At 38.3% G+C, this 72,089-nt stretch overlaps 1 protein-coding gene and 1 non-coding gene across 2 annotated transcripts; both read right to left on the bottom strand.

Moving 5' to 3' along the window:
* Window positions 1-23,189: 23,189 nt before the first annotated feature.
* LOC142544013 (small nucleolar RNA R71) lies at window positions 23,190-23,295 on the bottom strand. Its single transcript, XR_012819981.1, has one exon. It is a non-coding gene; the product is annotated as a small nucleolar RNA R71 (small nucleolar RNA).
* Window positions 23,296-49,680: 26,385 nt separating this feature from the next.
* LOC142543158 (serine/threonine-protein phosphatase PP1 isozyme 2-like) lies at window positions 49,681-57,215 on the bottom strand. The gene is made up of 4 exons (XM_075650239.1): window positions 56,748-57,215; window positions 50,986-51,545; window positions 50,723-50,912; window positions 49,681-50,053 (listed from the first exon to the last, which is right to left on the bottom strand). The coding sequence occupies exons 1-3, from the start codon at window positions 56,950-56,952 to the stop codon at window positions 50,742-50,744; spliced, it is 936 nt and encodes a 311-aa protein (XP_075506354.1). The 5' UTR covers window positions 56,953-57,215; the 3' UTR covers window positions 49,681-50,053; window positions 50,723-50,741.
* Between the last annotated feature and the right edge of the window lie 14,874 nt (window positions 57,216-72,089).

Below are 72,089 nucleotides of genomic sequence, written 5' to 3'. Positions count from 1 at the left end.
CAACCGATTGTTCAACTGAGAGGTGATTCATTAGAAGACACCTTCAGAAGCCCGGCCAGCTGATGAAGTGTTCAATTGATGAAAAACTCAGCTGAAAAATGTATTTGAAATAGTGAAATCAGTCCAAATTGATTTCACCCAGACCAGTTCAGAAAAATAGTTCAACTGACCAGTTCAGAACATCAGTTATAACTAATTCGTTCGCACATCATGATAGAACTATAAATGTCATATAGCTAAGCGCGAATATTCAAGGTACATGCTATAAGCTACCTCACAGACAAAGATACAATAATGGACGTTACAGCAAAGCTGAAAAGAGAAAAGCTTCAAGAACAGTCAGAATGACAAAACATGTCCTAATGAAGCACATGCAAATGCAACAGACATTATTATTGAGTCTTCATGTACGGTCAGCGGAGAGTATATAAATACCAGACCAAGACCGTTGAAGATAAGAACATCAACATCGACAACAACAATAATAGAAGTGTGTGAAGAAAACTATGGTCTCGCTTATTTTATATCAGCTTACCAGAAGCGACTAGCCTAGCTGTGTGAGAACATACTCTGTTGTACTGATTAGATCGGTTCTCACACATTCACATACAATCACTCACATATACAAAAAGTTGAGTTTATTGTTTAGCTGAGTGGGTCTTACACAAAGACTTAAATTTTTTATGTAGTCTTTAACACATAGATGTTAAACAAGTGTTGGCTGGAAGATACTGCCTTCAGTCTAGACTAGGAGTTCAGTTAAGCAGTAGCGTAAGTCTCAAGCTGAGTGGGTTTGTACAAGGTGTTGTATAAATCAAAGTCCTCTAGTATATCCTATCCTAGGTGGCATAAGAGGTTATGTATGAGCAGTTGAAGTATCAGAACATCCATAAACATATCTTGTGTCCCTAACTGTTTAACTATTGTTTTAAAACTGATTTTATCATTTTGGCTGATATCAGTTCAATTTTTCCTATAACTGAACTGATGCAATCTAGAACTGATCCCCTTACCTCAGTTATTCAGATTAAACACAAGCTAAAAGCTTTAAACTTTTCAGTTTTCTTAACGAATAATTATTTTGAGTATCTTCCGCTTGGCTTGAAGATCAAACTCGATTTATGAAACGTCCACTACTTGTTTTCTTAAAAAGTACTAGAATTTTTTTTAAAAAGCTTCTTTCAATTTCGGCCGAATTATTTATAAAATATTTTGCACCATTTTAAAATAAAACAACCAACTAATATTTAAAAATCCAAAGGACATAATTTGAATCATAAAATCATCAATCGTTTTTCAATTCCTAAAATAGCAAAATTGCTAAAACTAACAACCTCTCAAACCACTCATACTCATAATAAAAGTCGTAAAAATATCTTTATCATCAACTTAAAATCATAAATCATAACTAGTGTGGAAAACTAGCACTGATCCTCGGGTTATGTACACCTTCTGTCCAGCAAAGTCAACCATCAAGACATCCATTATCATTATTTTCATAATCACCTGCATCAATCATATCTAGTGAGTCTAAAAACTCAACACACCATAATCTTGATAATAAGTAATACATATGCAGAACACATGCAACATTGAAAATACTTGTACGTAAAATAACATTTTCATAATGATGCATAATCTTTAGACATAAACATTTTCATAAACGTTTTAATATCATCAAAAACATATTTGTATGCATCATATTCATACTCATATTAATATTAAAAATGTTCATATTCATTTTCGTTGAATTCATATCGTTAATTGTGACATTGTATTCGTATTCGTATTGAGCGATAGATCCATCTACATGTAACAACAGTACTGGGCGATGAGGACATCAGTGACACTCTCACCCGTCAACTGAGCATTGGCCTACGTATTAACATACCATCGTATCACGTATTCGTATTATTCACAATTACTTCACTTTCTTCAACATTCCGTATTTTCATCACTTATAAAAATTAAACATGCATATAAAATTTTTCTTTTAAATCAAGTGTGCAACATATCTTTTAACGTTATCGTTCATCATAAAATTCCATAAACATGCAAAATAATCATATTAACATATAAAACAGCATTCACGACACTGCCATGACATTTACTAATTTTCGGGTGCAAAATTATTGTTTTACCCCCTAGACGTAAAATGTCACGTTTTTGACATTTTCTTAATTATGTTGACTCTAGACCATCCCAAATAATTATTTAAGCTTGTATTAATTTTCTCTTATATTTATTTTGCTTAAATCGATGAATTTTAAATTTAATATTTAATTATAACATATTACTACGTTTTAAATCCCAAATTAAGTCAAACTTTAATATAAAATCTCCAAATTAAAAATTAGACTTTTATGTTTAATTAGCCCTCGTGAACCATGAATCGACCCTAGTGAGCCATGTTTTGAATTTAAACCATGAAGAAAACACTAAGTTTTCGAACCAAGCCTACCCTCGAGCCATCTTCTTTTTTTATCGAGCCACCTTCGAACTAGCCCGAACCAACTTCGAACCTGCTCTCCCCTGTACTCTCGTGAACCCTTAGCACCCCTAGGACTCGACCCCTAGCCCCAACCGAAGCCACAACATCAGGTGACGCAATCGGCTGAGAGCCCCTAGGCGATAGGACTCTACATTTGTGATGCTTGGACCCTAACCACTGGACCAAACCCTGATCCAGCCCCTTTTAAAACCTCTTAGGGCCCTAAGGACTTGACCTAGCCCAGCCCAAAGCCCCCTAGCCGAGCCATTTCCCTGTGCGGCTGCACCCTTGCGCGCACGTCTTCCCGATGGCCTGGTCTAGCCAAGCCCTGGTCTAGCCAAGCCAAGCCATGCACCAAGTTTCCTTTCAAACCGAGCCCTTGACCCCTAAAAACGTGCAGTTCGGTTCCAGCTTGTATCATGTCTCGTGTGCAGCATCTTAGTGCATACTAGGACTCTTTAAATTGTGTAAAAACAACACAAGTTCAACCCCTATTCATGGCATCCACCTAAGAACATATAAATCATGTTTTTGGATCAAAACACATGATTTAAAATTTCATGTTTGCATAAAAACGAAAATAAATCAAAGTGCAACTTGTTTTTCATGCAATTCATAGTTAAATGCATAATATGGTGTTATGGATGAGTAAAGGAAATGACGTACCTTTGCGTTATTAACGCACGAATATTTGTTGACAAATCGAAGAACGACGACGAGGGGACGATGGCTTGAAAACCTTGAGAAATTTCAATGCTTCCTTCTTCAAAACCCTTGTGTGTGCTGTGTATAATTTGAGTGAAAAGAGTTTGGGATGCTCAGGGGAGTGGGGCATGTGAGTTGTGAGATTATGGTGTAGGTTTTAGGATTTAAATAATTAATTAACACGCTAACAATGGCTTAGGCCCATTAGCAAAGTTAATTAGGCCCAAAAAGCTCATTAGTGCTAAATAAAATTATTTTGTTTAAAAATTTTGTGAAATTATCAGCCGGGTTGTCAAAACATTCGTAGTTTTGTTGAAAATCCAACACCGATGAAAATTACGTCTCGACGTATAAAATAACCTCAAAACTCCTTATTTTCAAAAATAAGAAAAATCATCAACCATATTTAGTAAGGAGGGCACAAACCCTAGCTAGCCTCCATTACATGTTATTTTCGAAAATCTCATCTACAACATCTCTCTCAAATTTCGGCCTTCATCAAGAAAACAAAAGGTTGAGCCGTTTTTTTTTTTTTTATTCAAATGCTAAAATTCCTCTAAATTTTCTATTTTAATTTAGAGGATAAAAAAATATTTCAGTCATGTACCAGATCGGAGAAAGAAGAATTCAATAAGATTGTTCGTAGGGAATGCTTCAAGAGCCATCTCCGCTAATCTCGTAATAGTTGGTGTCAAGTGATTTATTCACTAAAAGTAATTCATAAACAACCCATGAATGAATAAATTTTGTTTAAATCATACGAGTGTTTAAAAACATTATTTGAATGTCTAATAAAAATTTTTAAAACTTTCGTTGCAGTTTTTTGACACGAGAAAACAGATTACCCAACAATTAGTGAATAATTCAATCAAATGCAATTGATTTCACATAGAACATGCATTCAAATTGTATTCATGGAGGTGGGTATTTGAGAGACTTAACAAGTAATGGAGAAATCTATGAATACAACTCAACTAATTTAGTATTGATACCCCCATAAGGTTCCGGGTCTTGGACAACCCGGAGCATTAATTGGATAGCCCGAACCATAGTCAATATCATAGCACTTTCCTTAGCACTCAGGCATGGAAATGCCCTGGACTTTCTCTTCCCGGGCAGTCAAGAGCCCGGGCGCTCATGCAAGTTCCTGGGATCTTTCTACCCGAGCTATCTCAAGAATTGCACCGCACTCGAGTATATGGATATGGACAATCTTATCTTTTAGAACAAAATGTATTTGTCGTGTTATATAAGTCATCAGAAATTATGGACAGCCGTCTTACCATACTTAGCAGGTGGCACTGAAAACAAGGTAATGATGAGATTTACTACTATAAATAGCAGGTATTACTCTCATTTACGGATTCTGGATTTTTGAACTCTCAAGCATACACACATATTGTTGCATATATTGCTTGTGTTTTTCAACCTGCTGACTTAAGCATCGGAGTGGCTACGCCGGACACTCCTTCGGCGCCCATTCACGAGTTTCTTTCTTGTTTTCAGGTATTGTCGAGGCCATTTTCTTCACTCAATTTCCTAAACACTTAATCACTTTCATTATCCGGTGGATTGCCCATGTACCTCATATTCAATTCATACGGATCACATCATTGGCGCCGTTTGTGGGAAATTTGAGTCTAAGATGTTGATATGGCTCCTACTAGAAGAACCAACCATGATACTTCCTGGGCTCTAGGGATGATGCGTTTGCGTCAAGAGAAGTTGGTCTTCCACCCCCAGGACCACCGAATGTCATTACCATGTCTCCGGAATATCTGGCTCGGATTGTATCTGAGGCGGTGAAAAAAGCTATGGCCCAGAGGGACCTCTCTCATCTCGTTACCCCGCCAGGAAGGGAGCAAGAGCATGAGCACGAGCAAGAAGTAGGGGAGGAAGAGGGAGTGAGGGTGGAGGAGAGGGAGTCTAGTGCAGGTTCTAAGTCTTCTACGGTGGCTGAGGAATTGGAGGAGCTGAGGCAAAAGGTAAAGGTGCTAGAAGGACAGGTTGGTGGAAAAGCTGTACACGGGCGATCAGTACAGGATGCCCCTTTGATGACTTTATCGTCCGGGAACCTCTTCCCGAATATTTCAAGTCTGGTAAGATCAAAAATTATGATGGCAGTACTGACCCATAGGAGCATCTAAATCGGTTTGAGAATATGGCCATGATGCACTGTTATGCTGATAAAATTAAGTGCAAGGTATTCCTAACCACTCTGATTGACTCGGCCCAGAGGTGGTTCGAAGATTGGCCCCTCAGAGTATACACTCTTTTGAGGAGTTTCAGAAGTTATTCCTTCATCATTTCAGCAGCAGTAAAAAGTATGAGATGACTGCCCTTAGTCTTTTTGAGGTGAAGCAGAGCCTGAAAGAAAGTCTGAGGGCTTACATATGGAGCTTCAATAGAGTCGCCATGGATGTCCCCTTTTGTGCCCCGGAGACAAAAATTACTGGGTTTACTCAGGGCTTGCGGGAGGGGGATCTTTTCCGATCAATAACAAAGAAAGCACCTGGGGACTTTGAGGATTTGTTGTCCCGGGCAGAGAAATATATTAACATGCAGGAGGCGCAAAAGCAGAAAAGAGAGGTGGTAAGAAGGGAGAAGGGAGACCGGGTAGCTAAATCCGAAGAGAGGGGGTCGAGGAGGGGTAATCAGGGGCATTTTTCTCATCATGTACACTTAAAGATTATCCGGGAGAGGGAAGTTCAAGATTGTGGCAGGGATTTGGCCCCGAATCATCAGCCTACCCGGCTTCAGAAGAAGGGATTTTGTACCCTCCACAAAGTGTGCTACCACAACACCGAGAATTGCCAGACTTTGAAGGGAAATTATATCCTACCCTCCGTTCCGAGACATAATCAAGCTAACAAGAGGCCGAGATTGTCACCTTGGACATGTTGACAGTCAGGACCCAGTGCCAGGGGAGATTCTAAGAATGCCCCAAGAAGTGATCCGAGTAGAAGAAGAGAACCGGAGCCCGAGAGGAAAAGGACCTCACCCCCTGTCATGGGGGTAATCAAAATGATATCAAGAAGCTCCACAGATGGAGAATCTAATCGGGCTAGGAAGTAGAGAAGTAGGCGAGATTGCATGGAAGTGGAAGGGGTAAGAAGGAATGAGTCAGTGATTAGCTTTGGCCCGGAAGATTTGAAAGGTGTTAATCTACCCCACAATGATACCCTGGTCATTCAAGCCCTGGTGGCAAATTATGATATTATAAGGGTTTATATTGATTCAGGCAGTTCTGTTAATGTTATTTTTAAAGATGCCCTGGTGCAAATTGATTTGCAATGTTTTCAGTTGGAAACCGTGAAAACTGCGCTTTTTGGCTTTGCTGACCGTTTTGTTTATCCCGAAGGGGAAATTGTCCTGCCTTTGACGCTAGGCTCCCAGGATCTTAAGAAAGCAGTGATGACCACTTTCACTGTAATGGATTCCCCATCGTCATATAATATCATTTTGGGGTGTCCTGCCATGAATGAGCTGAGGGCCGTAGCGTCCACTTACCAACAAAAGATCAAGTTTTTCCCGTGGGAAGCCGGGCGGGGGAAATCCGGGGAGATCAACCTTCTTCCGGAAATGTTATGTGAAGGCAGTCCGGAGGACCAAGGTAAAGCCAGGAAGGAGGGGAAGAAGGCAAGACTTGATGAGGGAGGAGGGAGAATGGTAGAGAAGGGGGAGGTGCATTTTGTAGCTGAGGAGGAGCAGGAGATTGTAGAGATCGGACCAGGCCAGCAGATCCAGGTGGCTCGGGACCTCAATTCATCCACCCGGGTCAGTTTAATCCATTTTTTAAAAACTAATCTTAATGTTTTTGCCTGGTCTCAGCAGGAGTTGATAGGGATCTCACCCTTGGTAGCCGAGCATCACCTGAACATTCTCCCGGGATCTCACCCGGTGAAGCAAAAGAAGTGGCACTTTGGTCCTAAAAAGGACAAAGTCATTGATATACAGGTGAAGGATTTTCTGCAAGCCGGCCACATTAGGGAAATACAATTTCCTACTCGGCTCTCAAATGTGGTGTTGGTACCTAAGTCCACCGGGAAGTAGAGAATGTGCGTAGACTTTCGGGACCTCACTAAAGCTTGCCCCAAAGACCACTATCCCCTGCCCAGGATTGACCAGTTGGTGGACTCCACCTCAGGCTATGAATCGATGAGCTTCATGGATGCTTACTAGGGGTATCATCAAGTCCCCCTGGCCAAAGATGATCAGGATAAGGACAGCTTCATCACCTCGGGGGGCAAATTTTGCTACGTTGTTATGTCTTTCGGGTTGAAGAATGTCGGGGCCACCTATCAGCGTCTTATGAATAGAGTGTTTGAGAAGCAGCTAGGCCGGAATGTAGAGGTGTACATGGATGATATTTTGGGCAAGTCCATGGAGGTTGCTGATTTCATATCTGATTTGGAGGAGATTTTTTCTACTCTCATGCGTTATGGAATCAAGCTTAATCCTTCCAAATGCATCTTTGGCGTAAAGAGTGGTAAATTTTTGGGCTTTATGGTTACTAATCGTGCGATCGAGGTGAATCAGGAGAAAGTCAAGTCTGTATTTAATATTTCATCTCCTCGATCTATCAAGGAACTGAAGAAGCTAACCGGGAGAATTGCTTCTCTTTCCCGGTTTATATCTCGGTCAGCACAGAGGAGTTATCCATTTTTCCAGATTCTTCGGAAGGCGCAACAGTTTGGGTGGAACGAGAAGTGCGAACAGGCTTTCCGAGATCTTAAGATCCATCTGGTCGAGCTCCCTGTCATGGTAAAGCCAGAGCCCGGGGAAAAATTATTCATTTATCTCTCTACTTCAAAGTATGTTGTCAGCTCGATATTGATAAGGAAGAAGGCTCTGATCAGAAGCCTGTTTATTATGTCAGCCATGCTCTAAGAGGCCACGAGCTACGGTACAGCGAAGTGGAGAAGACAGCTCTAGCCTTGGTTATGACCGCCCGGAAACTGAGACCTTATTTTGTTTCACATCAAATTATTGTTTTTACTAATAGTCCTCTCGGGAATATTATGACTCATACGGAGATATCCGGACGGATGATCAAGTGGGCAGTGGAGTTGGGGGAGTATGATATTGAGTATAAGCCTCAGATTGCCATAAAAGCACAGGCCTTATCAGATTTTTTATCCGAGATGGTTCAGCCCGAGAAAGAGGAAGTGTGGAGAGTTTTTGTAGATGTGGCGTCTAGCCTTGCATGATGTGGAGTAGATGTGGTAATAATATCTCCCTCGGGAGAAAAGATTAAGCTAGCCTTGAGAATTGACTCCCGGGTAACTAATAATGAGGCAGAGTATGAAGCTGTTCTTGCTGGTATCTGAGCTACCCAAGGGGTCCGAGCTCCCAGATTATTTTGTACTCTGATTCACATTTAATTACCCAACAGATAAATGGTGTTAATGAAGCCAAGGATGACATGATGCTTAAATATCTCAAGCTCATAAAAGCCAAGTCAGAAATTTTTTTGGATTGGAGTATTGAACAAATACCCTGGGAAGAGAACGAGGAAGCAGACACTTTGGCAAAGATGGCTGCCTCTCTATCAGAAGTCAGTACCCGTGTGAGGCCCGGGGCCGAAGAGGGTGGGGGGTGATCGCCGGTGCCATGAGGTTGCATAGACAATGAGCGGCTCCTGGCAGGCTTCTAGGTGGAGGGAACATGAATGAACCGATCCCACACCGGAATGAGAGGGTTCCGAGACTGTTCAATGTAATGGACTGTACAGTTGAAGAGGGCTTAAAAGATTTGATTGGTACTACTCATATCACGAAGGTGCATCTTCTTTTCGGTAGCTCATCACCTAAGAACTCCAAAGTTAAGCGTGCTTGACTTGGGCAATTTTGGGATGGGTGACCTCCTAGGAAGTTTCCTAGGGTGCGTGTGAGTGAGGACATAAGCACGCTGGAAAGACTCGTCTTGGTACAGTGAGGACAGTCGTCGAATCTGGAGCATTACAGTTGGTATCGGAGCTGACTCTCTTAGTACGGTGTGGTTCGGGGAGGAACCAAGCGAAAGCTGGTGGGCATGTGAGGCCCGGGCCGAAGAGGGCGGAGGGTGATCGCCGGTGCCATGAGGTTGCACGGACAATGAGCGGCTCCTGGCAGGCTTCTAGGTGGAGGGAACATGAATGAACCGATCCCACATCGGAATGAGAGGGATTCCGAGACTGTTCAATGTAATGGACTGTACAGTTGAAGAGGGCTTAAAAGATTTGATTGGTACTACTCATATCACGAAGGTGCACCTTCTTTTCAGTAGCTCATCACCTAAGAACTCCAAAGTGAAGCGTGCTTGACTTGGGGCAATTTTGGGATGGGTGACCTCCTAGGAAGTTTCCTAGGGTGCGTGTGAGTGAGGACATAAGCACGCTGGAAAGACTCGTCTTGGTACAGTGAGGAAAGTCGTCGAATCTGGGGCGTTACAACCCGGGAAACCCTGCATGTGTCCCGGCTAATCCTCACTACTGAAGAAGAAACATTGCCAACACCTAAGGATTCCTGGATGACACCCCTGATAAAGTTCATTACAAGCAATGTACTACCTGAAGATAAATTTGAGCTCAGAAGATCAAGAGACAAGCTCCCAGGTGGATTATGTCCTCCGTAAAATTCACGAAAGGTGTTGTGGCAAGAATTTGGGAGAAGTAGCATTGGCCCGAAAAGCAATGATTGCCTGATTCTGGTGGCCTACTATTAACCAGGAGTCTGCTCAATTTGTCCAGGTTTGTGAAGGTTGTCAACATCATTCAAACTTCAAACACAGCCTGGCCACCCTTATGAAACCTATCTGGGCTTCTTGTCCCTTTGATCAATGTGGCATGGACATCGTGGGTCTCTTTCCTATTGCCCGAGCTCAAAAGAAGTTTTTCTTGGTGGCTGTGGATTATTTTTCTAAGTGGGTAGAAGTTGAGCCCTTGGCCAAGATTACTGAGCAGAAAGTTTTAAAGTTTATATAGAAGAATATTGTGTGCCGATTTTGAGTCCCCAGGAGACTAATCTAAGACAATGGGAGACAGTTTCAGGAAAGAAGAATACAACTTGGTTCCACGAAATTAAAATCACCCAGTCATTCACCTATGTTGCTGTTGTGTGTTTTCTTAATTTCTCGCAAGCGCACGACGTTAAGTTATAGTAAATTGTATTTTTGAGACAAGTGTCGATCCCACGAGGAGTATGTATATAAATATATATTAGTGCTTGTGATTAAAATAGTATCGACTTTATTTAGAAAAATCAATTAAAATATTTGGTTGCAAGAAAAACTAAATTGAAAATGGATTTAAATGTAACACCAAATTGTAACAAATAACAATAGAATAAAAGATCTAGAGGTCCGATTTCACGCAACTGTCCACCATGTGTAATTTCTTGTAGCTATGTTATAAAAATCATTCTTATTCATTAGCCAAGAATCCTATAATTATCTACTCCCTCTCCCGAATTTTAAGTAGATATTAGTTATCTAAAAATAGATTACAACGTTCCCATCAACAATCTACAAATAAATAACACATCAAGCACTAGATTCTCTATGGGCTTCGATAGCATTACAGGTCCTCCCGAACTCTATAAATACCATTGATGTATTTTTCTCGTTTCTTGTTTATAATTTCCTCTTCCGAGTTATAAATTGTAAACATATAAATCATTCAAATTATGACCAATAAATTGAAAGCATTAAGATTATAACAATACAAATGAACAATATGAAGAACCTAAATAGCTTAGTTCATAGATTCTAACACATGGTTTCTAGTTTTGTTCCATCTTTCCTCTAGAAATAAAAATTAGTTAATAATAACACAAGAAAAACAACAAAACATGGTTCTAAAACAAGGCATATCAAATGAAAAAAAACAAAAGAAAGAAGAACTTAGAACAAGGGGTTGAAATGCTGATTTCGTCCCCGGAGTTGTGAAAAAGATTTCCCAAAAACTTGATGAATTTGGATCTTCAATCTTCTAGCAGCAGCCTCTACTCTTCCCTTGGCTCCCCATTACCCTAGATGGTAAGTAAATAATGTATTTTATAATCTCAGACAAGCCTCAATCCGCTGTACACCAAAATCTTTGACTTCCATGCGCAGCACACCAAAATACAGATTTTTCGGATTCTGTCGTGCAAGGACCGCGGGTGCGGTTAAGAAGTCATCGCGGGTACGGTGCTTCTACTGGTGTGTGAGCGCAGGAGCGGTGCATTTTTTAGTGCGGGTGCAGTGCTACACCGCAGGTGCGGTGCAAATATAAACGCGGGTGCGCTGTAGCCTCTGTATTTTTTATCTTTTGCACTTTCCAATTCAACAGTTTAATACTCCAAACTCTCATCAAAAGCTTCCAAACTACAACAACAAATCGCATAAAACCTGTTCAAGAATCACAAAATTCCAAGTTAAATACAAGTAATAAAAGTGCAATAAATTGCACTTATAAAACTCCCCCAAACTTAGGATTTTTTTGCTAGTCCCGAACAAAATAAAACAACACAAACAAACAAGTCCTGAAATATTTTTAAAGAACTTGGTCTCAAGATAATTTAACTAACTCTTTATGCATTCACAAGTCAAATCAATCCAACCAATTTTTCATCCAGATATAATCATGCAATCGGTTAATTTTTTTTTAACTTGTAATCTCTTCAACTCATGTTTCAAAACATTCTCAATCGATTTTAATTTTTACAAACACAAATCAAGAGGTCTTTTTCGGTAAAAATTGGGTTCAAAGTAATATTCATTCAAGAAAGGAGTACCCAATAAATATTTGATGCAATGAGGTGTGTGTAAAGTTGATCAAGATTCATACTCAATGGAAGTGTTTATCGATTGTCCATAGGCTTGATCCTCCCAATCCCTCTCCACTAGTATATTGGACAACTATGACTTGGTCAATAGGATTTGCAATGCTTGTAATGTTAGGCCTTGGCTTATGGCTACAAATGAAGATTAGGTATTCAAATAAGAGAGTAAGTTGAATTTTTATCTCTTTTGCATACTCTACTTTTTCTTTTATCTCCAATTTTTTTTATCTCTTTTTCTCCTTTTTTTCTCCAACTTCTTCAATCAAAAATCATTCATTTTTTTTCTTTTCATTTGTTGGAGAATTTCAATTTCTTTAATCTTTTGAATTCTTACTCCCTTGAAAAGATAGAAAATTAATGTATAAGATATTCAAAGGGGTGGTAAATGTGGGATATTTGAAAGGATATCGAATGGGGGTCTTTTACACATATTCACGTGTGCCATTCGAATTCATATAAGCTACAAAGCTGTGACAAATGATAAATTATTTTTATTTGGTGGCTCGAAAGGCTCAATCGATCCAAAAAAATCACCTAAATCATTCCTAAATCATAGTTTGCCCGTATTTCGCCTCGAGTGTTGTTTGGATAGTTCTAGACAAAATCTCAATTCACCAACACAAATTAAAATCTAATCATCGTGAAAAATGGTGTCTCAATGCATCAACCAAATACATATATATTCAAAAGAAAAGTGCTTGGCTTCCAAGAAATTTCAAGAACATAATTCTTTTCTCATATAGGCTCAAGAGGGCTTCAAATGAATATTTATGAACAATATAAATATGCCCAAATAAAATGGTGTCTCAATGCATCAACCAAATACATATATATTCAAAAGAAAAGTGCTTGGCTTCCAAGAAATTTCAAGAACATAATTCTTTTCTCATATAGGCTCAAGAGGGCTTCAAATGAATATTTATGAACAATATAAATATGCCCAAATAAAATCAAAGATTGCCTCAATCATATATGTGTTTGCAAAAATTTATTTCAATGTCAAATGATAATCACAAAGTTGTTTAGAAATTATAAGTCTCAAACTTACTAAATCTCATGATTGTTCTCTAAATTTTTCAAATTGATTGATGAATATGAATGAAATACATTACATTTCTTCTCAATACACAAATTTTGTTCATCATTGGCTGACTATAACACTACAAACACACAAGCAAATAACTCAAAAGTAACACTCAAATAAAACTAAATAAATAATTGAACACACAAAATAAAATAAATAACATCTCCCCCAAACTAAAATATGTGCATCGCCCTCGATGTAAATGATCATGAAAATTAGAAGAATACACATACCTCGGGCAACGACCATCAGTGGTCATTGCCATCCTCATCATCTGCGCATTCTTGTTTTTAAAATCATTAAACGCGGGTGCAGTCCAGAACATACCGCGGGTGCGGTGTAGCTACTGGAAATTTTTGAATTTTCGACCTTCAGCTACCGCGGGCGCGGTGAATATTCTACCGCGGATGCGGTGTTGGTTCTGGAAACACACAACCGGTGCACTCAATAAAGTACCGTGGATGTGGTATGGCTACTGGAAATTTTTTTATTTTCTATCTTCAACGACCGCTGGTGCGATATATTTCCAGCGCGGGTGCACTCTTTGAAATTGTTTTCTCCTCTAATTGTTAGTCCTGAAAAACACAATTGGGATTCATAAGATTTGGGGGAATACAAGAACACACTAAACCAAAAAATCACAACCAAAAATAAGAATACAAGAGTAGAAGAAAAACCAAAAATGAAATGCAATAAAGAAACAAATATTTGGGTTGCCTCCCAATAAGCGCTTGGTTTAACGTCGTCAGCCCGACTGTTACTGCACTGTTCAAGGTGGGTCGTGAGAACTTTTAGATGCCTTGATTTCCACCCTTTGACCTTCAACATCCATTGTCAATTTTCTTTCTTTCAAGTCGATGATAGCTCCAGCAGTAGCCAAGAATGGTCGTCCTAGAATGATAGGGACATTCTTACTGTTCTCCACGTCTAATACCACGAAATCTGGTAGAAACCTCAATTTATCAATTTTAAGTTCAACATCGTCTACACAACCCAATGTCACTTTCACCGATTTATCTGGCAGCTGCAAGATTACCTCTGTGGGTTTGATCCCGCTCAGTCCAAGTTTCTCGTAGAGAGAACTTGGCATTATATTCACACTTGCTCCTGAATCACAGATAGATTTTTTCACCAATTGACCCCCTATTTCACATGGCACAACAAATTCACCGGGATCTAGCAGCTTCTGAGGAAGAATTCTTCGTGTTACTTCTTGAAGTTCCACTTCCCCCTGATCTGCAGAATCAATATTAGTGTGTAGGTTCTTGAGATCATCAAGAACTTTTTTCTTTTCAAATTCCACTTTTAGTTGTAAAAATATATGGGGGTAAGGAAGTAAAGAAATATCATTGCATTGATTCGAATCATACCTCTCATTTTTCTTACCTCGGACTCTTTTGGTTAGAATTGGTTTTTCATCCTGGATAGGTGTGAGTTTAACTTCTTTCTCCTCTCTGCTTACCACACCAATCTCCTCGTGTTGTATAAAAACGGCATTCACTTCTCTCAGATTTGGGTCTGCAATCTTTTGAACTGTGCCTGATGGTTGAGATGTGAGTTGCTTCGTTATCTGCCCCACTTGTGACTCGAAGATTTTCAATGAAGCACCAATATTCGCCATGTGTGTTTCAAGGTTGTCAAGTCTAGACTCAGTCCTAGCCATCCTCTTACCAGATTCAACAAAAAATGTCCCAATTAAATCCTCAAATGATGGTTTCCCTTCCCCGTTTGATGTATTGAACCCCGGTGGAAGATTCAATACATTCTTATTATTCGCGTATGAAAAATTTTCATGGTTTCTCAAACCAGGATGATAAGTGTTAGGGGGTGGGTTACCTCGATAACCTCCATAGCCACCAAAGTTCCTGTTGTTGATGTACTTTGCTTCTTCGGGAAAAGCTGGTTCTTCAGCAACAAGCGATGGACTCTCAGTCTCTGATGTGCTCACCTTATTCATAGCTGCAATTTGAGTGGTCAGTGCAGATATCTGAGCAATGAGTGACATAATAGGATCCACAGCATAAACTCCAGCTCTCCTTTTTACTCCTGCCCTTTCAGACGGCCATTGGTAGCTATTTATAGTCATCTGTTCAAGCAAGTCATAAGCTTGCTCGGGAGATTTAGCAAAGATCGTGCCACCAGCTGCTGCATCAACTGTTCCTCTTGTTTGCCCATTCAGACCGTTGTAAAATAATTCAATTTGCACCCAGTCTTCAAAACCATGGTTCGGGCACTTTCTCAACAGCTCCTTGTACCTTTCCCATGCCTCATATAATTGCTCAAAGTCAGTCTGCCTAAAAGTACTTATCTGAATCTTCAACTGTGCACACTTCGCAGGTGGAAAATATTTAGCAAGGAACTTGGTTGCTAACTCCTGTCATGTAGTGATACTCCCCAAAGGAAGCGATTGGAGCCATCCTCTTGCTTGGTCCCTAAGAAAAAAGGAAACAAGCGCAATCGAATTATATCATCAGAAAAATCATTTATTTTTACCGTGTCAGTGATTTCAAGGAATGTTCTGAGATGTAGATGAGGATCTGCAATAGCGGCTCCCCCAAACTGGTTCTGTTGAACCATGTTTATCAATGCGGGCTTGAGCTCAAAGTTGTTTGCATTAATAGTCCCTCGTGCTATGCCCTAATAATGAGCATTTAGTACCGGCCTAAAATGATCTCTGATGGGTATTGCAGGGGGTGGATTTTCGTTATCTCTGTTGTCAGCCATTGCCTGAATCGCTTCTCTTCTTGCCTTTCTTAGTCTTCTTGTGGTTCTTTCGATCTCGGGATCAAAGATAAGCAAGTCAAAATTTTGCGATCTTCGCATGCACTGTCATACAAAGATAAGAAACAAATCAATGTTTAATGTAATACAATAAAAGCAGCTCTAAATTAAAATCTAGACTAATTGGTAAAAATACTAATATAAATTTAAAATAAACACTCCCCGGCAACGGCGCCAAAAACTTGTTGCGTGTTTTCTTAATTGCTCGCAAGCGCACGACGTCAAGTTATAGTAAATTGTATTTTTGAGACAAGTTTCGATCCCACGAGGATTATGTATATAAATGTATATTAGTGCTTGAGATTAAAATAGTCTCGACTTTATTTAGAAAAATCAATTAAAAGATTTGGTTGCAAGAATAACTAAATTGAAAATGAATTTAAATGTAACACCAAATTGTAACAAATAACAATGGAATAAAAGATCTAGAGGTCCGATTTCACGTAACTGTCCACCATGTGTAATTTTTTGTAGCTATGTTATAAAAATCATTCTTATTCATTAGCCAAGAATCCTATAATTATCTATTCCCTCTCCCGAATGTTAAGTAGATATTAGTTATCTAAAAATAGATTACAACGTTCCCATCAACAATCTACAAATAAATAACACATCAAGCACTAGATTCTCTATGGGTTTCGATAGCAATATAGGTCCTCCCGAACTCTATAAATACCATTGATGTATTTTCCCGTTTCTCGTTTATAATTTCCTCTTCCGATGAATAAATTGTAAAAATATAAATCATTCAAATTATGGCCAATAAATTGAAAGCATTAAGATTAGAACAATACAAATGAACAATATGAAAAACTTAAATAGCTTTGTTCATAGATTCTAACACATGGTTTCTAGTTTGTTCCTTCTTTCCTCTAGAAATAAAAATTAGTTAATAATAACACAAGCAAAACAACAAAACATGGTTTTAAAACAAGGCATATCAAATGAAAAAAACAAAAGAAAGAAGAACTTAGAACAAGAGTTTGAAGTGCAGATTCCGTCCCCGGAGTTGTGCAAAAGATTTCCCAAAAACTTGATGAATTTGGATCTTCAATCTTCTAGCAGCCGCCTCCACTCTTCCCTTGGCTCCTCGTTACCCTAGATTGTAAGTAAATGATGTATTTTATAGTCTCAAACAAGTCTGAATCTGCAGCACACCAAAATCTTGGACTTCCATGCGCAGCACACCAAAATACAGATTTTTCGGAATCTGTCGTGCAAGGACCGCGGGTGCGGTTAAGAAGTCATCGCGGGTGCGGTGCTTCTATTGGTGTGTGAGCGCAGGTGCGGTGCATTATTTAGTGCGGGTGCAGTGCTACACCGCGGGTGCGGTGCAAATATAAGCGCGGGTATGCTGTAGCCTCTGTATTTTTGATCTTTTGCACTTTCCAATTCAACATTTTAATACTCCAAACTCTCATTAAAAGCTTCCAAACAACAACAACAAAACATTAACAAATTGCATAAAACCTGTTCAAGAATCATAAAATTCCAAGTTAAATACAAGTAATAAAAGTGCAATAAATTGCACTTATCAACTTATCCTCAGGCTAATGGTCAAACAGAGGTGGTAAACATAATTATTGTGCAAGCCTTGAAAACCAGGCTCCAAGGTAAGGGAAAAAACTGGGTGGAGGAGTTGCCTAGTGTTCTCTGGGCATATAGAACTACGCCTTGGGTGCCTACTAAAGAGACTCCTTTTAATCTGGTATATGGGGCTGAAGCAGTTCTTCCAGTCGAGATTGGACAAACTTATGCCCGGGTATGATCTTACCCGGGTGATAATGATCAATGTCGGGCAATGGAATTGGATTTAGTGGAAGAGAAGAGAGAGCGGGCACTGATTCGAATGGAAGCTTACAGAGGTCAGGTCATGAAATCATTTAACAAAAAAGTCTGAAGCCGAGACTTCCAAGTAGGAGATCTGGTTATGAAGAAAGTTAATCCAGCTGGAGATGTCGGAAAATTGGAAGCTCGTTGGGAAACGCCTTATAAAATAACTCGAAAATTAAGCTCGAGATCTTTCTATCTATAGGATGCTCAAGGACGTTCTCTTAAACGGCCATGGAATGTATTTCATTTAAAGAAGTATTATGCTTAAAAGATGTAATTATTGATTGAAGTCTAAATGAAGTTCTTTTCTTTACGCCAACTGTCCAAATATTGCATCTAAGCCCAGGGCAGTACACCCTGTCTCGGGGCACCACACCTCGACCATTCCCAAGTCTCGGGAGATGCTCCCCGGCCCAAAGCTCCGTACCTTGATTATTCATAAGCCCAGGGCACTACACCCTGGCTCGGGGCACCACACCTCGACCATTCCCAAGTCCCGGGATATGCTCCCCGGCCCAAAGCTCCGTACCTTGGTTATTCATAAGCCCAGGGCACTACACCCTAGCTCGGGGCGCCACACCTCGACCATTCTTAAGTTCCGGACATGCTCCTCGTCCCAAGGTTTACGCACTTTGGTTATATATACAACACAGGGCTTTATACCCTGACTTAGGGATTCTACATCTCGATCATTTACTAAGTACGGGGCATTTTATTCGTTGTAGTGATCAAAATCCCGACTACTTATTTGAAGTTACCGGATAGTTTTCAACACTTAGAAATTTTTTTGATTTGATTAGTCCCGATTAGCTCTATTAACCGGGTATTGAAAAGTTACTAAGGCATTTTTTGGAGCACATAAAGTAATAGAAATCCAAGAGAGAAATAAAATTGCATTAATGAAAAGCCTGAGGGCTCGAGTTACAAAGGGAAAAGTAAAAAGAAGAAGATTACAAGCCTAGTCTAAATCTATGTGCTCGGACCCTGGCTGCTCTTCCTCTTCAAAGTCCTCCTTCTCCTTTTCTCCATCCTTGGGAAGGGATGTGATGGCTCGCTCAAAGGCTGGGAAATTTTCCCTATCCTTGGACAGGAGACTAGCCTCTTCAAATTGTTCAGGTTGTTTAAGAAGGTATTGAAAAGAGGATAAGCCCGATCTTCTAGAGCCGCTTTGAACTCGACAGAGAGGAGAAAAGTGGTTTCAATTGATCCCTACTCTGTTCAGCTACAGCCAGGGCTTTCTCCGCAACTTCTGCCCGGGAAATCTGTTCCTCCATGCCCTCCATCAATTTGTTCTTGCCTTCAAGGATGGAGAAGTGTCCCTGGAAGATCTCCTCCTTGAAGAGGGCTTCATTAAGGTCGTCCCAGGCCTTAGACAAATATGCTCGAGCCAATTCCAAAGCAGCACGAAGACTTGCCACTTCTTCCTCGTGGGCAGATGTAACCCGAGACAGCTCTCCTTGAAGCTGCTCGTGAACTTTTTGTAGGGCCCGGGCTTGATTATTCTCGGCGATGGCTTCCGTAGCCACCTCCTCGAAGGCCGAGATCATCAGCTGGATGCCATGTGCAAAAGAAAGAAGTTAAAAAAACAAAAAACAAGAGAGACAAGGCAAAGAGACTTACTGCCAGGATCTTGTTGGAGCCTTCAAACATTTTAGGAGTGGCCCGAGAACTCCTCAGGTGCGCTGCCTCATCAGGGATAAGGATTTTCTTAAAAACTTTGAGCCCGATTGGAGTGGCTCCCTCCAAAAAGATGTTGGCTCAGGGAGGAGGAGCAGGAGTGAGAGGCCCTTGGGATTTCTCTTGATGAGGCTGTTGGCGGGGAGGGGTGGTCGATTGGCTTGCCCGGGAGGATCCTTGGCCTCCTTCCTGGTCATCCTCAACCAGAATTATCTCAGGGCTTGTGATAGCCTTTCGCTTCCTCTAGACGAGAGGAACATGGTCTTCGGGGTCTGGGGATTCCTCCCGTGGAACCTCCCTTTCTCGCTCAATATTTTCCCGGGGTGTTTCATTTACCCAGGCCGCTTCCTCCTCGGCCTGCCGTTTTTTTTTCAGCAGCCGCCTTCCAGGCTGCTAGCTTCTTCTCCTTGGTTACCTTCTCATCCACCCATTTCTTGGCGAAGGCCACTTGCATTGTCGAGTTATCTGCACAATAGTAAGGGAAGATAGTATGAATATATTATTATAAAGGAACGGAAATAAATAAAGGAATACAATACAGAATTACCGGGTTGAGCACCCAAGCCAGCAACCTCGTCTATTACTCGGTCCAAGGGTCTTCAGCCCGGTCACTCAACCCATATGCAACTACATTCTCATCCGATATGAGGATGGAGGAAGAGTATTTGCGGCCCTCGACTAGTTTCTGGCTTACGAGGAAAGGTTCCTCGAATTTATAGGCTTTGGGGAAAGTAGGTTGTGGAGGAAGAGAAGGGAGAAACCCAGTAAGGCAAGGGAGAGGACCCGGGAGTTGAATAAAAAAACTTCCTTTCCACCCCTTCTGGGAAGAAGGGATGTCATCAAGGAACAGGGCATTTAACCGGGCAGACAGGGAGAAGGCATTATCTCCCAGTCTCCAAGCAAAAAAGTAGTGAAGGATAAGGGGGTTGATAATGAGATTTTTCATTTTGAAAAGGACGTAGGCCGAGGCCATAATCCTGAAAGAGTTGGGGTGGAGTTGGTTAACAGGTACACCAAAAAAACTTGGCGACCGCAATGTAAAAAGGAGGGACGGGGAACCGGAGACCATTCCTAACTTGGTCCCAGAAGAAAGTAGTGTAGCCAGGGGGAGGGCTAGTCTGCCCTATCAGAAGGCCCGGGAATTATGATAAGAAAGTTGGAAGGGATAGAGCCTAAGATTCGGAGCTCCTCATCAGCCCCCGAGCGCAATGTGCTCCTCATTGAGGAGAACCAAGGAACTCCTGGAGTCTCGGGTTTAGAGTGGGAAGAAGCTCGGGCTTTGCCCTTACCTTTGCTCCTTTTCAGAGCTCGGGAAGGGTCAGAAGAAGAAGGTTTTGAATGGTGGGATTTGGGTTTTTTGGAAGTAAGGACGGGAAGATGACGGGATGGAGGGGAAGGAGATGAATCGGAGCGCAAAGCGGTGGACTCATAACCAGATGAGCCTTGTGCGTTGGCCCCCAAGTGGAGGTGGTGGAATTAAACATATTTTCGATAAAAATCAAGAGGGAACTTACGAGTAGTGTGGAAGGAGCGGTGGTTGCGCGAATGTAGGAGTGGCTGTGGAATCGCCGAAGTAGGAAGGAATTTTAGCGTCGGAGAGTCGAGAGGAAAATTTTCAAGAGCTTAGGCAAGATTTTAAATTTTTGAGATATTTAAAAAAATCTAGTGAGTTTATAAATATAGGAGGAGGGAGTTAATCTCCATTGTTGATTTGAAAAAATCGGATGGTCGAGATTGATTGATAGAGATAATATTTACGTGTTTTAATGCATTGTGTGAGTCGTAGTTGCATCGTTTATACTTATATGGAGTCTGCATTCTGTCTATTTCTTCTTATTTTATTACATTTGATCGGCGCTGACTGAAGTTATGTTAATGTGCAGAAAAATGGAGAAAAATCAATTGAAAGACAAGGCTGGGGACAGAAGATGTCGCGCTAGGACGGTCAAACTTGACAGCCCCAGTTTGACCACCCTAGCGCGAGTGCAGCAAACAAAACAAGTGCCACGCAGAACACCTCGCGCTAGGGCGGTCAAACTTTACCGCCCCAGCGCGAGAGGCTGCGGAAGAAACCATTAGTACAGAAGATTGGACGCTGGGGTGGGGAAACTTGAGCGCCCGAGTGCGAGTCAAAAAGGGGAAAGTTTCCTATTTGAATTTTATTCAACTTGGAAGGTGGAAGAATAAAGAAAAGAACCCTAGGCACGAAAATTATTATCATTCAGCAGCTAAGGAGTGAGAGAAGGTGAAAATCTTGGAGAAATTTCTTGGAGTTGAAGATTCTAAGATTTCCGGGCACAATTCTTCGCAGATCTCGTTTTGTCTAGTATTTCTTATTTAGTATTTATCGTTTCAACATTGTGTTGTTTATTTTCACTTTGAATTCGAGTAGCTAAACTAAAATATATGTTGGGATTTAAGGGGATTCTACCCCGAAACCGATTTAGTTAATTCGTATTTCAATTGTTGATTTGTTCTTGAGTATATTACTGTTTTGATTACGATTATTAAAGCGTAAATAAATTTAATAATAGTCTCATATCGTGAGTGAGTTTGAGAGAATAGCATTTGATAGGATCGAGTAGGATAGTCTGTGGGTCTACAATTTACATAGAAATATTAAATTGGATACATGTCGATATTTATAGTCCTAAGGGCCGAAAACTAGGGGATTTCATAAATCGATATGCGATTCACTCTTGATAAATAATTAAAGACATTTAATTACTTCACTGAGTAGAATTAGTTTGACATAGCTTGAGAAGGCATGTTCAATTGAATAGGAAATCCTGTCGGAAGCATAAATCACTATCGAACGAATTAATTAATTAACGAGGGGTAGGTAAACTGAAATTCCCAACAAATTCATTCCTCTTTGAAATTTAATAAATTGATCTAGATTCTATATCTCATTATTTAATTCTTGAGTTTTATATTTGAGTTTTATCTTATTTTAGTAGTCATAAACAACCATTCAAATTGTGTTGCTAAAGATTTGATAACTGAAAATAATAATTGCAAAATACAGTCTCCAGTGGAACAATACTCGTAATCGCTACATTATATTATTACATAACATCGTGCATTTGGGATTAATTTTCGATCATACAAAATCATATTTTTATTAAGGATTTCACAGTACAAGTTTTTCTCGATCAAGTTTTTGACGCCGTTTCCAGGGACTGTTAATTCACAATTTTATTTTAGTTATTTTCTTTAGCATTGTTTTATTTTTCTTGAGCTAACACTCCATATTCTATTCTAGATATCTTTTCCAGTGCATGCCAAAGTTACTTGACGTGGAGCTTGAGCAGTTTGATCCAGAAATTGAAAAAACTTTCCGCAGAAGAAGACAGCAGCAGAGACTGAAGGAACTGATGGAGAGGCACGAGCACGAGCATGTGGAGGAACACCATGAAGGCAGACATGTTGAGATGCCACGCCGCATACCGATGCTAGAATATGCCCAGCCTTCTTTGGATGGTGCACTGCCCCAGCATTGTGAGGCCTATTGTGCGGGCAAACCACTTCGAAATCAAGCCAGCCATAATTCAGATAATTCAGAATACAGTCCAGTTTGGAGGATCTGCAGTAGATGACCCAAATACGCACATCGCAGATTTCTTTGAAATTTTTGATACTTTTAAATTTAATGGAGTTTCTGATGACGCTGTTAGGTTGCGTTTATTTCCTTTCTCCTTACGTGACAAATCTAAAGCATGGTTAAATTGTTTTCCTATAGGTTCGATCACCACATGGGAGGACATGGCGAAAGCGTTTCTCATTAAATACTTTCCTCCATCTAAGACCATGAAGCTGCGGGCAGACATAACCATGTTTGCTCAATTCAAGCAGGAGTCTTTGTATGAGGCATGGGAGCGTTTCAAAAATCTATTACAAAGATGTCCTCATCACGAATTGCCACTTTGGTTAGTCGTGCAAACCTTTTACTATGGCTTACTCACTCCTAATCGTACTATGATAGATGTTGTTGCTTGTGGAAACCTACTGAGAAAAACTGCTGAGGAAGGATATGAGTTGCTGCTAGCAGCTACCATCCTCAATCTGAAAGGAACAACCAGCGGAGAAGTGCAGGAGTTCACCAGGTAACTGACCTTTCTGCTATTACTGCACAACTTGATGTCTTGAACAGGAAATTGGACGGCTTGAATATGGGTGGCACGACTATGCGTCTGCAAGAGATATTCTCTGATAAGTGTGGAGGTGAACACATTGTCAAGGATTGTCAAGATGGCAATCCCTTCTATGTGAAAGAAGGGGCACCAGTTAATCAAGTGGGAGTCCAAAACCGTCCAAAGAATGATCCGTATTCGAACACATACAATCCTAGATGGAGGCAACATCCAAACTTCTCATGGGATGGCCAAAACAGTGACCACAGGGAGGACAATCAAATGGGAAACAACCAATGTACAGATCTGACCCTCCTAGAGAATAAAAGTCCAATTTGGATCAAATGAAGTCTAAGTTCATCTCATCTACCGAAACTAGACTCCAAAATCAAGATGCATCGATAAAGGGGCTAGAGAATCAAATTGGACAGTTAGCAAAGATGATAGCAAGTAGAGAGCCGGGCACCTTGCCAAGTAACACAGAGACCAATCCTAAAGAGCAAGTGAAGGCCATCGAGTTGAAAAGTGGGAAAATATTAGAGTCAAAGGAAAAGGAAAGAAGTCAAGTACCGGATGAACAGACTGAGACATCAAATGGTAATTCTACAAACACTACACCAGCACCCACTACACAATCAAAAATTGTTATACCTCCTCCTTTCCCTGCAGCATTAAAAAAGCAAAACTTGATGCGCAATTCGGTAAGTTTCTTGAGGTATTTAAAAAATTGCATATCAATATTCCTTTTGCCGATGCTTTGATGCAAATGCCTAGTTATGCTAAATTTTTGAAGGATATCTTAGCAAACAAGAGAAAATTGGAGGATCACATTACGGTAAATCTAACTGAAAATTTCTCTGCTTTGATGCAAAACAAGATCCCACCAAAACTTAAGGATCCGGGGAGTTTTTCTTTTCCTTGCATGATTTGTGATGTTGTTTTTCATAAAGCTTTATGTGATCTTGGTGCAAGCATTAACCTCATGCCTTTGTCTGTATTTAGGAAACTTGGGTTGGGAGAACCTAAGCCAAAAAGGATGTCTTTACAGCTAGCAGACAGATCTGTCAAGTATCCACGGGGAGTTATTGAGGATGTGCTAGTGAACGTGGACAAATTTATTTTTCCTGCAGATTTCGTGGTGCTCGACATGGAGGAGGATATGGAGATGCCTTTGATTTTGGAAAGACCGTTCCTTGCAACTGTCAAGGCCCTAATTGATGTGCAAGAAGGGAAGTTGAGATTGAGAGTGGAATAAGATGAGATTAGTTTTGATGCTTTTAGTGCACTTAAGCACACACTGTATTCTGATAGTTGTTTTAGAATTGATGCTTTTGATTCTCTTGTGTCTAACTATGTGCAGGATACTATTAGGGACCCTTTGGAAGCCAGTCTCACTATTGAATTGAGAGAAGACGAATTGGATGCAGAGAAAGCCAAAATAGTGGCATACCTCAATGCCAACCATCCATGGAAGAGGACAATGAAGATGAGATTAGAGGACTTGGGGGATCGAAGAGACTTGATCCCTCAGAAGTCAAGCCTGGAGGAGCCACCAACTCTGGAGCTCAAGTCATTACCTCCACAAATGAAATACGTCTATCTAGGTGAGAATAATAAACTTCTTGTGATTATTTCTTCTTATTTGACAGATGTGATGGAGGAGAAACTGCTGAAAGTCTTGAAAGCGCACAAGAGTCCATTTGCATGGAAGGTGGCGGATATCAAAGGGATCAATCCATCAGTCTGCATGCACAAGATATTGATGGAAGACAAGTACTCACCTCTTGTGCAACCTCAGAGAAGATTGAATCCAAATATTCAAGAGGTATTAAAAGCAGAAACTATCAAACTCCTTGATGCAGGTATTATATATCCTATATCTGATAGTGCATGGGCTAAGTCCTATTCAATGTGTGCTGACAAAAAGTGGGATTACTGTTATAACAAATGAACAAAATGAATTAATACCCACTAGGACAGTTACGGGATGGCGTGTGTGCATTGATTATAGGAAATTAAATGATGATACCCGTAAAGATCACTTTCCACTACCCTTCATTGATCAAATTCTTGAGAGGTTAGCGTGTCATGAGTTTTATTGTTTTTTGGATGAGTATTCAGGTTATAACCAAATCATGATTGCGCCCGAGGACCAAGAGAAAACCACTTTCACTTGTCCTTATGGCACTTTTTCTTTTAGACGGATGCTCTTTGGTTTGTGTAATGCCCCTGCCACTTTTCAGTGATGCATGACCGCTATATTTCATGACATGATAGAAACTTTCTTTGAGATATTTATGGATGACTTCTCGATATTTGGCTCTTCTTTTGATGACTGTTTGCAGAATTTGAAGATGGTGTTGATGAGATGCGAGGAGACAAATTTAGTACTGAATTGGGAAAAGTGTCATTTTATGGTACAAGAAGGCATAGTATTGGGGCACAAAATATCAGAGCATGGAATAGAGGTGGATAAGGCAAAAGTCGAAGTTATCAAGAACATACCACCTCCAACATCCATAAAGGGAGTTAGAAGTTTTCTAGGTCACGCCAGTTTTTATCGGCGTTATATTAAAGATTTTTCAAAAATTTCCAAACCTCTATCTTCTTTACTTATGAAAGATGTGCCGTTTGATTTTAACTCTTACTGTCTACAGGCATGCGAGGATTTAAAGGAGCACTTGGTGACAGCTCCTGTCTTGGTGGCACCAGATTGGGATCTACCCTTCGAGGTCATGTGCGATGCCAGTGATACTGCGGTTGGTGTTGTACTTGGCCAAAGGCGGAATAAGGTATTTCACACTATATACTATGCAAGTAAGACTCTAGATGAAGCACAATTAAATTATGCCACCACTGAAAAAGAATTACTTGCAATAGTATTTGCACTTGACAAGTTCCATTCATACCTTGTTTTGTCGAAAGTAATTGTATTTTCTGACCACTCTGTCCCTTAAATATCTGCTTGCTAAGAAAGAAGCCAAACCGCGATTTCTTAGGTGGATATTACTTCTCCAAGAGTTTGACATCGAAATAAAAGATAAAAAAGGTATAGAAAATGTTGTAGCTGATCATCTTTCTAGGCTAGAGCATGTTAGTAAAATTTATGAAAATGATGAGATAGATGATGGGTTGCCGGATGAACAGCTGCTAGCGTTGAAAAATTGTCCCTGGTTTGCAAACTTTGCGAATTTTATTGTTACAGGTTCACCCCCCCCCCCCCCCCCAAATTTAACATTTCACCAAGGAAAGAAACTCTTTTCGGACGTGAAATAATATTTTTGGGAGGAACCTTTCTTGTTCAAAACATGTGCAGATTCTATGATCAGAAGGTGTGTTGCAGAGGAAGAGTTTGGTCAAATTCTCAACCATTGCCATGACCGTGAGGTAGGTTGTCATTTTGGACTAACAAGGACGCCATCTAAGTTACTTGAATGTGACTTTTATTAGCCAACCCTGTTTAAAGATGCTCGTTCTTATGTGCTAGCCTATGATAAATGCCAACGGACAGGTAACATCTCTAACCGTCATGAAATGCCATAAATAATATCATTGAGTGTGAGGTTTTTGATGTGTGAGGGATAGACTTCATGGGACCGTTTCCCAGTTCGTTCACGAAAAAGTATATTTTGGTGGCGGTTGACTATGTGTCTAAGTGGGTAGAAGCAGAAGCATATGCCACTAATGATGCTCAAGTGGTCATGAAATTTCTAAAGAAAAATATTTTTAACAGGTTTGGGACACCACGAGCAATCATTAGTGATGGTGGAACCCATTTTTGCAGCAAACTATTTGCAAAACTTTTGAGCAAATACGGTGTCACACATAAGATTTCTACCCCCTATCACCCCCAGACGAGTGGTCAAGTGGAAGTGTCGAACCGAGAGATCAAGCGGATTTTGGAAAAAGTGGTAGGCTTCAGTCGGAAAGACTGGTCAGTGAGGTTAGATGATGCTCTTTGGGCATATAGGACTGCTTTCAAAACACCTATAGGCACTACACCATATAGGTTATTGTTTGGTAAAGCATGTCATCTACTTGTAGAGTTAGAGCATCGGCCATATTGAGCAACAAAAGCACTAAACTTTAACTTTACTGATGTAGGTGAACGACGTCTACTTCAATTGTATCAGTTGGAAGAATTCCAAAATTTGGCATATGATCTCGCATTATCTTACAAGGAGAAGACAAAGATGGCTCATGACAGGCGAATCATTGAAAGGGAATTCAAGGAAGGTGAAAATGTCCTACTCTACAACTCCCTGTTGCGACTATTTCCCGGAAAATTGAAGTCGCGATGGTCCGGTCCATTCGTTATTTCTAAAGTTTACCAATCGAGAGCTATGGAACTGCAAGATGGAAATGATGGGACATTTACGGTCAATGCCCAGCGACTGAAGGCACTACATGGGTGGCACAATTGAGCCACAACTTGGAATCACCCGGTTCCAAGACAATCCAAACAAAAATTGACTGACAGTCAAGCTCTCGACTATAAATTGAGAACTACTTCTCTTCCCCTTAGCTTGCACTTAATTCGATTTTGTTATTTTCTTTATTTATTTTACCTAAAAAATTTCAGAAAACCCGAGGAGCTTGCGCTAGGGCGGTATTACTCTACCGCCCCAGTGCGACTCCCTGGCACGCTGGGGACAATGGGCGTCGCGCTAAGGCGGAAAAACTTGACCGCCCCAGCGCAAACCCTTTGATTTTCACCAGAACGCAGCGCGCTAGGGCGGTCAAACTTTGCCGCCCCAGCGCGCCGCGTTATAAAACCCTCTCCTTCCCTTTTCTTTTTCATTCTGCGAACCCACCATTTCCCCCCACACCAAAAATCTCTGATAAAAATGCCCCTCACCTTCAATCTTCCCCTCTTGATTTGCAGGCACTCGAGTTCATTAACTCCCACAGCACTCAAGCCGCCGGTGACTCCGTTCTTCCTTCAAATTCTGAAAAGCTACGAAGATTGACCTTGGCATCTCTCCACACCCACATTCATACATGGCTCCGAAGAAATCAAAGGTAACACACGCCTCTTCTTCCTCATCGTCTGGTACCCGAGGTAAATTTGTCAATGAGGAAGCCCGAAATAGATATGAACATGCCAAAGTTAATAGGCGCCCCATTCCGGAGAGGTTTGATTTATCCTCTAGATCCTTAGGTTTGGTGCGTGCTATTGGGAACCAAGGATGGGAATCTCTTTGTGCTCCAACTAAGGCCACGGTAGTTCCGCTTGTGCGTGAATTTTACGCCAATGCTGCCGAGAGGACTGATGGAGTGGCTATGGTACGGGGTATGTTAGTCTCTTTCGACTCAACCACACTAAATGCATTATTGGCTACCCCTATAGTTGATGAGTCTAATTTGGAGGCGTTAATCGCCAATCCGAATTTCGAATTCGTTATACAAACCATATGTTACCCGGGGGCTAGGTGGAAGACTCCGAGTTGTTTTCTGGAAAAATATGTGTTGTTTAGGCCCGCGATGTGGTATGAATTCCTATCAAAATGATTGATGCTAGTGTCACATACAAGTGACGTTCAGAAAGACCGCGCCATCCTGGTGTACGCACTGATGGAGGGCAATCCCATTAATGTGATTCGAGTGATCTTTTCTCGGATACAGCAGTCCATACACAGCTCGAGCATCGCCTTATTCTTTCATACTATTATTACCGAGCTATGTGTGCGAGCCGGGGTATTTGTCAATTTGGAGGACGAATGGTTACAACCAATGAAGCCCATTGACGACTCGTGGGTCAAGACGAAGAGAGGAAAGCTTTCTATCGACTTCCCAGAGATACCCGAGGAGGAGGCAGCCGCCAACCACCCACCACTACCCCCACAGCCCCGTCGACGGTCCATTATTGATAAAGTTGACGAGTTGTGTGCCTTTGCGGTCCATCAAGATCCGTATAACACTGTCAACAGCTCACACATGGCATCGATGGATTCTCTGGTGCGCAGGATGGCAACGCACATGGGCCTTGACACCACAACTTACCCACCACAACAGGCATTCCCGCCTCCATTCCCATTCCAGTATGCTTATCCTCAGGCCGACGATCAGGAGCTTGGATTTGTGCCACCCGAGGACGAGGAGGATGATCAGTGATCAGGGGAGTCTTCTCGTTCCCTTCTCTTTGCATTTGTTTACATATTTCATTCTGTTTGAATTTGTTTAGCATTCACCATTTTTTTACTCTGTTTGTTTGTCTACTTGTTTTAGTATTGTTGTGCATTGGGGACATTGCACGTTTATATTTGGGGGGTGGGTGTTTAATGTGGTTATTTTTTTTGTTTAGGTCATCTGTTTAGTTTCGTTTTTGATATTGCATTTGTCTCGTGTTATTGGGGTTGTCACTTGAGAAGTGGTTTGTAGTGGTGTTAGATTGGTGAGCGGTAGTCAATGATGATGTTGCATGAGTCACACATACGCAGGTCCATTTTCGTCACGGCGCTAGTTTATAACACACGAGGAGTTGAGACATGAAAATCTGAATTGGATAATGAAATCTTCTGCACGAATGTTGGCTAAAGAAAAATGCTTGACATAGTGAACTTGGACATTGTCTGTGGGGAATTTGAAATGCACTAGGTGACTTGAACTTGAACCTCATCCCTTGACACGAACATTGCCCAACGGGATGAGAATGAGTTAGGCACATTTTTGCTAGATCAATGAATTGAACCTGATCCATATGCCCATATTTCTTGTTCCTATCTGAGGGAGGACAGAAGAATTCAACAAAAATATGCTGCACAAAAAAAAAGAGAAACGATGGAGATGTAAGATGAGTGGGAGCCAAATAAAGGAATGAAATTCTATTCGTATAAGCTAAAAGAATAGAGATTTATGGAGTTGAAGGAAATTAGACGCAAAGTCTGGATGTGAGAACATATTACACCACTGTACCTCCCTCATTATCCATTCCAGCCTAGTCGACACACCCCTACCCTGCACTGATTCTTGCATATCGAGTCCGAACTATCTGTGCTGCGAATCTGTAACTAGTGAAGAGGGACGTGAGAAAGGGATATTACACTGACGTGTTGATTGAAGTCTCTGACGACGTTGAAAATTTTACGGTGGAAATGCATGAAGCTTGAGCCAACATTGCACACACACACGTTTTGTTTAAAAAAAAATCCATGAAAGATTGTAATGTTGAAGCTCCATAGTAAAATTTGGAACTAGTGTCTTGTGTTAATAGACTGGTGGATAAAAGATGTGTTCATATTCGCTGAAGCAAACCAGAACCATGGATGCACCGACATACAACTTCTCGATGTTGTTCTATCCTGCAACCTATTTTGCTCGAGGGCGAGCAAAAGGTTAGTATGGGGGGTTGATAGAGGTAATATTTACGTGTTTTAATGCATTGTGTGAGTCTTAGTTTGCATCGTTTATACTTATATGGAGTCTGCATTCTGTCTATTTTTTCTTATTTTATTGCATTTGATCACCGCTCGCTGAAGTTATGTTAATGTGCAGAAAAATGGAAAAAAATCAACTGAAAGACAAGGCTGGGGACAAAAGATGTCGCTAGTTTGACCGCCCCAGCGCGAGTGCAGCAAACAAAACGAGTGCCAAGCAGAACACCTCGTGCTAGGGCGGTCAAACTTTACCGCCCCAGCGCAAGAGGCTGCGGAAAAAGCCATCAGTACAGAAGATCACGCGCTGGGGCGGGGAAACTTGACCGACCCAGCGCGAGTCAAAAAAGGGAAAGTTTCCTATTTGGATTTTATTCAACTTGGAAGGTGGAAGGCTAAAGAAAAGAACCCTAGGAACGAAAATTATTATCATCAGCAGCCAAGGAGTGAGAGAAGGAGAAAAGCTTAGAGAAATTGCTTGGAGTTGAAGATTCGAAGATTTCCGGACACAGTTCTTCACAGATCTCGTCTTGTCTAGTATTTCTTATTTAGTATTTATCGTTTAAACATTGTGTTGTTTATTTTCACTATGAATTCGAGTAGCTAAACTAAAATATTTGTTGGGATTTAAGGGGATCCTACCCCGAAACCGATTTAGTTAATTCGTATTTCAATTGTTGATTTGTTCTTGAGTATAATACTGTTTTGATTACGATTATTAAAACATAGCTAACTTTAATAATAGTCTCATATCGTGAGTGAATTCGAGAGAATAGCTTGTGATAGGATCGAGTAGTATAGTCCGTGGATCTACAATTTACATAGAAATATTAAATTGGATACATGTCGATAATTATAGTCCTAAGGGTCGAAAACTAGGGGATTTCATAAATCGATATGCGATTCACTCCTGATAAATAATTAAAAACATTTAATTACTTCACTGAGTAGAATTAGTTTGACATAACTTGAGAAGGCGTGTTCAATTGAATAGGAAACCCTGTCAGAAGCATAAATCATTATCGAACGAATTAATTAATTAACGAGGGGTAGGTGAACTGAAATTCCCAACAAATTCATTCCTCATTGAAATTTAATAAATTGGTCTAGATTCTATATCCCATTATTTAATTCTTGAGTTTTATCGTTGAGTTTTATCTAATTTTAGTAGTCATAAACAACCATTCAAATTGCGTTGCTAAAGATTTGATAACTGAGAATAATAATTAAAAATACAGTCTCCAGTGGAACGATACTCGTACTCGCGTACATTATACTATTACTTGACATCGTGCACTTGCGATTAATTTTTGAGCATACAAAATCATATTTTTATTAGGGATGCCACAGTGCAAGTTTTGCTCGATCATTGATCTTGAAAGTTGTGCAGGAATATAAAAGGACAGGCACGGTTATCGAGGCGTCAGGCTAATTATTATCTCGGAATACGGAAAGTTTTTCGGCGATATAAATGTTAGGGCATATGTCATCATGACATCATTCCTATTACCCGAGAATACTAAACGACAAGAATATTCAAAGATCGGGAGACATGAGGCCCCGGCATCTTATTCAGAGACCGGGAGACATGAGGTCCCGGAATCTTATTCAGAGCCCGGGAGATATTAGGCCCCGGCGTCTCATCCCATCTATGAGATATTTGAAATTCACGATGCTTTTACAAATTCTAAATTACTTATGGAAGCACAAGTATGACTGATCGGAACAGCGAGTAGGACTCTAGCCCGACTATTTAGGGATGGGTAGTGATACCCCTATAAGGATCCGGGTCATGAACAACTCGGAGCATTAATTGAATATCCCGAACCATAGTCAATATGCATAGCACTTTCCTTAGCAGTCGGGCATGGAGATGCCTTGGACATTCTCTTCCCGGGCAGTCAAGAGCCCGGGCTCTCATGCAAGTTCCCGGGATCTTTCTACCCGGATTACCTCGATAATTGCACCGCACTCGAGTATATGGATATGGGCAATCTTATCTATCAGAACAACATGTATTTGACGTGTTATATAAGTCATCAGAAAGGATGGGTAGTGATACCCCCATTCACGAGTTCCTTTCTTGTTTGCAGATATTGTCGAGGCCATTTCCTTCACCCATTTTCCTAGACACTTAATCACTTTCATTATCCGGTGGATTGCCCATGTACCTCATACCCGATTCACACGGATCACTTCAAGTATACTTGGAGATAGCAATAAATTTATACAGGGAGGTAGATTTTTAATGAAAATGTGAGGCCATTTAATATTTCTCGTGCAAACCTGCCAGCATGTGAATCTATGTTTATAAATGGAATTTATTTTCTCTCGACTTGCACTGTAAAAGGAATTTCATGTGTAGTTAGGGATCCATACACATCCATTTTTTCCTTAATTACTTTCACATAATTTTTTCAACTATGGACGAAAATTCGGGCGATATTAGAAAATAAATAAATTATTTGTTTCTCTGGATTTGGATAAAATGATTTCTTTTTATTTGTCAACGAACTTTCGCTATTTTGAGTTTTGGTTCACTATATTCTCAAAATTTGGTTTTTGGTACATTAATTTTTTAATTTTTATTTCAGTCTTATTTCACCGTAGTGCTGACGTGACATCGAAAAATATTAATATGATATCGAAAATACTGAAATAACATCGAAATTAGTGACTTGTCTTATATTATGTCAATAATTAAACCAAAACAATCAAAAAGTAAAATTTAGTATATCGAAAAAAAATTTAAAAATTTAGTTAACCGAAAATAAATTTTTATTGGTTACTCGGGATTTTTATCTTATTTTTAACTTGCATGGGATGTGAATGAAAATTTAAATATAATACAATGAGTCAGCCTAAAGTAGACGTAAATAATTTATGTTTAGTTTTTGGAAATAATTGATGGCTGAGTTGTGGTTGTTCTACTTTTATGTTATGAATTTATATGTGATGTGTTGCACACAGAGACGGATGTATTCTAGGGCTGTACTGGGCTGTAGTCCAGTCCACTTTTTTAATAATTTAGCGACGGTTTTTCAAAAACCGTCGCTAATATTCCGTTGCTAATAGCGACGGTTGTTTCAAAAACCGTCGCTAATCAATGTCTTAGTCCAATCAAGTCTCGTCCATTTACAAGGATGAGACCAAATTCATCCCATATCCTCTGATTCGCCCCACCTCAATTCTACAAAATTTCTCTCCCAAGCCCTTTAGCGACAGAATAGAATTGCGGACTCCCGAAAAAATCGAATTGCTCATCGGCAAGGCAACAATCCAGGTAAGAATCGGCTATACATTTTTTATTTTGTTTTTTATAGCTTCTCTGTGTGTGATTTGTGGTTTCTTGATTGTTTGTTGTTGAGTTGTTGATTGACTATTATTTGTTTATTTGTTTAATAATTATTTTATTCTTGTTTAGGATTATAAATTGAACTATTTCAAAATGGAATATCAATCTGCTGCAAAGAAAGGAAAAACATTGTTATCCTCTTTCTTTAAGAAGAGAGATCGTCAAGCTAGTGAAGATACTTCAATTCCTACGGTCCTTACAACATCAATCCAGTGAAAGTCTTCTATTTCCCAATATCCAAATTCCTTCATGTTCCTCTCCTAGAGACGATCATCAGTCTTCGTCTACTTTTATTGAACGAGATCCGGGAAAAAAAAACAGATATGTGAATATCATGTTAATGTACGAGATGAGATAAGACGTTCATATCTAAATATGGGGCCTTATCAACCAGATATGTTGGAGTATCCAGGTACAAAATTTGGAAGCCATAATCGTCGTTTTCTGAAAAAATGGTTTCAGAAATTTTATTGGTTGGAGTATTCGCCTTCAACAAATAAGGCATATTGTTTCTATTGTTTTCTTTTCCTGAATGATGTTAATTCATCTAATATCTCGGCATTGGATCCTAAAAATTCATTTGACTCATTTAACAGTGATGATATTTGCAAGCTTGCGAAGAAGTTTTATCCTGGAGATTTCACAGGATCAAGAAATTGTTGCTTTGGAGTATGAATTGATACATTATAAACTTGATGTGATGCAGGATTTAAAGGTTTCTACACTTGTTGAGTTGTGTCAACAATTGATCGAGAGTGGACGGTCAAGTGTTTATGTTATGTTGACTAGATTGATTAATCTTGTTTTGACATTACCTGTGTCTACTGCCACTACTGAGCGGGCTTTTTCAGCAATGAAACATGTGAAGACGGCACTTCGCAATAAAATGGAGGATGACTTTCTTGCCGATTGTTTGACACTCTATATTGAACGAGATTTAGCTAAACATATTGATGTAAATTCTATTATTGATGAATTTTATGTTTTAAAATCTCGTAGGGCACAACTTCGTTGAACGATATAATGTAATTTTTTTTTAATAATATATAACTTATCATATTGACTTCAAGCCCCCCCCCAACTTTTATTCCTGGATCCGTCCCTGGTTGCACAACTCTATTCACTATCATCTAATGCATGAGACTAATTGATTTAGACAAGTTTTTCTCTTCTTACAAATAATAATAAATAAATAAATAAATAAAGATAAGTTTTACTCCAAAATGAGATCTGAATATTGAGGGATGTATTTGTTGGATCTCGTTTTTTCGTGTCCAAAACGCAGCGGAAGTTTAAAAATTTTATTTGGACATTCAAAATATTTAGACACTCGTATGGTTTAAATTAAATAAACATTCATAGGGAGTATATCAATATATCTTTAGTGAATATTCACTTTGCACCAACTACTCCGGTGTTAGAGGATGTAACTCTTGTTGTAAATCCCTACAAATTTTCTTCAAAATGCTTTATTTGATCTTCGAATCAGGTCCAAGACCGGATTTCTAGTTCCTCCTCTAATTTACACTAAAAAATTAGAAGATGTTTTTGTGTATAGATAGAACACGAAGAAGAAATCAACTTCTTGCAGCAAGAAATAAAATTTCGAGAGCAGCATGGCCGCTGGAGACTTTCTCCTTCTAATGAAAGCTACGGTCACCTCATCATTAACCCACCCAAGTAATATATTTTATTATGTTAACAAATAATTACTTTCCTTAATTAATCATATCAAGTAAGTTAATGATTTCAACTCGTATATCTTTGATTCTCGAAAATTGCACACCATAATCATGCATATTTCGAAAATATGCCTATATATATTATTTAGTTTTGTGTGCAAGTTTTTAAAAAACTATGGTATCATGAATATTTTCATATTACATAAATCAATACCACATTTTATAAAAACTTAAAAGGCTATGTTTTAACTCAATTAAAATATAATTAAATTATTAAATCCTATTTAAACAATAATAAATTAGCATGATGGGCTTATACTCCAACAAGCTCATGATCCATGCTCCCATTATATTGACATCATCATAATCCCGATCGATGATCCAACATCATCGATGTGATAATTTCAACTTATTTGTTATTATGATGCACACTTCATATTCGAGATCACCAATGTCTAAATAAGGCAGATGTACTCATTTTGACTGTTTTAGCAGTCATGCTCTCAAAATTTCTATAAGCTTTTATAACTTTATTTATCAGCTTATCGATTGATCATGTCAAACTTATTTCTTATAAATTCAACTCATTGAATTTATTATCTCAACGGGAACAAGTAAACTAGTACTTGTGTGACCCTCAATGGTTCAGGGATACAGCTAGCCGTCGATTCACAACTCTTTGTGATTCAGGACATAATCTTGTATTCGGGCTTACCCTAATTTACCTCATTCTATGTATCAACTATTGATCATGAGAATGTCAGAAATCATATTTCTGATTAAACTCATCGAATCATGGTAAGAGTGTCTAGTAGCATCGCCCCATGATTTCCTAGGTATCACTGATAGTGCCTGCAAGAACCAGTCGATTATGATTAACGTATAGTACGGTCCCTTCATCTCATATATCCCGATCGAATCTGCAACCAATTGTTCATTGAGGGTTGCATAATAATTCGATAACTATGTGACACACATTTGAGAATAAATAATGGCATCGCATGTACAACAGGAGAACTCATTCTCTAACTGTTGGAAACTAAGTTTCGGCGTTTGACAAACTGAAGGACAAAAGCTCGAACCAACTGATTATAATAACTGAACGTGTGAAGCCGCAACTGAACTACACAACTGATTTACGCAACTGAACGAGCAGTCAACTAACAGCAGTTGTAAACCTTACCAGCTATTGCTCAGCAGCTGATTCTTCAGCTGAACACGTCATCAGTTATCGGGAAAGGACATTTTACCGACAGTGGTACACAGCAGACTGTTATTTAGTGGAACGCCGCATTTCAGAGATTGCAGTGTACGGTTGTCAGAGGAATATTGACGTGGCAATCAACGGATATAAAGATTCAAATATTATTTATTGTTACCGTTGGAAGAGAAGCCTATAAATAGGCGAGAAGAGCAGTCGAAGAAAGAGACGAACAACTATTCTATTCAAGCTTGCTGTTACGCTGCTAAAATCACTACTCGTACTCAAATATCAAAAGCTCAATCTTATCAGATTGATCAGTAGCAATCAAGGCTACATTTACGAGCTTGTTAGCACTTTGAAAGCATTGTTAGATTCATTCACTCGTGTTAAATTCAGTCACGCACTGTAAAAGTTTTTGTGAACTAAGAGTTTCAGTTTTGGCAGTGTTAAGTCCAAACTGAAGTGGGTCAGTACAACTTTTGTATTCGATCAGTCTTTTAGTGAAAATCCTATCTTCGTGATAGAATGGGTGACGTAGGAGTTATTCTACTCTCCGAACATCCAGAAACAAACCATGTGCATTTTATTTCAGTTATTATTTTCATTCAGTTATTCTACCTCTCAGTCAGTTTACTTCCGCAACTGTTTTTTAAGTTAAACTGATTGTTATCGACTAACGAGATACCGAGTGTCAGTTTGTCACTAAACTGAACCCAATTTTCGAAAAATATATATAATCCGTGAGTGTTTATTCAACCCCCCTTCTAAACACTTATCACCTTCTAACCGATCCTTTCAAGTGGTATCAGTGCAGTTGTATCTCGTCTCATAATATTTCTACTCAAACTGATTATCATGGCATCTTTCAATAAAATCCCTATGTTCTCCAGAGAAGACTTCGATGATTGGAAAATCAGGATGCAGGCTCACTTAGCTGCACAAGATGATGACATGTGGTATGTCATCACTGAAGGTCCGATGAAAATATTGAAAGCCAACACAGCAATTGCAATCACCGATGGGGCACCTCATAGAATTGAAAAGCCCAAAGATAAATGGACTGCTGAGGATAAAAGAAAAGCAAATTTGGACAATGTGGCAAAGGATATACTGTACAAAACGCTGGATAATGTAACTTTCTGCAAATCAAGATGTGTAAGACAACTAAGGAAATTTGGGAAAAACTGATCCAGCTTTGTGAAGGAAATGAACAAACGAAAGAGAATAAATTTTCTGTTGCTGTTCAGAAGTTTCACAACATCAAGATGAGAGCTGGAGAATCGATGCATGAGTATGATGAAAGAGTCAGTTGTATCATCAATGAGCTAAATGCACTTGGAAAAGTGTATACCAACAAAGAAGTTGCATTAAAAGTGATCGGAGGTCTTCCCAAAGAGTGGGACGTTAAGACCATGGCAATGAGGGAGTCCAAGGATCTAAACAAGGTTGAGCTTCATGACCTATTCGCTGATCTGAAGGCCTATGAGTTTGAACTGCAAACTCGAGAAGGAGAACCTTCTAGTCCAGCAACCACAACTGCCTTAGCTGCTGTCAGAACAGAACCAACTGGTTCAGTCAAAAAGGTTGCTGATCAACTGAGCAATGATGCTATGTCATTATTCAACAAAAAATTTGGAACGTTTATGAGGAAGAATCAAGGGAACTTCCAGAAGTATTATCAGAGAAACAATTCTAAAGAGGAATCAAATGCTTGCTACAACTGTGGCAAACCCGGTCACTTCATTGCTGACTGTCCCAAACCCAAGAAGGACAGTCAAGGAAGGACAGTCAAGGTTCGACTGAAAGAAAGAAGAAGTCATATGAGCACAAAAGGAGATCCAAGGATGATAAGAAGTCTTTCAGAAAGAAGCATGAGGTGCTCTTAGCTGAAGAAAGTAAATCTAAATGGGCAGAAACTGACAGCAAGGAGTCAGAGCCAGAAACCTCATGCAGTTCCAGTGATGGTGAAGAGGAAGTGAAGTGTCTAATGGCTGGTGATACAGAAGTGGAGTCAAGCAGTCAACAGGTATTTGACTTCACCTCAACTGATTTCACTAGAAAAGAACTCATTTCAACTCTTCATGACATGGTTAATGAGTACCACAAGCTTGCCTTATCTTTTGAAAAGGTCAGAGCAAAGCAAACTGATCCCATAGACAATAAAACTAAAACTGATGAATCAGTTGATGTGTTAAGTCTAAAAAGGGAGATTGATGAGCTCAATGCTGAAAGAAGCAGGAATCAATCAATGATTCAGAAGTTGATGCTTGAAAATTCAAAGCAAACTGAGCTTATTCAGGTGTGGAACAAATCATCTGCTGCATTAACTGAAATACAGAACTCACAGAAATCAGTTACTGATAAACTGGTTTAGGGTTCAGTAACCAAGATGAAATGTCTTCCAATGATACTCGACCAAAACTGAATATGGATAAAGGGAAATACATTCACTTTGTCAAATCGGTTGTGGTACAAGAACAAACTGAGCCAAGTAAACTAGGTTGAACAGCCTATTGAAAGTACGAACAAGGATAGAAGATATGGTCTTGGTTATAGCCCAAAAGTTTTAACTTACTCACGCATTCAGTCGTCAAAAAGATTCAGCAGGAATTATGCAAATGGATACTCCAATTACTATAACAACAAGCCAGTTCAGAAAAGATATCAGCTGAACAATCAGTTGAACAAAGCTAAATCACATGTTGTCTCATCTACACACTACACACCAAGCACACACAAATCGAGAAAGACCATCTGGAATACAGTATCTGGACAGTCAGTCAGACTAATCTAAGTCTGGGTTCCTAAAGGTCTAATCAGTGTAGAACCCAAATAAATAAGGGTAACAAAATTATATCTTGTGTGTGATTGCAGGTAACAGGTACAAGCAATAATCAATCTGGTACTTGGATAGTGGATGCTCACTGACACATGACGGGAGATGCAAACTTGTTATCTCAACTGATCAAGTACACTGGACCAAACATCAGTTTCGGAGATAATTCCAAAGGTAAAACTGTGGGTAAGAGTAAGCTTATCCATGGTAACTTTATCATTAATGATGTCTTATTAGTTGAGAATCTCAAGTATAATCTGATTAGCATCAGTCAGTATGCGATAATGGATTCTCAGTTCAGTTTGACAAACATTCTTGTTCAGTCAGAGACTCAACTGACGAGGTCATCCTAACTGGCAAACGGTGTGGAAACACTTACAAAGTAAGTTGGAATGATCAACCTTATGCACCAGTATGTTTTATTGCTTCAAAATTTTCTAAAAACTGGTTGTGGCATAAGAGATTAAATCACCTGAACTTTAAATCTATTGCATATCTGAATAATCACGATCTTGTCACTGGTTTGCCCAAAATGGATTTTACCAAAGATAAAATTTGTTCAGCATGTCAGTTTGATAAACAAGTAAAATCTTCTTTTAAAAACAAGGGTCGTAAATCTTCTTCCCGATGCTTAGAGCTGTTACATATGGATCTATTTGGTCCAATACCAGTCATGAGCTTAGGGGGAATGAAATACACCTTGGTGGTTGTGGATGATTTTTCAAGATTTGCTTGGGTTATTTTTCTCAAATCCAAAGACCAAACTGCTGCACAACTTATCAAGCTTTTCAAAAGACTATTAAATGAGAAATTGATTGGAATTGATATAATCAGATCCGATCGAGGAACTGAATTCATCAATTAAATTCTTTCAAATTTTTTAGAAAATGCTTGAATTAAGTTCTCAGCAGCTAGAACTCCTCAGCAAAATGGTGTAGCTGAGAGGAAAAATCGAACCCTTAAAGAAGCTGCTAGAACAATGCTTGCTGATTCTGGTATTTCTCAAAAGTTTTGGGCAGAGGCAGTAAACACTGCGTGTTATACTCAGAACAGATCGATGATTAATAAAAATCATTTGAAAACACCTTACGAGATCTGGCATGGACGAAAAAATGTGGTTTCTTACTTCAAAATATTCAGCTGCAGATGTTTTATTTTTGACAATGGCAAAAATCATTTAGAAGCCTTTGATGCTAAATCTGCAGAGGGAATATTTCTGGGATATTCTTCAGTCAGCAAAGCTTATAGAGTTTTTAACAAGAGCACACTAAATATTGAAGAGTCTATACATGTTTTTTTTTTATGAAACTGTACTAAACTGATAAGCCAACTGATCCAGTTGAGCTATTTGATCGATTTACAGATATCAGTTTGGAGGATGATCATGAAGACGAAAATTATATCAATCGAAACATCCTTCAAACACCTGAACCTGAAATTGTGGATCAATCAGTTGAATAGAAAGTAGTTCCTGAAAGTCAGTTGGTAGAGCAAACAAATGATATTCAGTTACCAACTGAAACAGCTCCAACTGAAACTGAAAACATTCAGTTGCCTACAGAAGTAGTTGCTGATACAGAAGCAACAAACGCTGAACTCAGATGGAACAAATCACATCCTCCAGAATTGGTGATAGTTAATCCATCTTACCCGGTAAGAACAAGAAATCAAATGCTCAATTTATTTATTAATTCAGCTTTCGTATCGCAATTGGAACCGAAGAAAACTGATGAAGCTCTTGCTGATCCAAACTGGACAAATGCAATGCAAGAGGAGCTGAATCAATTTACCCATAACAATGTATGGAACCTAGTTCCAAGATCAGTTTCAAAAACTGTTATAGGTACAAAATGGGTGTACATGAATAAACTGAACGAAGATGGTTCAGTTGTGTTCAATAAGGCGAGACTGGTAGCACAAGGATACATGCAAGAAGAAGGAATTAACTATGATGAAACATATGCACCAGCTGCAAGACTGGAAGCTATCAGAATATTCCTCGCCTATGCATCATTCAAGAATTTCAAAGTCTACCAGATGGATGTAAAGAGCGCATTCCTAAATGGTCAGTTGCAAGAAGAAGTCTATGTTGAACAACCTCCAGGTTTCATCAATCATCATTTTCCTGATCATGTCTATCATTTGAACAAAGCCTTATATGGTCTTAAACAAGCTCCAAGAGCTTGGTATCAAAATTTCTAACTGATCACGATTTTTCTGTTGGATCAGTTGATAAGACATTGTTCAAATTTTCAAAGAATGATCACATTTTAATCGTTCAAATTTATGTTGATGACATTATATTTGAGTCAACTAACCCCATATTATGCAAGAAATTTGCTAAGTTGATGCAGGATAAATTTGAAATGAGCATGATGGGTGAACTGACATTTTTTCTTGGACTACAAGTGAAGCAACTGGAGACAGGCATTTTTATCAGTCAGACTAAATACACGAAGGAGTTGCTGAAGAAATTTGGCATGGAATCGTGTTCAGCTGCAAGTACTCCCATGAGTTCATCAGTCAAACTAGACACTGATCAAGGGGGAAAATCAGTTGAGGCGACATTTTACAGAGGTTTAATAGGTTCATTATTGTACCTAACTGCTAGTCGTCCTGATATTGTATTTGATGTTTATATGTGTGCTAGATTTCAAGCAAACCCTAAGCAATCACATTTCTCAGCTGCCAAACGTATTTTAAAATATCTAAAAGGCACTCAAAATGTTGGGTTATGGTATTCTAAAGACTCCTCTGTCAATCTAGTTGGATATTTAGATGCAGATTATGCAGGATATAAGCTTGATCGTAAAAGTACAAGTGGATCATGTCAGTTTCTAGGAGACGGAGTGATCTCTTGGTTCAGCAAGAAGCAGACATCCATTGCTACTTCCACAACTGAAGCAGAATATCTTGCTGTTGTGAGTTGTTGTGCTCAACTGCTCTGGATTCAGCAACAACTGAAAGACGATGGAGTTATTGCCAAAGAATCGCCCATATTTTGTGACAATACAAGCACGATTGCTATTACCTATAACCCAGTTCTTCACTCAAGGACCAAGCACATAGATGTCAGGCATCACTTTATCAGAGATCATGCCTTGAAGAAAGACATAAGACTGGAATATGTCTCAACTGAACAACAAGCAGCTGACATCTTCACCAAACCATTGCCCGAGACTAAGTTTTCTCACTTTCGTAATATACTTGGATTAATTGATTTATCCTAATCAGTTTTACTTCTAATATATCAGTTGTTAATTAATTTGTGTCATCTATCAATTCTTAATTTTTAACTGATGTCAGCTTGTCAGTTTGTTATTTGTCAGCTATTATGTTCAGTTCGTGATTTACTTATCAACTGATGAGATTAACTCTTGCAGGAAGATAAAAGACAAAGATAAACATTTTATTCATTTAAAAGTAATAAGCACGGAGTACAGTGAAATATTCTTCCGCGACAGCAGACCTCCACTTGGCCAACCAACCGGTTAAAACTCCGGTGGAAGTCTTAAGGAAGCTATCTGATTCAGCAATTTGTTCTAGGATCTTCCTTTCCTTCTGGAACATTAGTAGGTAGACACCTTCATCTGCGAAGATGTCCACCTCATCAGCAACGTGCAAGCGCTGCCGATATTTTTTCATTTTTGCTACCAGTTTGGGGGTGGTAGCCGCTCCACACTCCTGGAGGAACTGGAGTTCTTGAAGCTCTTCCCAGTATCGGAGAATCTTGTGGTAGACCTCATCTTCCATAGCAGTCTTTCTTTTCTCCAGAGCATAAATGCTTCGGCCATATTAGGAGTCTTCGAGCTACTTGCACCTGACATTGTAGCTTTTGAATAATTATTTGCTAATATGATTGAGACTAACCAAACTATTCTCATTTATAGCCCAGGGTCAGGGAAGCTGAAAGGACGAAATCATTATGACAGACGATTAACCTACTAAGCATCAAATTTACTTTAATTAGCCATTTTATATCATGCTTAAATTCTCGTAATTTTTATATGCATTTATTAAGGGGGAATATTGGTTTTAAAAGGTTAACTGAGAAGACAGCAGTTAGTAAATCCTCAACTGAAAAGACACAGTTTCATAACTGATCGTTCAGCTGATTATTTTATTAATCTTCTCACATAAGTTAACTAATTAACCACAGTATATTCCAAATCAAGTGATGTGACTGTTTTTTCTGCTACATAGCATCTTTAAAACGTGGCCTCATTTGAACCATTTGAAATTGTACACACGCTTGCAGCACACGTCCACACGTTTTTAATTCAAATTTTTCGTGGACTGACACATGTCCAGAAATTGAACAGTCACCTACATATGTACCTTTCCCGCCCCAATTCAATTTTTTCTTACAGCGAATATCAATTTTCGGAGCAATTCATACTCAGAGCTTATATATATCTTGCAAACTTTCAGGTTTTCGTATTCTCAGAAATGGCAAATCAAATTCCAGCACACATTTCGAATGCTATGGCTATTGATTTTGAATCAGTTCTATCACTCAACGAGGCAGATATCAAGAACGTATTTTTGAAGTTGAAAGCAGCTGGTTTGAGGACGTTTTTGGAACAATCTTCTCAGGAAATCTACCCGAAGGAACTTCATGATTTCTACTCAAATGGGTATGTCAATTCTGATGGAAACGTCATCACTACTATCAATGGTCAGTTGTTGACCATTTCTGAAGAGTCTAAATGGGTATGTCAATTCTGATGGAAACGTCATAACTACTATCAATGGTCAGTTGTTGACCATTTCTGAAGAATCTTTTGGAGAACTGTTCTTATTGCCTACTGACAGGCTCAACAACGTTTCTGAGGTTAATACATCCGATATTGAGGAGATGCAATCGTTGTTGTCAGCTGATGGTCGGAAAATCAAAGTTTCCGATCCCAAGAAAGAGTTGAAGCCAGAAATCCTACTGCTGGCTAATATTGTGGCTAAGGGGATCTTAGCTAAGGCCGGTTCCTTTGCTGCCCTTACTCTTGAAAAATTTCAAGTGATGACTGTGATTATGGCTGAAAAGAAGGTGAATTGGAGGCATATCATCTTCACCATTCTGCACAACATGCTCAAATCAACCAAGCAGTCAAGGGGCTATGCAGTTCAAATCAGTTATCTATTGAAGGCCAAGGGGCTAGTGGCTGATAATGCTGAAAAATCAGTCAAGTTCAAAATCTTCAATGCCAAGAACGTTCAGCCACCCAAGACTAAACTGGACATCTCTCCTTATCAGTTTGTAAAGATCAAAAAGGAGATAGAGATGCAGCAGGATGTTCCCAAGTCAGTAAAGAAGAGCAAAACTTTGGCTCAGCTGAAGACAATCAAGAGAAAATTGATTGTAAGTGAATCAGATTCTGAGAAGACACCTTCTCCGAAGGTTGCAAAGAAACAAAGGACACAGAAAACCAAGCCGGCAGCAATGTTGGAATTCATCCCGGCTGAAACTGTAAAGCAATCAGATGTTCAACAGCCTATTTAGGCTATTCCTCTGAAAGCCATTCCAGCTGAAGTTTCAGCAAAAGATAAGTTACCTCCATCAATTGATCCATCCAAAAAGGTCATCACCATAGCTAGTAAAATGAAGGAATCAGCTAGAGTTACAGCTCCTTTGATCCATATCAATCGACCTACCATCTTTGCTCCTGCTCGACCCAAAGGAATCAAAATTCAGGAACTGGTGGATATTACTCGTTCTGGACTGAACATTCCACACATTCTCTCTGATGAGAAAGGCAAGGGCCAGTTGATCGAAGAGCCCAGGCCAACAAACGCGATTCAAACTCACATTGACCTTATCTGGGAACAGGTCAATGCATTTGCTGAATCCAAACTGAAAACTTATGATGCTTGGACGCGTTTCAGAACTCACATCTTTGCCAAAGAGTTGAAAAGGAAGTCTCAACTGCATAAATTCATCAAACTGGAAGCAGCTGTTCTTAAAGTGGTCAAAGCTGCTACCATTGTTCAGGCACTGGAAAGAAAAAAATATTTCTTTGATCAAGTAAGAGCCAAAAAGTTGGCTCAACTGATTGAGAAGCTCAAGAGCAACTACATTCCTACAAATCCAACTGCCTATAATGATCGAGCTGTGCTTACTCAGTTAGACACAGATCTTATGAATTTGCAAATGCAGATAAAGTTCTGGGAAATGGATCAGGAATTAGTCATTCATGAAGGCCATTTCAGAAGAAGAAGAAGACGAACCTTCATCACAGCACAAGGAGCCATCCCCAGTACAAGCTGCTGCTACAACTGTAGAGCCAATTCAGGATGTGCCACAATCTTCTTCTGCTGCTGATACTCAACTATATTCGGACGCTGACTTGACACTTGCTAATATCGATGAAATCATTCAGTCCGTAGCCCAAGAATTTCAGACAAATGTGCCTTCAACTGAATCAGTTGATCTCCCAACAGATCAAGCAGCTACAGATGCTCCTATCTCTTTCACTGAGGAACCAGTTCAGCCTTTATCTCTGCTGAAAAAAGTGTTCTAACTGATGTGCCCATTCGATCGCCTGTCGTGACAAATCTAGAAACTGTTGACACTGTGGAAGCTCAGTTGCATGCCATTGAAAATTTTCCAACTGACGAGCCGCAACAAGTCTCAGTTGACCAACAATCAGAAGCACCAGTCACTGAACCTCCAACTGAAACTCCCACAGATCATCAACTTAATCACCAGGACAGTTCCTCTGCTGCTCCGAATCACTCTTCATCTCCTCCTATTCAAGAAGAAGCCAGTATGCAAGACGTTCCAGAGCTGATACATGCTGAAACGATAGTATCTGACAGGACTATGGTGGTCATTGATCAAACTACCAGGGAACAGGAACCACGGATGACTGAACCTGTATCTCCTCATCCATCCTCAGAACAGAGGCTTAGTTGAGAGTCTCTCCCTAACTCAAGACACAATCAGCAAACGAGTTGACTTTGTGGAGACGTCTGTCTCAAGGAAAATAGATTTGATGCAAACCACGGTGCTTAATGCAATCTCAAACGTGTCCACTACTGTCAGCCTCTTATCAGTTGATGTTCGAAGGTTATCAAATAAGATGGATGTATTTGACAAAAAGGGGGAAGAGATTAAAGCTCAGTCAGAATCTCGTTGAAGAGCAGTCAGAAGTTAACTGTTTCGAGTAGCAGTTTTTATTGTTTGAAAATTATTATTCTCTAAGAAAAAGTTCAGTTAATCGAATTCTTATCTACAATGAGTTAAGTTGTTCAGTTATTATTTGCTTAGTTTTGTCAAACACCTAAAAAGGAGAAATTGTTGGAAACTAAGTTTCGGCGTTTGACAAACTGAAGGACAAAAGCTCGAACCAACTGATTATAATAACTGAATGTGTGAAGCCGCAACTGAGCTACGCAACTGAACGAGCAGTCAACTAACAGCAGTTGTAAACCTTATCAGCTATTGCTCAGCAGCTGATTCTTCAGCTGAACACGTCATCAGTTATCGGGAAAGGACATTTAACCGACAGTGGTACACAGCAGACTGTTACTTAGTGGAACGCCGCATTTCAGAGATTGCAGTGTACGGTTGTCAGAGGAATATTGACGTGGCAATCAACGGATATAAAAATTCAAATATTATTTATTGTTACCGTTGGAAGAGAAGCCGATAAATAGGCGAGAAGAGCAGTCGAAGAAAGAGACGAACAACTATTCTATTCAAGCTTGTTGTTACGCTGCTAAAATCACTACTCGTACTCAAATATCAAAAGCTCACTCTTATCAGATTGATCAGTAGCAATCAAGGCTACATTTACGAGCTTGTTAGCACTTTGAAATCATTGTTAGATTCATTCAGTCGTGTTAAATTCAGTCACGCACTGTAAAAGTTTTTGTGAACTAAGAGTTTCAGTTTTGGCATTGTTAAGTCCAAACTGAAGTGGGTCAGTACAACTTTTGTATTCGATCAAAGTCTTTTAGTGAAAATCCTATCTTCGTGATAGAAGGGGTGACGTATGAGTTATTCTATTCTCCGAACATCCAGAAACAAACCGTGTGCATTTTATTTCAGTTATTATTTTCAGTCAGTTATTCTATCTCTCAGTCAGTTTACTTCCGCAACTGTTTTTTCAGTTAAACTGATTGTTATCGACTGACGAGATACCGAGTGCGCTTTGTCACTAAACTGAACCCAATTTTCGAAAAATATATATAATCTGTGAGTGTTTATTCAACCCCCCTTCTAAACACTTATCACCTTCTAACCGATCTTTTCACTAACGTACATCTCATACTCTTGTTAGAGATTTCATGCACTATTATTTCATCATATCACATAGGATATCTACACCCGTAGGTGAACGGTGAATTCCCGACTACAATGTACTGGCTCCTACATGTGTCGCAACTGTACCCAATCTCGTCACCTCATGACTCTCCTGGATTCGATAAACGAGTCAAAACACAGGCCCTAGCATATAGAGCCTCAGTGTTGTCCCGGGTCGTAAGGACTAATGGTGTACAATCATAACCACGGACTTATCCTCTCGATGAATGATAACCACTTTGAAAGTCCAAGGGAGGGTAGTTCAGTATAATCATCATATGACTACCCATCTGCGCATCTCTATGCCCTTACCAAGAAACTTAGTACACAACATCACAGATACTAGTCTCGAGCTCAAGCGTCTTTTATCCATGTTTTAGGCGGCTGAATCAACTAGGAACGAATTTAGATTATACAGTGTTTACAAATGAGTTTCAACATCGAATTATGATTTATTCGTATTAAAATATAATCAAGGATTTTATCTATGCTGATTGCATGTGTATACAGATAAAGTAAAACAAAACCATAAAAAGTTAAATTATATTAAAATAAAGATTGTTTATTATACTTAGTCAATAAATTCACTAGCCAACCGTTGGCTTGCAGTGCCATCTACTCTTAACAATATTTATATGAATGACTTATGGTTGTTTAATTACGAATTAGAAAATATATATTATATATTCGACTATATATACATCGATGAAATTGGATTAAAAAAAATAAGATGAGATTTGAAATAACATAAATGATTAAGCCAATTTTATGGGGGAGTAACAACTTATTCTATCAACACAATAATGATACATGGTATTTAGGTTGTTTTACAAGTTGATTTATCTAAAATACATCTTATGATACGATATCACATATTTCTTTCTGTGAGACTAGTTAACTTGATATATATTTAAAATAAAAAAAATAATATTTTTAACATAAAATGAATCGAGTTGGGTTGCAGATCCGGCTCACAAAACTAATCCATGAGACGGTCTTTGTGTGATTTATCAAAACAAATAACTTATGATACATACCATCGATGTACCCTACAATATTGAAATTTACATGTTTCAATACTTTTTATTTTGTTCAAACTTCCCCAATAAGTTTGAAATAAATAGAATATTACTGAAATTGGAATTATTATGACAATAAAATCTTTGGATTCCTATTTCACTTGATCTAAGTTTATTCATAAAGATACGGACAAATATTTGTGTTCTCCCTTGATGAATAAATTTAAATAGGATAATTACACAATTACATCTTATTCCCCATTATTTTGAGGCCAAACAATTCTGGTCTTTCGTCTAAATATGCAAGAAAACTACTTTTGAACATGAGAAGAAATAAAACCATGCGTCTCTCTCTCGTATTAGTTTTCTAAAGTGTCCAAAATTCATAACTCGAGGAACCATTTTAAAGCGTCCAAAATTCATAAGGCGTGCTAAGTAAAACAATATATCAGCAAGACAGTAGGATCCGTGTACACGAGCACATTTGTCCAGTACAAAATTAAGTTATAACTTTTTAACGGACATTACAGGCAACCTTGCAACCAAATCAAGAATCTACGATTGCATCGCAATTTACAAAACCGGAGTATCTACAAAGTCAAATACTAAATTGCGATGACAGATTTTGAGTATGCTAAAAAATAACAACACTACTGCGGCATCTCATGGCAGTCCCATCACGCCTCCGGAACAGTACTTGAATAACTCATTCGAATATGAAACAGCCAAAATACCAGATTTGCCTATCTTAAGTTCCAGAAAGTTCATCATCAACTGAGGCACACGGAAAAAAAAAAAGCAACATAGGTTAACAATAAATTAAGATGTATGCAGATTAAGAAAGAGTAATGTATTTAACAAAAAAGAAACACTCATCAAGATCTACAAAAGATTGTCACACTTAAGATCGTTTTGTTTCCTAACAAAGCCAGAAGTACAAAAACCAACAAAAGCCTGTAAAAATCTAACACAATGTAGTAACACAAAACCAACTTAATGAATGACACTTAAAAAATCCATCATTTATAATAGTTGTAAGATTCTTCAATTTTTCGCTGCAACACACCTAAAATATAATAAAAGAAAAATCTAAAAGAAAACATACTCACGCAAGATCAATATACCTTGAGATCTCATTGATTTTGAAATACTGCACACACATTGTTCAACTTCTACGTGGGATTGTAAGAAGAAAATAACTTGAACTAGTTCACATAACTACAAGAAGATTGCATATGGTTCAGACAATCTTTTACATATTTCGAAGCCAGCAGACCAGTCAACAATTACAACTAAAAAAATCAGAGAAACAGCCAATAACAATAAAATCAAGGATTGCATAATGTAAGGGATAGATCTAGATGTTCCTTACTGATCCAAAATTGGAAGAACTAAAAAAATAAGGAAGCTAAGAGTTCCAGGGCATTCAAGGAGAATCATTACCACAATCATCAAAACTGATTCACAATATTCTCTTTTTATCAGTTGGTTTTAGAATCTGAAAAGAGCACATCAAACTCTCATCAACACTCATCATAGCACCTGCATTATCAAATTCTCCACAATAGTTGGGCGCAGAAAATATTGTAACCAGTTGCCTATCTGCGAAAAATTCATAGCCATCTTCTACAACCTGCCCAATAAAGCATCCAGTCATCAGAAGAAACAAAAACTAGTAAATCATGTAATACAACAGAAATTACTACCTGATGAGCACGACAAACAAGGTCCATATCCTGCTGCATCAAAAATTCGGCCACCTTATCTGGACCAAAAGTGTGTGAAACTCCCCTATCATTCAACCCCCAACCTCTAATTTCTCTACTAGGATCAGACCAGAGTAAATCACAAAGCAAACCAGCATCAGGGACATCAGTAGGACGAGGTATATTTCTAATTTGATCCAAGTTTGTTAGATCAGGGGAGAGACCACCATGCATGCAGAGTATTTTCTCATCTATAAGAGCTGCCACAGGTAGGCAGTTAAAACAATCAGTAAAAATTTTCCATATTCTCACATTAAATCGACGTTTACATTCATCATAAAAACCATATATCCTATTAATAGAAGCGCATTCATGATTTCCGCGTAAGAGAAAGAAATTCTCAGGAAATTTGATTTTGTAGGCGAGAAGAAGGCAGATAGTTTCTAAACTTTGTTTTCCACGGTCAACATAGTCCCCTAAGAACAAATAATTGGCTTCTGGAGGAAATCCTCCATATTCAAAAAGTCTTAAAAGGTCTCCGTATTGCCCATGAATATCACCTGGAATAATGAGAAAAAAAACTGTTATATTCACGTATCCAGTTTAAATTAGAGACATCACGAGAGAATTCCAACTGAAACCCAAAATGATCTTCCAATCCATATTTCACAGTGTTGGAGATATCACAAAAACTAGTACTAATGCAATGTGACATTGAAGGAAAAACAACAAGTATTACTGTAAGACAGAACATACAAGGTGATTGCGAAAACAAGGCCAAAGAGCTGGCCATTTGCCTGTGATTAATTCTCATGTTCTAGAAAAAAATACTTATTTTTCCTAATTATAGGCGAAAAAAAAATAATTACTCAAGTCTATGTAAAATTTTACAAAATATTCAAGAGTAGTTTCAGGCGCTAGACAACAAAAATTTGAAATTTTAACACCTAGGCATAGAGCTCTTAACATTACAAAAAAGTTTCACGCGTATTAAGAATTACCAGAAAAAGTCAGATACATAGAAGAGGACAGAAACACATCATAATTACCTAGATAAAACGGATGCGCGAATACAAAAGCAACATAATTAAAAAAGTGAGACAGCATTAGAGAAGGCATATTTTCCTCGATGAACAAAATGGCAATATTTCAACTTACATTCTCAAGAACCAAATATTCTCATTTCCAATATTTTTTCCAAGAGATGAGTTATTCTCATACAATTTCAGAAGTAACACAGCTACTACTACAAGTCATATCCGACCGTGTAGGATATTTATGGCTATAGATTCCGGGGAGATATTTCTTGGAGACAGATACCTCTACAAGCTTAGATAGAATTATCCATAAAAAGAGACAAAAAAAAAAGAGCAAATATGATATCCGACAATATCAACAAATACATTTTGATCAAGTCTGACACGGTTAATGATTATGACCATCGATCTTGTGCATTTTATTTTTATATTTATAGAAAGTTATTTTACATTTGTTTCCAAGTCAATGAGAAGAAAAGATAACAAGATGAAAATCAGAAATAACAAATTTAAATGTAACATATGGATATATATATATATTGATACATATTTATAATATGGTATCATTTCTCACCGTGTCTCATCTTACTTTTTAAACGGTTGTATTTCTTATTAGTATTGTGTCATATCATTAAAGATCAGTATTCTAAATGGCGGTCGAGGTAGACCGCCTCCTATCATGAGGCGGTTGTTTTAGGCGGTCCAAACTATACGACGGTGGGCAGACGATCGAGGCGGTTGGAGGCGGCGAGCAGGCAGGCCAGACGAGGCAGTCAACATTTTTAAATTATAGTCAAAAAATTTTAACAATCTAGTCAAAGTCAACTAATTTTAAAACTCAAAATCCTAGTAATTTAAATCACTCACCACTTTCTTTTTTTTTTTACTTATCGTTATCACTATCAACTACTAAGCCTACCACACAAACTGTCTGCCGCCGCCACCGCCAGCAACAAGAAGCTTTAGGTTAGGCATTGTATATTATTATCTAACATATTTTTTTAAATATTTCAGATTTTGTGATTTCCAAATCAAATTTGTGTTTTTTCCTATTATTATTGATTTATTGTTGAAGATTAACTGGCGGAAAGGATAAACAACCGGATTGCTTGGGAATATGGGGTGCTGTATAATAAAGAGAAAATAGATTGAAACACGTGCAAGTTGTGTAAAAAGCTAATTAAAGGAGGTCTTTACAAGATGAAACATCATATTGCGAATATTGTAAAAACAAATTGAAGCATGTCCTAAAGCATCTGATGAGGAGTTTATATATTTATTTACACATTATCTAGATGATATTATATTGTAGGAAGCTTTTTTATGTATAAACATTATTCAATTACACGTCTTACAAAAACAAATGATGACTATTTGTGATTATATTGCGTGATTATATATATATTTTTTTGATAGGAAACAATATTTTATTAATGATATAGTAATAAGGATTACATCAGTGGACTAGAAGTGCACTGTCATAATTATTGCGTTTGAATTTTTTTAGATAATCATATATATTGCGTGATTATATATGATTATCTAAAAAAATTCAAACGCGCACCGCCGAGGCGGTAGGCGGTCACCAACGCCCGTCGCCGCCTCCCGCCATTTACAACATTGTTAAAGATAGATCAAAATGCATAACCATCAATGCATTTTGGGTAACAATTAAAATAAGAATACAAAAGCTGCAAAAGTTGAAGTATTCATACATTTTGTGTTTTAGATAGCAAGGTTTTCCTGAGAAATAGAAACTAGCAAATGTTGTCACCAAATTCAATTTTGAGAAAGTTTGTGGCTCCCCTATATCCAATTACAAGAAAATTATGAGAAATTGCAGAACATTCTGAGATCACTTTGATGAAGCAAGCCTGAAGTACATATCTTCAATAAGGCAGAAGTATAACAATTCAAGAACTACGAGTAAGCCATGTGACTGAATCAATTATGTCCAGTTATTCTTTTGTCTTTACCAAATCAACTATCTGGTGGGAAAGGGAGGGGGCCAGTTTAAGTTCTGGGTCCAGTCAAAGCTTTTTTAATTAGTTAACCTCCCTAGTGTATTTCAAAAACATTGACCAGGGAGGGTTAGAGTTTCCAAACAAAAACTTTGACTCGACCCAAATTTTAAAATCATCCAAGAGGGAGGATCATAACAATATTTTAAGAGTTTTTTTTGCCCCTTCTGACGTTGAAATATGCAATTAAACAAATGTTCCAGGTACATCATCAGCATTGGAAGTCTGTGCACGATAAAGCCACAGACATACCCCTCTTCACTGAAGCTTCAAAAATATTGAACATATTAACAGAAACTTTTGTATTCTCGCTTAAAAAATATTTTAGTAGTATGTGACATGGAAGTTAAATATGAGTTTTATGTGATTTATGCTACTGGGGTGGTCGGAGGAGAAATGAAATTCAAGTAACAGGGTGGAGAAAATGCATCAACTGGAGATATTCATAAATCTAATAGACTCATATTGTCACAGCGTGCTGCAAGAAAAATGTTCTCTCGAAGCGCAACGAAGGTCATTGACCTTTTTTCCAACGAAACTCAGATACTTTACATACGAGACCTTGTAATGCAAGAGGACAACCTCCATTCGCTCTACCACTACAACCAACAAAAAATAAAAAGAAGAATAATAAATCACAATGTCTGCACATTGATAAAGAGCCAACCCTAGCATGATACCACGTCTGTAGCTTTCAGGGTCTGGCAATTATTAGCTTTAGACACAATAAATTAAAGCTTCAGATAAATTGCCCACACTGCGATAAAACACATTTTGTCCCAATCTTTTCCTACATTACAAGTTTTGTTGAAGGCTAAAAAGAGACTTCAGTCTTCACAGAATGGTTAAGCTATTTATAGTATATGGAGTTGCTTGCTGTATATTTCGCCTGGTTTTGCTTTGGCGTATAAGGTATTTCTCTCAAAGCACCAGCTTTACCACAAAAGAGACTTAGAAATCTGATTTCAAATGTTAAAATACAAAATTTTTTTGTCGGAACTCTGGAAGAGTCATGTTGTTTTGGCATTTTCATCTATTATATAAGTAACATTTATGTGGATTATTACTTTAAAAACAACTTTGCTGGACAAATTGATTATAACTTCCATACCAGCCATCAGGAACATTAGTTTTTTATTGTTCTATTATCCACACATGCTACAGAAGCATATGAGAATTCCTTCGCTTGTGTCAATCATCTTTCATCATTTCCTTTGACCTAAACAAAAATGTTTACTTCGTACACCTTCAATCTTTCTTGAAGCTCTAAGTCTCCAAAGCTTGGTTTCAGATTGATTCACCAGTCATCGTTACATGAAATAACGTATCTGATGATTCTGATCAGAGACAGAAAGTTTCCAAACCCATTGGTGAAAGCTTTCATTGCCAACACAAGTTGCACGATTGCAAGCCAAGCATCCATGTCAACTTGCCGTGAGTCACAGTCAAAGTGTGAATTAAAAGGTCAGGTAGAAAATTTTAGAATAAAAAAATTTCTTTCATAACAATGAAGTCAGTCAAACTCCTCTCAGGACACGTGGACATTCAAAGCTTATAAGTTATCAAATTCAAAGATAAAGACCGTAATAACTATGTAAAATATGTAAGCAGAATTTGTGCACGTTCTATGCAGCAGTCAGCCAACAGCGATCGAGCATTTGTTTTGCCACCTCACAGAAAGATATGTGGTGAGGTTGAAACAGGCATAGGGCTGCCAATAGTAATGGAGAATTGACTCACCAGTTCAAAGAAATACATACAGCAAGGTTAGACTTTTTTCCTTTCCTTCTATCCGGATAGGAGGACATAAATTCCCGACATACAACCACAAAACAAGGCACTTCCCCCTTTTGGAAAGGTAAATACACTAATACAGTAGAGCTATAAATAATAACTTGAATGACAGCAAATAGTAACACTGGATTGGGAAAAGAAAAGCTCCAAGTCTGTTCTCCTATAAGGTTTTCGAAGCTGTTAAACAACTTCAGAAATCTAGTAGGATAATAAAGGTCAAATTTTCATATCCTTTAACAGCTTCTCTAAAATGAACACATACCCGGTCGGGTGATGTTAATCCGTCACTCATGATGTCATCTGACTACAATTAAACACTGTTTTGCAGCAAAAAAATATCTGATTTCTGAACTCAAACATTCACATATTTTGGCAAACACGGGTTGGAAACAGAAAAAATGCCTCCATGAGAGCATTCAAGTAAATCAAGGCTGGACTACAGTAACATGCATGAGATACCATTGCAAACCAGCATTCAAATGGCCGAAGCCACTCAGATAATAGTCTCACATTCATTTTCAAATTAAGCATGGTTGCTATAACCTTCAGAGGAAATAGAAAAATTTGAAGCATTACATACTCCTCAAAAAAATCAATTTTACCTTCGTCCAGACAACCATATCCGCAGAGAACCCAGCAAAGAAACTAAAATTCAACCATTTCCAATGACAGTATAAAATGCTAAGTTGCTAACCATGGGCCAGAAGTTGAAAAACATCAAACCAATCGAAAAACAAACCAAAATTGACAAAAAATACACCGTCATACTCCGAACAAACAAATGCACAGAAGAATATCCCGAAACCAAGAAGTCAAACACACAAAAGCTCCACACCCACGCGCACACAACCAAGAATCAATACACACAATCCCATTCGTAAAAGAAGAAACAGAGAGTAAAACATCATACCGCAGATCTTTATAGGTGCTTCCAGCTCGAGAAGATTAGGCTGCGAGAGGAAGATTTCACGGGACGTCGCACATAAAGAGCGGATCTCATTCTCCGACAGCTGCACCTGACGCACAGTCCTCGCGTTGCGGAACTCCAACAAGCGATTGATGATGTCATCCAAGACGGCAGGGTCTATACCCTGCCCATTAGCCGCCGCCGCCATGTCTAGGGTTCCAACACTTCCAAGATTCAAATCCAACAATCGAAAACAACAAAACCCAGATACCGAAAACGAATCAAAATCCTTGTGAATCACAGATTGTTCTTCGAGGAGTAACTGGAAAGAGGGGGATACAGCACCAATGAATGAGGTAATATGATCAAAGAAAGAAAATAAAAAGTTGATAATTTAAGTATTAAATAGTTAGTTATTCTATAAATCCGCTTCCCTCGTGTGGTTGCCATGCTTAATTGATACCACATTTATTTTTGGAATTGCCCTCCGCTGGATGACAATTTCTTCTCAAACAAAAAATCTGATATTCAACTCGAATAAAGGAGGGTTTGGAGGGTCTAATTATTTATTTTACAAAAAAATATTTATAATTTTATCAAAAATTAATTTTAAGAGTAAATTAATCAAATTTTCACAAAATTCAAACTTAACTTAAATTAATTTGAAAATTATAAAAATCGCATCGGGTCTAAAAATTTCAGATAACGTGAACAGTAACCCTTTTTGATGAAAAATATCCGCTGCTTGGTGCCCGCTGCCCGCGGGCTTTGCTCAAGCTTCACGCGGGCACTATTCATGGGTAGCGTGAAAAGTAACTTCTTCGAAAATCAAATTTTCAGAGGTGTAATTCTGGAAAAAAAAATTCTTGTGTAGTTATAAATAAAATATTCATCATGATAAGAACCATGCGATAAAGAGAACCTAGCTCTGATACACTGTTGTGGAACCGGTTTTCTCGTGTCCAAATTGCAGCATAGTTTTTAAAATTTTATTTTAACATTCAAATTTAACTTTGGACACGGGTATGGTTTAAACGAAAAAAACATAGATAGGGAATTTATAATTTTACTTTTAGTGAAAGTTCATTTGTCACCAACTACTCCAGTATTAGCGGATCTAAATCTTGTTGAATTCTCTAAGAACAATCTTCTTGAAAATCATTTCTTCAATATCCGAATCAGGTCCACGACCGGATTATTTGTTCCTCTTCTAACTTACACTAAAAAGTATAGAAGATATTTTACATAGAGATAGAACACGCAGAAGAAATCGACTAAATACATATTAATTAAGGTGACACAAGACTTCAAAAATTGAGAGCTAAATTTTTTTTATTGTCAAAAAACTTCTTTAAAATACATCTTATCAAATAAGAATCAAATTCATCATTTTAATATTAATAACTCCTTTACTTAATTAATTAGATTGATTAAGTTAATTAAAGATTCTTAGTGCATGCAAATCATAGCCAATCTCCAATTAATAGATATATTTTTAAAATATCATGCATTAATATTATTTTACTTTGTGTACAAGTTTTTAAAATTATGTTATCATGAATATTTTAATATTACATTAATCAATACCATATTTTATAAAAACTTAATGGGCTATATTTTAATTCAATTAAAATAAAATTTAATTATTAAAGTTCATTTAAACATTAATAAATTAGCATGATGGGCTTATACCTTTACAAGCACATGATACATGCTCTCATTATATTAATCTCATCATAATCCCGATCGACGATCTAATATCATCGATGTGACAATTTCAACTTGTTTATTATTATGATGCACACTTTAAAATTTTGAGATCACCAATGTGTAAAAAAAGGCATGTGCACTCCCTTTGACTGTTTTAGTAGTTATGCTCTCAAAATTTCTATAAGCTTTTATAAACTTTATTTATAAGCTTATCGATTGATCCTATCAAACTTATTCCTTATAAACTCAATTCATTGAATTTATTATCTTAACTAGAACCTGTAAATCAGTACTTGTGTGACCCTCAATGGTTCAAGAATATAACTAGCCGTGGATTCATAACTCTTTGTGATTAAGAACAATTTTCTTTATTCGCGCTTACCCTAATTTACCTCATTCTATGTACCAACAATTGATCATGAGAATATCAGAAATCATATTTCTCATTAAATCCATCAAATCATGGTAAAAACATATAGTAGCATCGCCCTATTATTCCTTTGGTATCACTGATAGTACCTGTAAGAACCAGTCGGTTATGATTAACGTATAGTACGGTCCCTTCATCTCATATATCCCGATCGAATCTGCAATCATTGGTTCATCGGGGGTTGCATATTAAATTCGATAGATATGTGATACAATAATGAAATATTCAAAGTGTTATCTCATGTACAACTAGAGAACACTTTTCTTAATATACATCTCACTTCTCTGGCCAGAGATCTCATGCTTTATTATTTAGTTAGATCATGTAGGATATTCACACCCGTAGGTGAGCGGTGAATCCCCGACTACAATGCACTGGCTCCTACACACTTAGCAATTGCACCCAACCTCGCCACCTTTTGACTTTTGAGGAGTCGGTAAACGTGTCAAACACAATCCTAGTATATAGAGCCTCAGTGTTGTTCCAGGTCGTAAGGACTAATCATGTACAATTACAACCATGGACTTTTCATCTCAATGAATCATTACAAGAAAAATGATTTTCCGCAGCGTGCTAATAATATGCATGCCGTGAATAATACAATTGACGGCGTGCGATTAATGTACGCCGTTAATGTCTAAACACGATTTTTTTTTTAAAAAAATGATTTACATTTAACAGCACACATAAACATGTAAACTGTCGCTGATTTAAAAGTTGCGACGGTTTACAATAAACCGTCGCTGATTTTAAAATCGGCGACAGTAACCGTCGCAGATTTAAAATCGGCGACCATTTAATAAAACATCGTCGCTTTAAATTTTAACCGTCGCTAATAGCGACGATTTAATGGAAAACCGTCGCTAATAGTCGCAAATTATCTATAAATATCCGATTTCCGTTCCACTTTCCTCTACACCACTTCACAACACTCAAAATTTTTCTCTCTTATACGATTTTAATTTCGATTTAGGTACATTTTTTAGTTTCAATTTTTGGTTAATTTTTTAAGCGTTAGTTAAGATCATAAGTTAATTTATCATAATTGTATTGTAGTTTTTTTAAAAATTTATTAAATTATAAAAGTAATTTTTTTTATTTTTGCGCAAAATTTAACGACGGTTTTTGGACCGTCGCTAAATTTAAATACCGTTTCTAATTTAGCGACGGATTATAAACCTTCGCGAATTTAGCGACAGCGTCTCGGTTTTAAACCGTCGCCGATTAGCGACGGTACTGTCAAAAACCGTTGCTAATATTTAGATGTTTTATGAATATTAATGGCGTACATATTTACGCTGTTGATAATAGTATTAACAGCGTGCACATGTACGCCGCGGATAATCTTAAACTTTCAACAGCTTGCAACTTCGCAGCGTGCAATGTGCGCCGCGGAAGCGCGCTGTGAAAAGCCATTTTTGTTGTAGTGAATGAAAACTGTGCGCATGCCTGTGCGCACAGCGTGCCCGCCAGCATCCGATCTGATCGGGCAGTGGGCTGGGAACGTCTCGGGCACCGTGCTGGGTCGTGGGCTTGAATTGTTCGGGCCTAAGGTGCGTTTTTCTGATTTTACAAAATTTTGGATAAATTTGATCTTTTCTGAAATTATTTATTTTCCTTAAAATCAAATTTTGCTAAATTTATAATTTTCTTCGCATGGAAAATAATTAGAATATGATTTAATTATTTATAATAAAAATATGTTTTATAAGAAATCAATTATCATTGAAGAAATTGGAAATTAAATAAAATGAGTTTATTTAATTTTTTTATTATTTAATAATTGTGGTAGTTAGTAATAAAATTATTAGATACATGATTTAATCAATTAATTAAATTTGTATAATTATTTGATGTTAATATGTGATATTAAATACGTGAAAGATGATCGAGAACCTTGACCAATGTGATAGGTATATGTTAGGATATTTTAATATTTTAATTGATTTTGTTAATATTTGATATTAGTAAAGTGAGTCTGGTTTATGGTCCCCCTATTAGATGTATCCTTTATATGTCATAGCTATTTAAATGTAATTATTAGAAATAGTAGGAGATCAAGACTGGAAGATGGTGAGCACGATGCACAAGATGAAGACATGTAAAATATTTGAAGCTCTTGTAATAAGTTGTATTTGCATCCCTACATTCACCTAGGTTATGGGTCTGGATCCATGTTTGGCTCATATTAATCTAATAGTTTTGGTGATCAATCATTATTATTTATTGTCGAATGTCATATTATGATATATATGCGATATATAATAGTATGCATGTATGTATATTATTAAATAATATATTTGCATTAATCCGGCAAACATACAGACCATGACACACGTTTTTAAATTAAAATGATGAGACAATTTTAAAATTAAAATACCTCATTTTGAATAAGATTCAAAATTTAAATCAAACCGCAAAAGTAAAAATTAAACGATTTTAATTTATTCTTTCCTTCCATCAACCGTTATTGCATATTGAATACTATCCGCGGCCAGTGTCTGGCTCATATTATTCAGGAGGTCTGGACGTCGGAAAGTTGTGATTTCCACCGGACATGTGATGTGAATTGAGTGGAACTCCCATGACTTCGGCTCATATTATTGAGTGAACTCATGGCGACTGTCAACTACAATTCAATATTGATGGGTTGGTTTGACACGTGAAAATAAACGACGTCATATTATTGGGTCCTTATTAAACGTGAGGCAAAACACGAAGAGGTTGCATATGATGCAATTGGATTCTACATTTTAGAAATTATAATTGGCTGATATTATTTAGGATCATAATTGTCTACTTGGGCTCTATGCGCCCAATAAGGAAATATGATTTCCTTTTTTCATTAGAGGGTGGTGGAAATGTCAAAATATTGGAGAGAAATGTAGAAATCAAAATCAATATTTTATATCTTTAAATTATTTTAAAATAATAAGTAATCATTATCTGTTTTCATTTTCAATATATTTACGATAACGACTCGTAACCAGCTTTCAATCATTCTCGGTCAAAACAAGTTTGATGGTCCTAACTTTAATGACAGGTTTCGAAATTTAAAGATTGTTCTGAACTCGAAAAAGATTGTGTATGTTAAAGGAATTATTACCCAAAATTTTTGGTGATCGATAAAATCAAAATAGCATTTCACTATTTCAAGAAAAAATTATTTATCTTTTGTAACAGATTTTAGCTCAGCCGCCCAGCTCTCAACCGGCTTAAGCCAAAAGAGTTCTAACCGCTCTATCAAAGAATATACTAGAGAAACTTGACCGCTGACTTCCAGACCGTGAGTAATTCAAACGGCTCAGAATAAAAGAAGATGGAACTCTCAACTGATTGATTCAAAGACATCATTAAAGAAGGTTATTTATTGCCTATTTAATGAAATACATTCTCTGACTGGTTCAGGACATTTAAGAGCTTGCATCGGTTTCATAATCAACGTTTTCCTACATCAGTCCCGAGAATGATCTGCATTTATATCACTATCCCAGAAAGGAAAGATCATTTATCTTTTAAAGGTCTGAGTACAAAAACAGTAATCATAAAAGAAAACTATGTAGGAAACTCTTCAGAACGGGACTCAAGGAAATGCCAGCAAAGAGAACATTTAATGCATATCTAAAGAACATTAAATGTGGTTGCTGCTGATGGTGACACAGCCTTTCTCTATTACAAAGTTAACGTTACTCGATCTTTTTGACCGTTGGAACTATCGCCTATATTAACAGAGAATGGTTTTTGCAAGAGCAGCGTGACATACATTATCGAATCTACGAAAGTAAAATTATCATAATCTTGCATACTTCGAAAGTTTCAGAGCGCACTCAAAAGCTTACTTACTTCATTGCTCATAAGCACGCACTGGACAAACATATATCTAATCATTTTAGGATCATCTTCGTGCTACCAAAATCAATTTACTTGTATCAGTAACCTTTCGGTTATTTAGATTAAGTTGTGGTGTCTGGTTAACAGAGTGTTCTTAAAATCCAGAATTGTAAAGTGATCACTAAGAATTCCAAAACAGGCAGTGTGATAAGTCCTGATTGGAGTGGGCTGTTGCAAAGAGTTTTGTAAAGCCAAAGTCTTTTAGTGGAATCATTCCTAAAGAGGAAGAAAGAGTGACGTAGGAGTTTTCAATTTCCGAACATCCATAAAAAATCTTGTGTTTTTATTTCTTGCAAGCACTTAATTTTCTAGCTACATTTTGTTGATAAGCCTGCCAACGTTTTTTTTAAGCTATCATTAGAAATTGTGACCCGTTTTTCGCACTCAACAGTGGTTCACATTTAAAACAGTTTGAGAAGAATTTCCAACCGCCTCAAAACGGTTGAAAACAAAATCTTAAAAAGCAAATATTTTCAAAGAGTTTATTCACCTCCCCCTCTAAACTCTTTCTCGATCCCAACAAGTGGTATCAGAGCGGGGTTTTCTCAAACATTGATATCTAATAATTACTCATGGCATCTTTCAACAAAATTCCTATGTTCTCTAAAGAAGATTATGATGATTGAAAAATTCGTATGCAGGCACATCTAGCAACCCAAGATGACAACATGTGATATGTTATCCCTGATGGGCCAATAAAAATTTTGAAAGTAAATACAGCTGCAATAACAACTGAAGGTGCTCCCCAGATGGTTGAAAAACATCGATCTGAATGGATAGCTGAGGACAAAAAGAAATCAAATCTTGATAATGTTGCAAAAGATATTCTTTACAAGACTTTAGACAAAAACGTGTTCGCCAAAATCAAGACGTGCACCACGGCTAAAGAAATGTGTGAAAAACCCACACAACTATGTGAGGGCAGTGATCAAACTAAATAAAACAAGCTGACTGTGGCTATCCAGAAGTTTGATAATGCAAAAATGAAGTCGGGAGAATCTCTTACAGAATTCGACGAATGGTTCAGTGGTATTATCATCGAACTTATTTCCTTAGTGAAAGAATATTCTAGCCGAGAAATTGCTTTGAAGGTTATGCGAGCCCTTCCCAGAGAATGGGATGTGAAAACCATAGCGATGCGAGAGTCCAAAGATCTGAACAAGCTGGAACTTCATGATCTCTTTGCAGATCTTAAAGCATATGAGTTCGAGCTTGGAATACGAACTGAAGAAGAGCCATCCACCTCTCAACAAACAAAGGCCTTGGCAGCTACAACAGTGACTCTTCCGGTTGAAGAGTCCACAAGTAAGAAAGCGGCTGAGCTACTAAGCAATGAATCCATGTCTCTTTTAGTTAAAAAGTTTGATAAATGCATGAGTAAGAATCAATCATAGATGAATAGACCTTATTTCTAAAAGGACCATACTGATGATGGTCAAGCCTGCTTTAACTGTGGAAAGAAGGGACATTTTATTGCAGAATGCAATAGGCCAAGAAAGGAGGAAAAGAAACCGGTTGACATAAGATGGTCTAAAGACAACCAAAAATTCACCAAAAGGAAGAATCAACGAGTCTTGGCCGCAGAAGAAGATAAAGGTAAATGGGCTGACTCAGAGTTAGAAAGATCCACTTCTGAAAAATCAGCCAGTGAAAGCGAAGATGAGACGACAAAGTGTCTCATGGCTAATTAAGACCCAGAATCCACAGAAGAAATGGTATTTAACTTTGACTATATTGAATTAACAAGAAATTCAATGAAGCCAAAGCAGAAAAACAAGACTCGAAAAATAAGTTCTCTCTCTAGCTGTTTGCAGCAAAAGGAGGTTGACGATTTAAAAATAAAGTTAAGTCTACTAGTGGCTGAGAATGATGACCTGCGCAGACTTCTACATGCCACGTTAAAAGAAAACAAACGGTTGATAAACACAGTCAACATATGGAACAAGTCCTCTATCTTTCTTAACAGGATGCATGAGATGCAGAAACCGGTCGGAGACAGAACCAGACTAGGTTATAGGATCAATGAATGCAGCACCTCAGGAGCACCAACTCAACCATTATTAGAGAAAGACAGTTTAAAACCAATTCAAATTTGTCAGATCTAGTACGATATATGAACATGATAAGCTGAAGTTCAAGGCACTAAGAATGTAAATCTTGAAAATAACAGAAGGCGATGTGGTTTGGGATATGTCGAAACTGAGAGTGCTAAATCCAGCCAATCATGTCTAAGACGCAAGCCAAATACAATCGTTCAAAACGGTTCAGTACTGGTTTGCAGAAAGTCAGGTTCAACCAGATATCACTAAAAAACTAGACCTAACCATTACTACAACAACCGACATATTCAAAAGAGGTACAGATTGAATGACAATGACAGACGGTCAAAACAACATGCTGAAAAAGAAAAGACACTGCATACACTACCTGATTATGCACATAACCGCACTCACCTTAGGACACACCATGGAAAATCCTTCAGGATAATTCAAGTGTTGATTCCTAAGGGACTGATAATCTCAGGACCCAAATAGGAAAGAGTACCAATTTTTTTTATTTAAATAATTTCAGGTATCGAAGAAAAGGAACTTGGAAGAATCCATCTGGTTCCTGGATAGTGGTTGTTCCAGACACATGACTGGAAGCAAAAGTCTTTTATCAGAAATAGTCAACTACAAGGTCCAACGATCACCTTTGTTGATAATTCTAAAGGTAGAGCTGTGGGTAAAAATAAGATTATCCACGATAAAATTATCATTATGGATGTACTTCTTGTAGAAAATATGTGTTATATCCTGAAAAGCATAAGCCACCTATGTGACAACGGTTACACCGTTGAGTTTCACAAAATCATATGCACTGTTAAAACTTGCCGCGGGTAACACTGTGCTAGCTAGTCATAGAGAACAAAATACATATAAAGTAAAATGAAATGATTGTTCTGCCGCCAAGGATCTAGATACGGCAACGACATAGGTATTAGGACCAGCAACCCTGACATCACGGCGCAAGATCGGCCGCAACCCATCAATAAAATACCGCAGCTTCTCTCGGGCATCATTAGCAATTAGGGGCACAAAGTGACATCCCCTCTCGAACTTCCTGACAAACTCTGCCACACTGCTGTCTCCCTGCCGGAGCGTCATGAACTCCCTGGTTAGGCGGGAGCGTACTTCCTCAGTGAAGTACTTGGAGTAGAAGACCTCCTTAAAACCATCCCAGGTCAGTGTTTGCAGGTTCACTGACACTGATGCACTCTCCCACCAAAGTCTGGCATCTCCTGTCAGCAGGAAAGTTGCACACCTGACCCTATCTGTGTCCTACAGCTCCATAAAAACAAAGATTACCTCGATGGACTTAATCCATCCTTCTGCTCTCATCGGGTCAGTAGTCCCCGAGAACATCTTTGGATCCATCCTCCTAAACCTCTCGTAAACTGCCTCCGGTCTGGGCCTCACCCTGTATCCACTGTAGCTTGGTTCCTCGCAAACTGTGCGAAGAACTGAGTCATCTCTGCAAGCATCTGAGCCTGCATATCTGGGGGTGGATGAGGAGGAGTGGACCTCTCCCCATCCTGAGCTTCTCTGTCCTCCTCCCTTGCTCCACAGGCAACCATACATGTAGGAGGCATACTGTTCCAAAATTTCCCCAACACTGTAAACCCAATATGCATGAACATCATATCAATATCATAAGATGCACGTAATTTGAACTTAAAACATGTACTTTCGGAAATAATGACTTGGTGCTTAATACATGAAATAATTTAAAACCTTAAAACTTACAGACTTGAGGTGTGGCTTCGTGAGCTTCTCGCAACTGTCAGTAGGCGTAATCCTTTACAATAACACCGCTCTGATACCAACTGTAACGTACCGTACTTTTAAACTATTTTAAAATTTGCGGAAAAATAAAAATTTTCTTAAATAAGAAATTAACCTTCAAATTCATATTCAAAATAAACCGTTCATCCAAAAATAATTGCGATAAAAAGATCACGAATAAAGTTTGCTAAAACTACTTGTTTAATCAACCTAAACACATCTCAAGAAAATCATAGTATTAAAAATGTCATGAATAGAATCTTAAAACATGGGCAGTTCTCGGGTTTAGCCTCCTACACTGCTGCACATACTAACGTGAGTTCAAGCACATAACTTCCATAACTTAGACGTAAAATTCATGCTCACCACCCGAAAGGAAGTTTACTTATGACGTTCTAAATCGCTCGGGACTTGACCTCGTTTAAACATCGTACTAAAGCATGACATCGAACCCCAAAATAATCTCTACATGGAGTGTGATCATTTCCCAAGCAATGGAAGACACGCCAACTCAATCCTACAAAATTAACAAAGGCACGGACCCCGTGTCAGGGTCCGGCTCCGGGCCCGTGTAGACTCTAAAATTTCACATCCGAAAAAAACAAGGGCACGGACCCCGTGTCAGGGTCTGGCTTCGGGTCCATGTACCTACGAAAACGGTAAACCAACGAAAATCACTACACTTGTGGCTTAATCCTCCTAACTCGATCATATGGACCGTAAAACAACACCTTGAGACCCATCCTAGGATGCTATGGCAATGATTCAAACTCCCATGACGCCTCAAAACAACGATGCAAATCATACAACGCAACTCAAAACGTGAACACGACAATTTTTACACCAAAATGCTTCCTACGAGTTCTAATGCAACCAAGTGCCTATCGACATGAAACGAAACACCAAAATCATCCCAACATCATACTCACAATATTTATACACATCAGCGATCACCCAACAGTTCCCAACGAAGCCTGCAACAAATAAACTTCAAGAATACATCAAGAACACATTTTCAGAAATTAGCAATTTGAGCAGTCCCACAAAAACGATCATAACTCGCTCATTTCTTATCCAAAAATTTTGAATTTACTGTCAAATCGAAGGTATCAAAAAGTTCTATATTTTATATGTTGAAAGGTGTTCAAGATAAGCGAACTAAAATGCACAGTACACGAAATTACAGCAGAGTTTGGGTTTTAGATCCAAAATCGTTTCAAAATCGATCCAACAAATTTTTGCTCAAACTTTTACACAATATACATAGATTTTCACGCATAATAAACAACAAAACATATGATATGACGAGATCGATGCAAAAATGAAAGATTATACATGTCTCGATGATTAAAAATCAAGAAACGACGATATCGACGCGGCGAGGATGCGAGGCCGATCCGGGACGACTTCTGGTGCTTGTTTTCAACAAAAATGATCGAGAATTGCTGAAATGATGAAGGGGAAAGGGTGGTGGCTGCTACTCTCCAAGAACCCTACCCCTTTTCTTAAAAAATGAAAATGAAGAACGTGTGTCTGCAAATGAAATGTGTGTGTGACTTACGGGTGTGGTGTGTGTAATTGTGTGTTTGCGTGTGAGTTAATAATTAAAATAAAGGTAATTAGGGACTTATTAGCTTAATTAAATAATTGATGAGCAATTACATGGTAAAATACTAATCCCCCTCCCTCTTAAATTACTAACCTCCCTAAATTTAAAATAAAATACACAAGTGTTAAACTTTTGAAAGTTTAAAATCTTAAAATCACCTAATAATTAAATTAGGCTTTAAAATTGCTAAAACTTAATAAATCGTTTAAATGTCATTTTCTTGACTTGAAATAAAATACCCATTTTAAAATAGCCTAAATCGTCGTTGATCTCATTTCCTCGATCCCGCATCAAATAATCTTCTGAAACATGAAACTTGGTAAAACATTTTAACGTGTATCAAATAAACATAAATAATTAAAATAATACAATTTAATAAATCATGCATCTACAAAAAAATCAATTGAAACTTAAATAAATAATTTAACAATTAAATAAATGCATGGGTTTTACGTGTACTGATTTTGGGCTCTACAGTACCAGTTGTCAGAGATTTTCCTGGCGTTCTCCTAGACAATGTCACAGGCCTTCCATTAGAGAGAGAGGTGGAGTTCGCCATTGACCTTTTGCCAGGCACTGTTCCAATTACTAAGGCACCGTACCGTTAGGCTCCAGCAGAGATGTTAGAGATCAAGCAGCAAATTCAGGAGCTCCTAGACAAAGAATTCATCCGCCCTAGTTTCTCACCATAGGGCGCACCAGTACTCTTCATAAAGCAGAAAGATGGAAGCATGATGTTGTGTATCGATAACCGAGAATTGAACATGGTAACAATCAAGAACAAATACCCATTACCAAGGATCGAGTACTTATTCGATCAGTTGTAGGGAGCTACAGTGTTCTCTAAGATAGATCTACGTTCTGGGTATCATCAACTGAAGGTAAAGAATGCAAATGTTCATAAGACAACCTTCAGAACTAGATATGGACACTACGAGTTCTTAGTGATGCCATTTGGACCGACGAATGCTCCAGCGATTTTTATGGACTTAATGAATCGAGTATTTCAGTCCTACCTAGATCAGTTCGTCATATTGTTCATTGACGAAATTCTTATATACTCGAAGAGCCATGAAGAACACAGTCTGCATTTGGGTGCAGTTTTGCAAATCCTGCAGAGGCACAAGTTGTTTGCAAAATTCAGCAAGTGTGAATTCTGATTGGAGAAATTAGCATTTTTGGGACATATCATATCTAGAGTGGCATTGAGGTGGATCCAGCTAAAGTGGCCGCAGTAAAAGAATGGGTTGAGCCGAAAAACGCGTCAGAGATACATAGTTTTCTAGGCTTGGCAGGCTACTACATGAAATTTATTCAGGGGTTTTTCTCGATTGCAGTGCCACTAACTTCATTGACTAAGAAGAATGCTAAATTTGTATAGAGTGAAGAATGTCAGAAGAGCTTCGATGCTTTGAAGCAAGCTCTTATCATAGCGCCAGTTCTAGCCATGCAATCAGGGCAAGACAATTTTGTGTTATACACCGATGCTTCTAAGATCGGTTTAGGCGCAGAATTGATGCAGCATGGTTGGGTTGTAGCATATGACTCTAGACAGTTGAAGGTGCTTGAGAAGAACTACGCAACTCATGATCTCAAGTTAGCTGCCATTTTCTTTGCGTTGAAGATATGGAGATGTTATTTGTACGGCGAGAGATGTCAGAAATTCACTGATTATAAGAGTCTCAAGTATTTTTTCACGCAGAAAGAGCTGAACATGAGAAAAAGATGGTGGTTGGAGTTAGTAAAAGGCTACAGTTGTGAAATTAGCTACCATCCAAGGAACGCTAATGTTGTGGCAGATGCTTTGAGCAGGAAAGTAGCACTCGTAGCACAGATGTCAGCGCAAAGATCTATTCAGTCAGAGATTCAGAGGTTTGTCCTAGAAGTTTATCCTAAGGGCAGAGCTCGTAAGTTGTCTAGTCTAACAGTCTATTCTTCTTTGCTATACCGAATCTGTAGAGGTCAGCCTTCAGATAAACAATTATAGAAATGGAGATTGAAGGATGATGCCAAGAGAAGTGTGCTCTACGCAGTATCCGATGGTATTGAAGGATATGGGTACCTAGTGTTGATTCGATTAGAGAGGATATTTTGACAGAGGCATATACATCTCCGTATTCTATCCATCCAGGGGGTACCAAGATGTACAAGGACCTACGGATGCTATGTTGGTGGCCAGGGATGAAGCGAGATATTCAATGGTTTGTATCTGAATGTCTCACTTGTCAGAAATTGAAAGCAGAGCATCAAAGGCCAGCAGGGATGCTTAAGCCGCTTCCTATTCTCGAGTGGAAATGGGAGAATAGCACCATGGATTTCGTTGTTGGATTGCCGAGGTCAGTTAGGGGATCTAATGCTATTTGGATTATAGTTGATTGACTTACTAAATCGACATATTTCTTACCGGTGAATATGACTTTCTCCATGACTCAGTATGCAAAGCTCTATATCCGGGTGATAGTTCGATTGCACGGAATCCTAGTTTCTATTGTGTTTGACAGGGACCCGAGATTCACATCAGTCCTTTGGAAAAGTTTACATGCAGCCATGTGGACGAAGTTGCTATACAGTACGACATTCCACCCGAGGACGGATGACCATTTTAAGCGAGTGATTCAGATTTTGGAAGATTTTTTGCGAGCTTGTGTGATCGATTTCCATGGGAATTTGGAATCGAAGCTACATCTAGTGGAGTTTACCTACAACAATAGTTTCGAATCATCTATAGGTATGGCTCCCTACGAAGCACTATATGGAAGGAAGTGCAGATCATCGATTCATTGGGATGAAGTAGGTGAGAGATCAGAACTTGGCCCAGAGATTGTACAGCAGACTGCAGACATAGTGCTCAAGATCCGAGACAGGATGAAGACCTCCCAGAGTCACCAAAAGAGTTATGCTGACAAGAGAATAAGGGATCTCGAATTTGTCATAAGAGATCATGTATTCGTGAAGATAGCACCTATGAAGAAGGTTATAAGGTTTGGGAAAAGAGGCAAGCTGAGTCCAAGATTCATTGGGTCATTCGAAATTCTTGACAGAGTTGGGACACATTGTGTAGCTCTACCGCCGAATCTGGTAGGAGTACACAATGTGTTCCACGTTTCGATGCTGAGGAAGTATATGGCAAATCCTTTGCATGTTGTGAGTTATGAGCCATTGTAGCTTGTTCCAGATCTGTCGTATGAAGAAAGACATGTCCGAATTCTAGACAGACAGGAGCAGAGACTTCGGAACAAAGTGACCAAGTTGGTCAAAGTCTAGTGGCTGAATCAATCAGTGGAGGAGGCCACTTGGGAGGCCGAAGCAGATACGAGAAGCCGCTACCCTGAGTTGTTTGGTAAGATTTAATTTCGAGGACGAAATTTATTTAAGTGGGGGAGGAATTGTAGCGCCCAAAATAAGTACACGTAAAACTCATGCACTTATTAAATTGTTAAATTACTTATTTAATTTTTAAAATGATTTTTAACGATGCATGATTTACGATTTGTATTATTTTAAATTAGTACATGTTTATTATATGCACGTTAAAAATTTTCTTGAGTTGTATGTTTCAGGCGATTATTCGATACAAGATCGGGAAAAAAGACCGGTGACGATTTAGGCGATTTATGAAAAGATGGTATTTTATTTCAAGTCAAGGAGATTGATATTTTAAATTATTTATGGAAATGTAATCATTTTAAAGTGTAATTTAATTTATTAAGTGATTTTGAGACTTTAAACTTTTCAAAAAATTACTAACTTGAATAGTTGGGGATTTAATATCTTGAAAGTTTAACACTTATGTATTCTATTTAAATTTAGGGGTGCTAGTAAATTAGTGAGAAATTAGTATTTTTATTTACATGTTTGTTGGTTATTAGTATTATGTTATC

The sequence above is a fragment of the Primulina tabacum genome, chromosome 4, assembly GCF_025594145.1.
Source record: "Primulina tabacum isolate GXHZ01 chromosome 4, ASM2559414v2, whole genome shotgun sequence".
Classification (NCBI taxonomy): domain Eukaryota; kingdom Viridiplantae; phylum Streptophyta; class Magnoliopsida; order Lamiales; family Gesneriaceae; genus Primulina; species Primulina tabacum.
Note: the sequence above shows the minus strand (reverse complement) of the source record. Positions and strands in the feature narration are given on the sequence as shown.

Coding starts and splice junctions, on each gene's coding strand:
- LOC142543158 (XM_075650239.1), bottom strand. CDS start 56,952: ATGGCGGCGGCGGCTAATGGGCAGGGTATAGACCCTGCCGTCTTGGAT. Junction 51,546..56,747: donor AGCACCTATAAAGATCTGCG/GTATGATGTTTT, acceptor TCATTATTCCAG/GTGATATTCATGGGCAATAC. Junction 50,913..50,985: donor TTGTTTGTCGTGCTCATCAG/GTAGTAATTTCT, acceptor TTTATTGGGCAG/GTTGTAGAAGATGGCTATGA.